The 72,089-nt window shown below is 42.0% G+C and overlaps 2 protein-coding genes across 4 annotated transcripts in view; both read left to right on the top strand.

Annotated features, from left to right (window-relative positions):
• The window catches only part of LOC139301628 (transcription factor 4-like), a 204,587-nt gene extending 199,345 nt beyond the window's left edge, over positions 1 to 5,242 (top strand). For all 3 annotated transcript variants that reach the window (XM_070925066.1, XM_070925067.1, XM_070925068.1), the window contains 3 exons: positions 1,556 to 1,785; positions 2,943 to 3,093; positions 5,194 to 5,242. In XM_070925066.1, the coding sequence (XP_070781167.1) occupies positions 1,556 to 1,785; positions 2,943 to 3,093; positions 5,194 to 5,242 (430 nt within the window). The remainder of the gene's footprint in view (positions 1 to 1,555; positions 1,786 to 2,942; positions 3,094 to 5,193) is intronic.
• Positions 5,243 to 21,592: 16,350 nt separating this feature from the next.
• LOC139301676 (cingulin-like) lies at positions 21,593 to 71,748 on the top strand. Its single transcript, XM_070925118.1, has 22 exons — positions 21,593 to 21,688; positions 21,839 to 21,883; positions 38,907 to 39,020; positions 42,011 to 42,141; positions 52,262 to 52,379; positions 53,040 to 53,230; positions 53,551 to 53,641; positions 62,976 to 63,266; positions 64,845 to 64,943; positions 65,035 to 65,181; positions 65,281 to 65,382; positions 65,540 to 65,598; positions 65,990 to 66,137; positions 66,229 to 66,333; positions 67,463 to 67,615; positions 68,540 to 68,707; positions 68,989 to 69,162; positions 70,268 to 70,357; positions 70,481 to 70,564; positions 70,814 to 70,932; positions 71,271 to 71,379; positions 71,572 to 71,748. The coding sequence occupies exons 1-22, from the start codon at positions 21,593 to 21,595 to the stop codon at positions 71,746 to 71,748; spliced, it is 2,811 nt and encodes a 936-aa protein (XP_070781219.1).
• The last annotated feature ends 341 nt before the right edge of the window (positions 71,749 to 72,089 follow it).

Below are 72,089 nucleotides of genomic sequence, written 5' to 3'. Positions count from 1 at the left end.
ACATTCAGAGCCGGGAAATCAACACCGGCAGAAACTTTGAAAATGGATATTCTTGCTGTTGGCGAGAAACTGCAAGCCTTCCAAAAAGGTTTTGAACATGTTTCAAAGGACCCACTCATTATATAAACACGTAAGCCAGCTAAATATGCTTTAATAGAACGATTGAGAAAGTGTTGGCTTTGGTCACAGTGTTGATTTCCCGCCCTGGCTGCGGCTGAGCAGCCTTCACCCCTTCAATGATGTTTTTCACCTGGAGGACGACTAAAATCAGAAACATTTGGATTCCAAACCCAGAGATTTGTACATCATGGTGGCGGTCATGATGATGATGATGATGTTGATGATGATGATGCAAATGGTTTGATGATGAAGAAACAGGAGTTACAGGGTTTGGGAACGTATTGTCATGTGATCCAACAAACTCGTTGGCAGCTGGTTGTCTGTACTTCATTTGGTCACCGTATTGACCTTATTGACCATCTTTGCATTGTCTCTTAACAATTTTACACTGCGAAGTCCGTTTACAGACGTTGGGGAGAACTACTTTGTTTGTGGAAAAGGTTGTATAAAGCCTTTTGTGTGTGTGTGTGTGTGTCACTTGAGTCGGCGTCGGTTGTTAGCCTCTGTAGCCCGCTCCTCCTCTCTGCTTGAGGCTAATGACTCCAGGCTACATTAGCCGCTACTAGCATAACACGCCCAATTCCCCAACTGATGTCCATCGCAAATAAATGTCCATAAATCGGCCTAGAAATCCTAGAAAAAGTACGCTTCAGAAATTGACTTGAGACTCATAAGGTTTTTCCGTTTTCTTCAGTATCAAAGTAATGTAGTGATAGTTTGTCTGTACATCCGTGGGGATATAGCAAACAGTAATTGCTGATAGTTAATTCAGCATACTTTTAATGCTCCCGATTTGCCAAAATGTCAACAAATACAGCCCTCAAAGTACCTACCTGTAGCTGAACTTACATTACATGGCATTACTGTCGTCATACTGGTTCCCAAATAGGCCTGTTGTTGTTAGCATATGACTTATTTCTTCTTATTAAATGATAGTTTCTTCTTGTAAATTCTGCACTAAAAGATAAGTTTCAGTTATTTCAACAAACATCCATCTTCAAACGGCTTCTTGATGTGATCCCAAATTATGTCTTCTATCCGGCGCCAGTTTGTCCTCGAGTAAATCCTCCCCTTCTGGTTATTCACTGTATATTTTTGGTCAAAAATCTGCTGCGAAATGAACTTCCCAACGTCACCATGTAAACACACAGCTGCTGCTGACAACTTTGGCAGACTTGAAATACCCAGAATGCAGCACACCATGATGTCTGTTCCCAAGCCCTGTTCCTTGTTACTTATGAATCATCTCGTAAAGGTCGGCAGCACTACAGCATCGACTGCAGGTTCGTATTAAAATGAGCCTCCACGAGCAGTAATGCAAACTGAGCTTTCGTCCTTAAATCCTCCCCTTCTTCTTCCTCCTCCTCCTCCCCCACCCTCACCTCCTGCTTTCTCCTCCCTCGCTCCTCCTCGTGCTCGCCATTCGTCACCGCAGCAACAACGATGACGAGGACCTGTCTCCGGAGCAGAAGATGGAGAGAGAGCGGGAACGGAGGATGGCCAACAACGCGAGGGAGCGCCTGCGCGTCCGAGACATCAACGAGGCGTTCAAGGAGCTGGGCAGGATGGTCCAGCTGCACCTGAAGAGCGACAAACCTCAGACCAAGTTACTGATCCTGCACCAGGCCGTGGCTGTCATCCTCAGCCTGGAGCAACAAGTCCGAGGTCAGTTTCATAAAAAGACACACGACCTTTAACCTCAACAATAACAGCCACAGGTACTGCACTAGATTAGATTGCTAATTGATTGTTTGATTGTTTTTGGCGGAAATTATAATCATAGAAAAAACGTAAACTCCCCAGTTATATCACCAATATACTGTATCTTGTTGTTCAACTGCCATATATGGCCATCTTATATTCCTACATCATATCAAAGTATGCCCCTGTATAGTTCACCATGCTAGTGACCAAGATGTAGTTTGTACTCATTTGATTTTAAGTTGGTTTGAGTTCATTTCATCCCTTAAGAAAGCGAAAGATGTCTTTTTTTCCACAATCCTGAAAATGACGGAAAAATAAAAATGGTCACTGATCTGACAACAGTCATTCCAGGTCCTGGTCTGTTCTGAAAGGAAGCTCTTTAAAATGTACTAGTAGTGTCATTAAATCTAAGTAAAAAAAAACACAGTGCCCAGCTGTTTTAGGACATTGCTTGGTTTGCTTATTTGTTGATAAGGAGAAAAATATAGAACAATGGAAGCTTTGTTCTTTAAAACACAGATAGAATCATGTAAACTGTAATTTCAAACGATGTATAGTTTGTTCAGGTTGAGTGAGGATTCAAGCAGACGCCTTCACAAATAAGGCAATTATTTACACGTTATCCTCCGAGCCACAGGTGGCTTTACAAACTCACGCTGTGCAGCCGAGCTTTGTTCAAACTCACAGAACTTTATTTTAAATTCTAGCGGAGGTTTTGAAGTTTCCACAGGTATCAAATATGAAGTTGGGGGAAATGTGTGCAAAATACATAAAATAGAGGAATTATAGTATTAAAGCATGAAAACATTTTCCTTTGTTCTAACTTTAAAGCCAACTTAAAGGGACATTTAAGGTGGAAATCAGGGTTCAAGAGGTTAAAGTCCAGCACATGTAGTGCTCCAGGAGCTCCAGGAGAGGGCAGCAGTGGAACCTGTTGAAGTTTTTGGCTGAAGTTTTTGGCTTCTTGGCTTCAGTCTGACGGCTGATTCAGTGATCCAGCTCAAAGAAATAATTCACTGAAAAACGAAACACTGTCAGGACAGGTTTTTTACTGACAGAAACCACCAGAAGTAATAATAATCTCCCCTGTGTGTCTCTCTCTCTCTCCCTCTGCCCAGAGCGAAACCTGAACCCCAAGGCGGCCTGTCTGAAGCGCCGCGAGGAGGAGAAGGTCACCGTGACATCGGACGGGGCTCCCCTCTCATTGGCCGCCGCGCACCACGCCGCCGCCGCCGCCATGGGCGACGGGTCAAACCCCTTGGGACAAATGTAAAGCGCAGCAACATCTCCTCCCCCCCTGAATGGTCAGATTTCACTTATAAACTAATCTGCTGTTGTACCTTTAATTCAAACCCAAGAATTGGAAGTCAGAAACCAGTCCAGAAACTTCAAGCAATCATTTTATGAATCCTACCACTACCAAACTAAACACGCCTCCAATGAAAACAAGTTGAGGTCACCAGTGTATGTAGTTACATTTCGGCTTCCATTGAGTAAATTGGGAAAAGAAAATTCCTGTTTTCAGGGTCAAACGTTACCTCACAAGATGGAAAAGTAATCGTTTGTCCATCACTTGTCTGAGATCGATTAATGCAGTGTCTGTGTACTTTTTAACCAATTTGTTTCCTGCCAAATAGAATTATGAAATTGGAAATGAAAATCTGACTTTACATACAATTTGATGTCAAAACCAAAATATAACGTGATCAATTTTATTGCGGTGAGAGGAGCACTAAGCTGGCCAGGAAGATGTTGGTCAAGAAAACAAGACAAAATAAAAGATTTTCCCTGGATAAATAAAGGTTAACCAAATAAAATAGAATAAAAGCAGATGTCCATCCTTAAGTATTGCATCCAAGCGCAGATTTTGATTTGACTTGAGAAGTGGAATTTTATTATTAAAGGCTCCACCTATACAGGTACACAGTAATGTGTGTGTGTAGTGTGGGATGTCAAAGAATGAGGACTCATTACATAAGGCAAGGCAAGGTTCACCTTGAGAAAATGTAGAATAAGCTTTCAGTTGTAAGGTCACAAAGCATACTGAATATGCTGGTATCCGGCATCACAATAGTGTTGTTAGCCTTAAGTAAATAAATCTGTTCGAACTAAAAGTGCCATTTGGGAACCAAAGGGTTAAAACTTACACAGACAACATGTAGACCTAATGCCATTTTGTAAAATTTCTTCCATCATACAAATTCATTTGTAAAAGTGCGTCGTTCAGAGGAAGTCTGGCAGAGCTGATATTTCAGCCAGCTAAAAACAGAAGCCAGAACTTGAGTTTCTGTCTGGTCTGGGTACATTTTAACAACAGATTGGCAGTAAGTGTGATTTTAATGTGTGACTGTGTGTGTGTGTGTTCGTCACTGCTTTTTTTTTTCTTTTTTTTTTACTGAATATGTATTGTGTCTGTTCTTTCCTCTACAACTTTGTTTCCTCTTAAAACCTTCAAATTGTACTCGTGCGCCTGTTGAATGGTGGAGCAGGCTACACGTGTTATTGTGGTCATTTTCTGAAGTGTGGTGTGTAGTCTTCAGGTACCAAAGGTCCTTGATAAGGAGCAGGAGTGACCGAAGACAAAACCACACAGTTTCTTATCTGCGATAGCTTTACAGTGAAAGAAATGAAGTAATAAGTACAGTCTTTTCTTCTTTATCTATACATACGTACATTTTGAGGTTTGTCCTCGTTCTGAAAAAGTTGTATGACCCGTCAATAGATACATACAGATTTTTCAGTGAATGTGGTAAAGCTACATGCGTGGTAGTTCTGCATTAAAGCTTCACTTTGTTTCCTAACACATGCACATTCCTTTAAAGAGTAACTCCACAGCTCTGACCACTCCCAACGTCACAGCTGGGTGTTGTCTATGTTACTTGTTACCACACCCGGCAGTGATGTAGCGGTGTACTATAGTGCAATGCTACATCACACTCCTGCTGATCATTTAGATTGGATCAGATTTTTCCAGAATGTCATGTAATTTGCTGTGAATATTCGTGGACATCATCAGAACAAAATGTGTGCTTGTACATAAGAAATACCCAAATTTCCAATAAGAATTAGCCTCGATTTCCATGGATTTTATTGAATCGCACGCCCCCCAGAAAATGAGCCATTTTTATTGACACTCCATGAGCTTTTCCTTATGACAGGACAAACTTTCTTTAATTAATTTTTGTAGCTCTATCATTGTTGTGGGGTGAAATAAATACTGCTACCACTAGGGGGCATTATTAGGGCTTTACAGTTTAAGTAAAACTTAAGTTTTTTTCTGTGTGTGTGTGTGTGTGTGTGTGTTTGTGTTTGTGTGTCAATGTCCTTCCAAATCCTCCCTTCTTTTATTGTTTCTCTTTGTCTCTCCAGGTCCAAGGTGCCAGAGTTCATCAAGATGATGAGTGACCACTTCCTCTGACGACGTTTCCATGACAACCCGGCAATCGATCAAACCTGTTGTTGCTTCAGCCTGACCAATCAGATTCTCTGGAACTCCAGCCTGACCAATCAGATCAGCCTTTTTCTCCCCTCTCGTCTGTCGTCTCTGATCCTCCTCCTCACCCTCGTCTCCTTCTTCTGTCGAGAACACGAACTGCAGAGTCACATTAGTCGCTTTTCGTCACTTTGCATCTCCAGCTGAAGTGAACTGGGAGCTACTTAGTGGAGACGTTAAAAAAAACGGCCGGTGTAACATGGCTGCTACAAAGTGGCAGTTTGTGGGAGCTTTTGACACAAAGTGACAGCAATGAACAAACGTCTTTGGAATCACATCATCCAAGAAATTCTTCTTCTTGTACTACTTGTTTTATCAGCATTCCCAGTTTTAAAGAACAAAAGGGTTCTATATATAGTATATATATATATGGGAAAAGGAAAAAATGACAAAAAACTTGCAACTGGATGCGGGCAGTGAGGAGGGTACAGTTTGAGGAAAGTTGTTCCGAACGCAGCAAAACATATCACAAAGTGTTTAAAGAGAATTTTTTTTCCTTTTTTTTTTTTTTGAAGCAACACTGCGCAGCTGTCTTTGAATGCAGCTTCAGCGCCTCTCTGACTGAACGGCAATCTAACGCCACACTGTGGATGAAGCTGTGCCTGACCTCCTCTTGGATGCAAACCAGTCAGATAGATACACATGGAGAAGCAAAGCAAACAAAACAAAAAAGGAAGAACAGGAAAATTCCAGGAAGTATCTCAGAAGCAAGCTTTCCACTCATACATCCCCTTACGAACCGCACATTTTCACAGATTCAAGTATAAATTAACGGGATATTAGGAATCCGTTGTGACCCTACTGCTTTTCAGAGGTGCTTGATATGCCGAGTGATCTGAACAAAAATTTAGTTTGCAAACACTTTTTGACTATCATAGATGCCTAGAAAGCAGGGGCTAAACAAGAAAAACGGGGGCAACTTGTTCTTGCCCTTTTAATGCATTCCTTCTTTAACTACAAACATTTACAGAGATTGTCAGTGTAAAAAAAAAAGAAAATCTGAACATGTTCATGTTTTATGCTAAAAAAGCCACACTGACTTTGTTAACAAATGGTAAAATTGTACGAACTGCTGAAGTTTTTAGTGTGAACAGGAATATGAAAACCTGGACAGTCATGTACCTGTACCCCAAATGGCCCATGTGTATCTACTGAGAGAAAGAGAATACCTATAGAATCAATCATTGAATCAGTTAATCAATCAATCAATCAGTGAGTGACTCCAGAGGGACTGGGGTGTTTAAATTATTGAAGGTAGAGGAATTACAGAAGAAAGACAGGAAGGAAGAATCATGCTGTAATGAAAAAGTGTACTTCTAAATGCGGCAGGAAGGAAGGACATTTCTTGACATATTCATTTGAGACTGTTGTTGTGGGTTTGTAGTGCAGATGCAAAAATGACGACAGAAAGGAAGAGCTCCAGCTAACTTCCCCAATCAGAGTCCTTTGTCAGATAATCGTCAGCACGGGCAGAACAGGCAGGAGTTTGAAATGGGGTCCAGGCTGAAATGGAAGGATTACTGGGGAGAGAGACTGACATCTGAGAGGACAGATGATAGATGGATGGATATGGATAGATAGATGGATGGGTGGATGAGAGGGAAGAGGGCTGGACGGAGCGCTGAATTCAATTCTATTCCACATTCGGCACATTCCCTGAATCCCAAACACTCTACTTGAATCAAGTGGTCCCGCTTTCCTGAAGGCCTAAACTACACGAGAGTTTTGGGAGTCATGGAAGGGTACGGAGAAATTGAAGTGGGCCAACATCCTGAGGAGCTAGAGATAGAGGGACAGAAGGAAAAACAGAGAATCTAGAGGTCTAAACGATGACGAAGCTGCGGGGGGAAGCAAGGGAACAATCATCGGGGTGAGGGGTGTACAATTTTCTTCTGGGGGCCAAGCTGCAGTAGTCAAAGCATTCTTGTGTTGGATTCATTAGATACCTTCATTTCCTGGTTTAGTGTCTGAACGATCATAACCCTAAACCTCTAACCCCAACCTCAGACTTCTTTCCTGCCCTGAGTACCAACCTCTGGGGACTTTCTGATTGACATTTGTTGTCTGGAAAAATAACGAATTTATTGTAGTTGGGGACCATTAGTTGCTTCAAATTTCATTGTCCTTGCAGTCCTTTGCTTGATGGTGTTGCCGCCATGTCTGGCAAAAACGCTCTCTGCTTTTTGTGCAATGCATTGCGTTGTGGAGAGAAGAGACTCAAATGCTATCAGGAATCCTTGAGTCCCAATGGAACTGCAAAAAAGCTGTTTTAAATGCTGCCTGCTACCTGGGAACAGTCACATTATGATCCAATGTGACTGTACCCAGGTAGCTAGACGAGCGAGTGTTATTGTGCCAGAGGACCAAATGTGAGCAGACTGTGGCTTATATACTGTATGACAGCCCAGATTAGGCTGGGTTCCAGACTTATTTGGCCTTAGCATCAGCTACAGTCAGCAGCACTCAGATGTTAGCCCCCATAATAAAACCAGTGTATTCTTGTGTGTCATAGTCTGTGTGTAGGGCCCAAAAATGTTGATTACCTTGGTTTGCTCAATATAGATCAGTAGTCTACATCTGAAGAAGGTCCAATCCAGAGGTCTAACCATTAATACAGTTTATTACTTCAGAATTTGAAAGTGCTTACCCATTTTTCTTGGTAGAAGTTCAGTAGAAGTCAACATTGACTTGGGAGTGATACAGGATTGGGAAAGAAAGTGACAGGATCAGGATCAAGGTGGGACTGTCAGTGACAAAAGTCATGACCGTGATCAGACGAGAGCGGGCATAAATAAATCAGGACCGGACAGGTCAGAAAAGAATACTATCGTGTTTATTGCGTTGCTATGCATTAAGGTCTATTCTCCAGCAACAGATGAAGATAATTGGAATATCTGCAAGAATGTCCATTGTTTTCTAGTGTCAATCTGAAAGTCCCCTTTTACCCACCCCTCAGTGTGAACCCCACCTCAATCCAGGCCTATGTTTAATCCCCAGTTCCAGTGCTGACCCTAGCCTTACGAGCCCTAAACCAGAGCCCTAGCCCCTCTCCCCCAGCCTCTTGCCCCACCTAAGCGGTCCCACAGATGCAATTTGAACATTCACACTTCTACCAATGTGCCTTTTTAGAGTTCATATCATTCGAGTTGCCAGAGGAGGACATTTACCTGGTCTTTTAATAGGATGCAAGCTTAGGGAAACCTGTTCTTAGTCGTTAGGTTCTATGCAGTCAGGTTTTTTACCAGACCTGGGAATTTAAAAAAAGCTAAAAAGGAAAAAAAAGTATTTTTTGGATAAAAAAACTAAACTGTATTTAATGTACTGTACGCTTATATGTAAGTAGACAGCGTGTTCTGGCTTTGAGCCGATGAAACAGACGCTTGATTTAGCAAGACGAACCCCCGTCCCAGTCCTTTTCGTCCCCCCAAGTCCTACATAACCCCCAACCCTTCCTGTTCCAAGCCCCAGCCCTGTTTCCATGGTGAACAACGCGTCTCTTCTTGTATTATAGCTTATCAGCTTTTTATCAATATTTGATCGGCTTGTCCGTAAGCCAATGTAGTCTTCAGTACAAAGTGTGTGGTCGTATGTTGTAAAACAGATTTTCTTTTTTTCTCTTTTTTAAGAAGAATCTTTTCTCTTATTACTTTTTCTTTGTCTGTTCTGGTTTACATGTCTATTATAGAAAATGTAAAAAAACAAAACAAAAACAAAAACAAAAAAACAACACAATTCGCTACCCGACAGCATTGTTCTCTGTCGGTAGTCATTTTGACGCAGTTAAAATCCTACCCAATCAACAGGAAGGCACGGAAAACTGGAAAAGAATCTATTTGAATAAATCAATCTATATATAAATGTACAAAAAAATATATACGATATATAAGGAGGGTGCCATTTTCTGTTATTTTTTTATTTTCTGTTGCAAAGGAGTGTTTGCTTGGGGAGGAATTATTTTCTCAAAGACTGAACTGGCAGAAGTTGGCGAGGCCCCTCAGTGTTATAAATTTTCAACTGACTTTGTTGTGTTCTCTGTTGTTGCCATGACAACACCCTCTGACTAGTACGGCACCCTGCGCAGGACAAAATGGGACCGGAGTTCCATCAGCTCCATTCACTGCTATCTATCCAAGGCAACAACACACAGACGTTTGTAAATTGTATGCAACAAAATGGCAAACTTTACCATTATTTTGAAATTGTGTATGTAAAAGTTATATTTTTACATGTAGACTGTTGTTATTTTGTGTTTTAGAAATATGTTGTATCGGTTTTTTTGTTAAAAGATGAAAAAGTAAAATTCAGTGTGTGTTGAAAAAATGTGTCACATTGAAAATCTAGTGAGGTCAAAAGTTCCGAATCATTTGTTTTTTTTCAACGTTATGTTTATATCTGTGGGGAACATTTTTGAGGGTTCATGGGAGGAATCAGAAATCATAAAAGATATATGATATTTGTTTAATTCTCCATGCCTCATGACATTACCATTTTTTATTGTATTTTTTGTAAATAGTCATAAAACATTTTCTGTGGGGTTTCTGTAGGGTGAGGACTTGCCAGTGAGAGGTTTTGATTTTTAGTGAGCTGTATTCGTCCAATTACGGTAGCCAGGTGCCAACTTTTAGTTTCGGTCAGTGGTGCTCAGTACTGTATGTGGTTTTGGTTGCTGAACATCTGAAGTGTTAGTCAAATTATTATCTTTGCTTGAACCAAGAATCACTCGTGTTAGAGCCGGCATGAGCCATTTTTTGCGCCATGTGAAGAATTCATTTTGACTTTTTCAAAGAAGTGGTCACAAACAACCAAATACCTGTTCTGTAAAATGCTATTTGTAGAAAAGGTGCAAATGCAAAAATTAATTAATACACAAGATAGCAAAACTCAGAAATGCTCTATCTGATTTTGTTATATACTCACACAATTTGTTTTGATCATCCCAAATTTTTGCTATTGTAAAATTATGTTATAATATTTATTAGAGAAATCTTTTTTGTGATAACACCTTTTCAGGATTTCTTTATGCGGTGGTATAACAAAATTAAAGATTTTATGTTTAATTATATAAATTATGTGACTGACGTAAACTTAACTGAGGTACCCAAAGACGAGTTCCCAAATTAAATTCCCTTTGGTTCCCCCTGGTGGCTTTAGGCCGGCTCTGACTCCTGTGCATTTTTTTTTTCTTCAAGATGGGTTGTAAATGTTGATTAAATGAAAGACCCTCAGCACCTGATTCAAGATTAATATATGACAATTTTGTAAAAGATTGGAGCGTCGCTAATATAAAAAAGCAGGTCGTCAGCAAACAATCTTATCAGCTATTTCCCCAAAAAGAGATCAGATCATGTGCAAGGCAGTTTCAGTCATTCGTTTTCAGTGTTTGCCAATAAAATTGAGCTTTTTAGCAAAAGGAAAAGCTGCTTTGAATCGGACCTAGGTTGAACACTAGGATTGAATCTGTCAGTGTTAAGTGCTAAATGTATTTTTTAAGTAATGTTATTTTTGCAATGCTTCATTTCATATTTTCTCTTTGTTGTATAATCAAGTCATCTCCTGAATTACAGTATCTTCATTTTTATGTTACCCCTGATGTTTCTATTAACCAAAATGTTAACTTTTTTCTTTTCCCTCCTTGTTGTACATACACATCTCATTTCTCTTTTTCAGTGACTGTGCCATGAGCTTTGTAATCTGTTACTCTGTACCAGTTTTACTGCAATAATGAGTTGAATTCAAAATGGCCACTCCTGTCCTTTGTTTTCCCAGCAATGTTAGAAACAGGAAGCATTTCTGTCTTTTCTCATGATAGCTCACCCAATTTAATGAACAAATACACTTGGGTATACTCCAGACATGAGCACTAACCAACATCAGTAGCACAACAAATCAGAAATTTGGTACATTTATATAATACTGCATTTAATTGGTATTTTTTCCGCACAAAATAATTAAAAAGCATTTTATACAAATGACCATATGGATGTTAACATGGCACTTATTTTGCAGAAAAGTACTATAATTCCTGTGAAAGGAAATGACAAAATTAACAATCAAAGGAGCCTGTTTTCATGTCTTGAACCTCTATATAACAAAGTTTAAATCGTACAAATGTCCACTGCCAGAAGAAAAAACTATTTAAAACTCCTGCCAGTATTTAAGATTTCTTCTTGCATATTTCACTGAAGGCATTGAATATTTTTCCAGTTTCATATTAATAAATCTGTAGAAATGATTTATACTTAACAATATTTATTACTTTTTGAAAACTTGGATGAAATTAATTTATTCTTTGGAGCGAAGCTTATTAAACCACACCAGTATTTTAGTTTTTATCAAGATGTGCTGACAAATTGAGTTAAGTTCAGATAATAAATTGAAGTTCATGGGTGATTTAAAAACCCAAAGGGGCCTGTGAACTGATGACCATGTAAAGAAACAAAAGAAAGAAAGAAACTTACAGTCTAAAGATTTTATAATTTTTGAGACATTTGTTCATTTGGGGTCCCAAATGAACTCTGTTTCATGAAGGAAGTTCAAATTTCACAAATCATGTGCTATTAGTGTTCAATAAAGCCACAGTAAATCAATCACTATATCATTTTTATCTCGGTGCATCCATTAGAGACATAGGTCTGGGATGTGTTTAGCCTAGCTTAGCACGAAGACTGCAAGCAGGAGGAAACTGCTAGCCTCACTCCCACAAAAGAGAAAAAATACTATCAATCTACATGGTGTATCTTTTAGCTAACAAGCTAGTCATGGATCCATCCAAGAGTCTACTGTTTTGTTGACAGTAGAGTTAGGACAGAGCTCAAACCTGGTAAATCTACTATGAGGACTGGACTTTTATATTGCTACACGAAGTCACTGCACCCAGTGGTTGTTGGTCAACAAATAGCTCCAACGCTAACTGCTGCTAAAACCAGTATTCAGTATTTTCAGACATGTAAACCAGATGGACTTGGAGGTGACACTGGTTTTCAGAGAACACAAACAAACCACTAGGAACATAGGAAAGTGTCATATTGTGAACTGACCTTATATGATGACCTGAGGATGAATGGCTACTGTACAGTTTCTTCCAAAAGTTCAGAGTTTTATTACATCTAACTTGGTCAAATATGCGTATTTAACAGTTGCACTTTCTGTAAGTCAGTAAAACCACCTGCACAGCTGCATCCACCTCATCCATGCTTGTCACTGTTTTTTTTTGTGGCAAGCTTTCTGTCATCACAGGAGGCCAACGTCTGCATTCTTAATCCCGCCTCCAAAGCTCTGATTGGTCGATCGTTTCTCCGGCCGACCAAAACGGCCATCGAGAACAACGGCGGGCCTGTTTGAATCGGTGGACAAATGAGATGTGGGCAGCGATTCAAAAGGTCAGAAAGGTCAGGATACGAGTTAGTAATTGGAGGGCCCAAAATTCTGATTTAAACACAAATTAGTAGTAACAGGGAACACTGCATCGAAACATTAAAAAATAGACCCCCATGGCACACAGTACGCTGGACTAGTCTCCAACAACAGTATGAAGCACAAATAAACAGTTGACTGAGATGATGTCGACTCATCTGCGTATTCAGCTCATCATGTTTTCTCTGTCAGTATTATTTAGAGTTTTGCCTGACAAGCTTCATTTTTTTAGTATTATAATCATGTGAAGGTGAAAATATATGACGTGTGGCCTTTTTTTTCTTTCTTCTTGTTCTTTGTGATGCAATTCAGTGAAGAAATGGAAATGGAAAAAAAAAAAAAAAAAAAAGAATTACATAAACCAGAATGACCCTGTTATCAGTGCCTGGGCTTTATGTTAAAGCTTCCTTCGTCTAGTGCTCTTTTGCTATGGAGTAGACTTAGTGCACCCCATTATAGAAGCAAATTTTGAACTAAATCAATCATGAATTCAAATGTATCGGGCTTACTCTCTGCAGGGGGCAATCCTTTTATACCATGAATGCTGAAAAGAATGAGTAATGAAAACGTGAAAGTCAGATAACTGTACGAAAACAGAATAACTACAATAAGATATTCCACTTTGTAATTTTTTTTAGATGTTTTGTAACGTTTTATTTGACCCTTGTGTTACTGAAGAGGAGCCTGTGTGATCACGGATCGCGATTCGAGGCCACAGTTGGGGACGTCCCATTCCAGCTGGCAACAGATGACGATACAAAATATCAGAAAAAAGTTCAAATGAAAAAACACACAAAAACACTTACATTGTTTTCCTCCGTGTGGCCCGAGTGCCTCGAATCCTTATTTCATTGTGTTTTTTGGTGCACATGTTCTTTTCTACACTTCCATTTTCTTAATTCTTTCTGGTTAATGTTGTATTCTTTTACTTTGTTTTTTTTTTATGTTATATAATTATTATTGTCCTTAAGGTTGCTGTTATTGTTGATGTTGTTATTATTACACTTTGTTTTTATTCCGGATCAGTGGAGATGTTGGGGAACAGGTTCTTTTTGATTTCTGTGCTGAGGGTTTTATTCTTCCTCGTACCAGCCCAACAGTTGGCTGTTCGTTGCCTGTTGGTTCTCATCTTGTAGTGATTCAATGAGGTTCATGTTCATGACCGTTCTGTAGCAATAAATGTGCCATTTTTATAATGCAGCGCTTTGACCGCCTCTTTCTTTTCGTTCTTTACAGCGTGCAGGGGAAAATGGCATGCGGTGCACGTTGGCGGATGTTTCAGTTCAGATCAACAAATAAACACACAAAAAAATTTGTTTCGGGAAATACGCCTATTTGCTTTCTTTCCCAGAGCAAACTGAACTAACTTAAGTCAACTTAAATAAAAGTGTAATACCACACTATAAAATACTCCATTACATGTGAAAGTCCTGAATTAGAATGTTAAACACTACAGATTAAAAAGCATAAAAATATATTCTTATTATAGATTATATTCTTACGCAGTTCATCATACATCATTATATATATTATATTATGTATGCCTAAACAGCGGTTTAATATTGTACCTGGTGCTTTTAACTTCACTAGTTAAATGTGTTTTTGTATGTACGGTAGCACATTTCTCTGCAAAGTAAGTAGTGCTACTTATAGCTGTCAAAGAAACATAAAAAGTGCAAACGTTCTCTCTCGATTGTAATTGAAGTAGCACTCGATTCAGCATTGCACTCCAGTGACAACGTCCAACTGACAATGGACAGTTTAACAAAAAGCAGCAGAAACACAGATATTGTCTATTTTTTTATTCTATGCATTCCATTTTCCTTGTCAAAAACCTGGCGCCTACATTACCCACAGTGCAACTCGACCGCCTACAGTGGATCAGAGACATGCTACGCTAGTAGCGGCTAATGTAGCCGGGAGTCGCTAGCCTCAAGCAGAGAAGAGGGAGCGGGCTGCGGAGGTCTGGTGAGCTCACTCATTTCGTAACGCTCCGTGAAGCAAACAGGTTATGAAACAACGCACGAGAGATGGGACTGTTTTTTTTTTTTCCTCGTTGAGTTTATCCTGAAGACAGCGTTCCTCCCCACCCAGGGCGGAACACTCCCTGGGAGGAGGCACTGCCTTAAAGGCTAAAGTCAGGGAACAAAAGTCTCCTCTTTCGCGGTTAATGCCATGGATTACACACAAGATTGTAGCAGCCATGCTCTGCAAGATGGACAGCGATACGTATTTCTGTTTGTTTTTTTAGCTAGTTGTGCAGTGAAGTCCCCTGCACCACAGGTGGATATACGTTAGGCTTAACCTATTAGACGTAATAGCAATGATGTCATGATGCAGGCGATTCCTAATCTCACTACGATACATCACGATATCTGTGCAAGACCTCCTCTTCCATCCTTACGTTCCATCCACGCCCCCCCCCCCCCCCGTCTCTGTCGATCAAGGTGAACAAACACTTCACAATCACATGAATGAATGTAGTTATTTTCCAGTTTTTTGACGGCCCGCAGCCTACCTGCACCTGCGTGTGTGTTCCCGGGCCGAGCCTCCCCCTGAGGAAGGTGGCCTCGTGTAACCCGTGCACGTGACGTCGTCTGGCGGGGGCCTTGTTATGGGAGGCGAGTCTCTCCCGGTGAGTGTGAGAGCAGGACCGGCGCATCATTGCTGCAGTGCATTTCGTGTTGCCAGCCTGCTGTAACAAGCCCCGGCAGGCCGCACATCCCACATCGTGAGGGGAAACAGCCCTCCTGTTGAAGGGATTGCCTCTGCAGTAAAACTGCCTCTTCACCTCAGGATGACTCCTCACTTTGACTCATGGAGGTGGCTTCAGGCCGCGGTGGACTGACGTCAGTTTACCAATATTTTCATTATATGTTTTTTATGAGCTGCTTGTGTAGTCACCAGAAAATTACATGTTCGTCCTGAGGTTGCCAGCACCTCCCGCTTGGAAGCACAGGCTGCGTAAAACGGGTTTGTGTCTGTTTACTTGATGCTGGAGGGAAAGTCCAAAGATTTGAATCTAAGCTTACAGAAGCCTTTTGTTTTCTGCTGCATGTAAGCCCATGCGTCCCCAGCGGTTTGGCACATGGCTATCACTACTTCAGTGTGTTTGCGCAGGCCAACGCTGCAGAAAGAACAGTAATTCTTTTCAGATTTACTCCCCGAACAGGCACATTTGGATGAGGCCCTGGTTCCAGAGGCATCTTAATTTACTTCTTAATGATGTTTGTTTAGCAGCAGTCACTCTCCATTTCTATGCAGACAACTCTGATCTGTTCCTCTTTTGATTCCAACAATGCAATGCGATTGAGCAAACTGCAGTCCCGTCTTACAGACGTTAAAAACTGGCTATCACAACATTTCATTCAGTTAAACGCAGAGAAGTCAGACGAAAGTATTACAGGCCCGGACTCTTTCCCCCACTTAGGTTCTCTGACCCCCTGCATGAACTCCCACTGGAGTAATGAAGGTGCCGTCTTTGACGACAAGCTTCATTTTGACTGTCGTGTGGCGTCTGTTGTCTAATGGTCCGTTCCACTGACCCCCTTCACCTTTGCAACATTTCAAAAATTAGATACAAAGGACATGGAACATGGCGCCCATGCTTTTATTACATCCCCGCTCAGATTACCGCCACTTGCTGTATTCCTGTCTGAGGCAATACGACATCCGGAATGCCACCGTTGCCGTGGCGAAGAAGCCAGGCGGAGATGCAAATCAGAGATGTCGCGAATTGAAAGCGCCGAGTCGTTGCGTTTGGGAATGAAACATGTTACGGAGTTCATCAAAAAATGGACTCAAATATCTGAAAGTGAACTGATTTCAAGTGCGGAATGTTTTGTCAGGTTTCTGCAAAGTGTAATCTTTAGCTCACTGTTAGCTGTGCAGCCGAATTTTAGGCTCTCTGATTGGATGTTTCTTACTGAAATGCACATTGGGAGTTGTAGTTATCTTCTCTGTTTGAGTTCACCGGCTTGTAGCTTTAACTTTTGTCAAAGAGCAAGGTATTTTCTAACACTGTTGTTCATCGTCTGAACTGCTGATTCAACCAGGAGAGTTTCATTTCCCATCCCAGCTCTGAGTGTCAGTCGCCTAATATTGCGCACGAGATATGAGGACTTTTCTCTTTTACTTCTGGAACTCGTCCCACTTTGCTAACTCTCTTGTCAGAGCTCAATAGCTGGCCAACAACAAGCCGGACAGTCAGGCAGGAAATCTCAAAAACTACTGAACGGACGTCAGTGACATTTAGGGGGAAACGCAGCTATGAACCAAAAAACACTTTTCATTTCCTGCCCTTTTCTGACCATCCAGTCCCAACAAAATGTGTTGAAAATTTGGATGACCCCGACAAAAGTTGTGAATTTGTCGTTGTTGTTGTTGTTGTTGTTTTTCTAACTGGCTTCCAAATGTGTGTAGGTTCGGCCTATTTAACATAAACTGTCTAAACTCTCATGCATCATGCAGTTGCAACCCATAGGATGGGTCTTTAGATCTCTACTAAAGCATGACACCCTGCTTCTGTTTTTACAGAGGACAAAAGACCCCCGTAAATCACTGAAGGGTGGAGGTCTGGACTCCAGAGCACTGCTTTTCGTCTGACGGAGGGAGTTCACCACTGTTGGAACATTTGTAAACCTCATGCCGAATGTTTCCCAGCATGGCTGTCAAACTGCTCAGTTGAGGTTCATGGTTAGGGGAACCAGCGCTGCATTAGGTTGTTTTGAAACTGGCACTGACAAATGACTGAGTCATTTACATGTGAGGACACGTCGCAGCTACAGTATGGTTATGTTCAGTTTACAGTGTGTAAATAAAGCCAAGTAAAGGGAAAGGTTATGGTCGTGGCCACAGTGTTGACTGACCTCTGGTGTCACTCGTATGTCCATCCATCCAGCCCGACCTCCTCAGCAGCCAAGTTCCCATACAAATTTAGCGCAAATTCTTTGAGCAAATTTCCAGAATATCGGCAAAAGAATACGCGAATGGACGTGCGTTTCCATCCGCTACTAGTATGGAAACAAACCGGGTGTTGGGCTCATCGGATGAAACAGTCGGTGGCGCTCATTCTCCAGTCGGGTACCTTTGAACCATGGTGGAAGTAGAGGGCGTGACAGGATGACGTAATCAAAACAAAAGTGCCAGCCGAACCTCAAGCAAAAGTATACATGTATGTAAATATGGCGTTTCTCTTTGTTTCACGCAGGAACTGCTTTGGCCACAGTCTCCTCACTGCGACACACGGATCGGGTGTTTTCTCTCGGGGTGGAAGCTTCAGTGGATGTTTGAGCCTCGTGCCTCACGAACGTCCTGATTAATTCACTAAGTCTGTTTCCATTGCACTTTGTCGCATTTTGCCTTTTTTTGCGATATTACGATTTTTTTTTTCTTCCGTGGATGAAAACATACATAGTCATATCTTTTGCATGTGACAATCTCACCGTAACATAGGTCAATTGAAGCTATTGGAACACAGTAGTCACTCTTGAGTAATAGCAGATGTACAATAGTACCATTAGCAGCGTAAGCCGGAGTGAATGGAGGATTTAAGGAGCAGTACCGGCAGCTGTGGCGGTACACAAGCTGCTGGGTCTCTGTGTCCTTTACAAGCACAACATCAGCGTCTCTACTGTGATACTGAGAGTTTCTGTGGACCCACCTGCAGATAAGAACAGACTCTCTGACCCTGATGGTTGCCTCTTATTTGTTTATGATAGCATTTTTGTCCTCGTATTTTCCCAGGGATTGTTAGATTGCTTTGTTGTCTCCCATCATTCCTGAAAGATCTGCTTTCGTCCGAAGCCACCTGGTTAAATAAAGGCTGAAGGCAGAAAATCCCTCCACAGAGGGGTCAGTTTCTGTTCTGAAGGTGTTGCTCCAGGGATGGAAATGTGGGACTGAAATATCTCGATATCAGAATTTGTCTCAATGCAGAAACTTAAGATCTACAGACACACTCCTTTATGTGGAGAACTAAAGAAACCTGGACAACATTCCCACTATATATATATATACATTTATTATCACACGGCAAAAACACAGCAACGTGGAAGAAAACAGAAATGAAACTTGAATGAGAGAAAAATAAATTGCGGAAAAAAAGCAGAAAACCAAGACACAGTTTTGACTGACGATAGTTTAGCTGCATACCTGACCAAGTGCATCACCTCAGATGTCTTGTGCGAGTTATCGCAGCAGTGTGAGTTATCAGTGTGTGAGTAAAGGTTGTGTCACGGGGACGCTCCCATCTGCAGCATGTTTCTTCCCTGCTGCAGTCACACCCCCCAACGACCAGGTGACACGGCGCGACATGTGCAGCATTATTCCCCCCCTCTCCCGCGCCCCATAGTAGCTTTAAGGTTGGAAAAATCCTCTCGTTCCACACTGTCTGACAGCATCATACACAGTCTGTATCACGTTGTTCCGGTGTGATGTTTACCATGAGCGAAACATCCAAACCAAAGAGCCGTGATTTTTATGGCTGTACCATTCCATCATGTGGAAATACTGTAAATGTCTCGTGCGCAATTTTAGACACAGTTCACCAAAATGTTTGGCAGGTTTGGGATCTCAACGAAGTATAGTAGTACTATAAAAGCAGCGTGAACACTGGGAAAGTTAAATCACAGAAAACGACTTCATCGAAGCTAAGAACTAAGTGCAACTAAGTACGTTTTTTCAGACAAATCCGTGTCATAAAGCCAACTACGGCCGCAACGATTCATCGATTGGCCAAACAAGAGAAAATATATGGGCAACTATTTTGATGATCTGTCCCCCATTTAAGTCTTCAGTCTTTGTCGTTTCAGGGTGAAACCCTCGTCCCACGTCGACTGAAACGTGGCTGTTCAGATTGGATTCATGGCGGGTGAGACTGGATCTTGGCAGCTCAGGCGGAAAGTGTGGCACAACGTCCCTAAAAACCTTCAAAAAACACAGGCAGCTTCACAGCAATCCACGCCTGTCACGTCCACGAGCGGGCGTGTGCACTGGTTTGCGCATGATAAAGTGTCACGTGCCGCTCAGATTGAGGCGACGATTCTGCCTGCAACCTGAGACTGACACAATGACAATGTTTATTTGATCTAAATGTGTTCAATGAAGTCCGTTCACAAACAGATTTGTCTCAACAAAGTGGTTTTCACAGAACAACAAAAGATATTAAAGGGAAATGACACGTGAATGCATGTATACATTTGTGTGTGTGTGTGTGTGTGTGTGTGTGTGAGTCCATAGTATAACCAGCTGGATGGGTGTGTTCTCAGCTCCAGCAAGGAGGAATGTGAGGCGTGGTTGTCAGTGTTGCCCAACTCAAAGCAGTCCTGCGTTCAGTCCGACACCTATAGCAACCAGCGGCTGTTTAACCTGCCGGTTGATGTGCAGGTGTGCCACCGGAAAATCTGAGTACATTCAAGATGTCACATCCGGCCTTAACAAAAAAGTGACAGCATTGGTCGTCGGCTTTGTTAAGGTCCCCCCACACTCAAAAAAAGGGTTTTACTCATTAGTGTTTCACTTGGATGTTTGAGCGTCACTGTGCAGAATGACGTATGTGAAGAGTGTGATACTAGAAAACATGTTTTCACATTCATCTGCTGAAGGCGGGGGGGGGGGGGGGGGCTTCTCTGTGCTCACCTCAAACATCAGTTCAAGGCATGACCGTACAAGTATCATTTGGTGACATCACAACTAGTTTGGAAGCCAATCACGGTCCAACATGCAACCTACAAAAGTGTGACACGGAGCAATATTTGCATATTCACCGATTATTTTGATGTGAATTCGTAAAGAGTCACCTGAACGTTTTGTGGGGGGGGGGAAACCCACAGCAGTGACCACAACAAGTACAGTGGCGCTTTGAGCTACACGCTAACACGTCGCAGTTTTGCGTGTTTGCTGTGGAGCCAGGAGCCAGTGACTTTAAGATCTGGCATTGGAAACAAAACCGGAACTGAAAAGGGAAACTTTGGCACTGAAACATTTGCATGTTCATTAGCTAATTAGCACTGAGCACAAAGGAGAGCTGAAGCTGATGTTTTTTTTTTATACACAGGTATTGGGTCATAAACAAAAGTATTGCTTACTACTTATTATTAATTCATTTATGCCAGATGAAAAGTCAGCGGATCGCCGATGTTATTACAATTCACGAATGTCACTGCAATCCATCCAGTAGCTGTGGAGATATTTCAATCTGAAAAGTGGCGGACGGACTGGACCGACTTATTGTTTTTTTTTTTATTATTATTTATTTGTTACTTTTACTTACGTAATTTAGTCAGTGAGTTCGTTTGCTTTCCAGGCATGATACGTCAGTATGGATATGTCAACAAGGCTGCCAGTCGGAAGTTATAGGGATCATATTATAGATATTATATCTTATATATATCATATTATTATATTATAGAAATCAATATACATAATGAGGGAAAAAAACATTTCTCCCCCTCTAATTTCTTTGCTACTTTGCAAATGCATGTATTGTCCATTTTTCTTGCTGAATTTGGATACTGTGTGTGTTCAGTGTTCAGGTTCCTTTAATTATTCACATTTCTTTAAATGGCCTCTTGTGCAAAACACACAAAAGGGTAATCCTATTTTCTTTCTTCTTTTTTTTTTTTTTTTTTTTGCTGTATTTCCACCAGACCTGAATATACACACACTGGCAGACAGACAGACAGACAGACAGACAGATAACTTCATCAGAGAACAGGAAGACAAGCCATCAGAGAATGATTCAGCTTCAATAAAAAAGGACCGCTGATGGAAACCAACACCACCCGGAGGGCAGGCGAACATTCCTGAAATAGCTGCAATAGTTGCATTCGGGCGAGAGACCGGCGCACCAGAGCTCCAAACATGGCGAGGGAGAGAGAGCTCCACATGCCGCCTCCAACTCTCTCCCTCACTTCCGCCACACAGCGGGACTCCTTCCCCTCCGGCTCGCCCCGCCAGGTAAAGGGGCGACTATATACCGCGTACGTCAGCGTCATTACGCACGTCTCCGGGCGTGCGGCAGGTGTAGCCCCACCCCCCCGCCCCCCCCCCCCCCACCCCCGGGACCCGCCCCTCAAGTCAAACCTGCTGTCAGCCACAACTCTGCAGCCTGTCAGTCGGAAAAACGGAGCACCGCGGAGGGATCGTCGACAGGTAAGAGGCTGACGACTCACCGGGGCTACTGTTGGGGTTTTAACGCGAACTGCGGCTTGCTGTTGTTGTTGTTGTTGTTGTTGTTGTTGCTCTCGGTTACTTCGTCGAGGTCACGGCACGGTTTGAGGTGCCGGAGCGGAGAGTGACTGTGAGAGAAGTAGCGTAAAGTCGAGCGGACACCTGCGGGGGGGGGGGGGGGGGGGGGGGGGGGGGGGGAGGGGTCAATCACAGGAACTGCTTGTAGCTTCAGACTTGGATCTCAGTGCCACAAGGTCAGTCACATCTGTCTGAGCTGTAAGTGTCAGTTCCCTCTGACAAAGCCAATGCAAAAAAAGTACCATTTAATGTGGAAAAAGAATGATAAAACAGTATATAACAATACAGTTCAGGTAGATCAAGTCAGTAGTTGCCAACCCATTTTGAGGCTTTTGATTCCTTAAAACCAAAAGAGGCCCCCGTATCACAGGTTATGGATTTGTTTCATTTGTAGGCTTTGGTGAAACACAATTGTGTGTGTGGTTTGGTAACCGCTGGCAGAACTTAGCTTAAGTTCTTAACACTGACAGTTACCAAGGGCTGTGAATCTCTCGTGATGTCAGTACACAGAAGATAACAAAGTCAGTGTGAACTAACTATGTGTTTGGCCCTGTCCACGTCTGCGTCTGTCCGCAGTTTGGACCCCCTTTTAATGCTACAGCATGCAATGATGTTTTAGACAGCAGTGGGGCGATTAGGGGAAGGCCCCCTCTATCACCGTTCCAACACGACAGTGACCCCCGCGCACAAAGCCAGGTTCATCGGGAAAATCGGGTTTTGGCGCGGGGGGGAACTTGGACCTGGCCCGCACAGAAACTGGAGTGACATGGTCAACTATCAGTCATGGCTGTCATGGCAAATTCTCTATCAGTCACCATGGGGGAAAATCATTATGGTAACCTTTTACAGGAGGAGAGAAAAATAAAAAATGCCATTAAAAAAACAAAATAAACTTGCCGTTAAAGCAGCGTAGAAATATGAAATAAGAAATGTGTTGTATTGTCTGGTCATTGTTGCCCAGTTTTGTTTCCACTCAGCATTACTTTAGCTTTAAACTTGTGGCAATTAAAAACAGTAGACAGCCAGTAGACTAGGAAACTCCCATTCGTCACCGGTGGTGAAATATATAGTTTTGTGTTTTCTCTCAGTGCTCAAGCAAAGGTCGAGTCTGACTGTACTCTGCACTGCGCTCCGATAACAGAGCTGCAGAAAGGAGACGCTATCTTTATATCGCCTGGGCGGAGGGCGCTAATGTCACTTGCACCGTCAGTAATTGGTTATTGAATGACAACAATAATAACACTAACCGGGCCGGACCACGTGTCCATGCCCGCCGCCATGTGTTTGGGTAATCGTTCCGTAATGTAAGCGGTTATGTTCTCAACCTGTAGCTGTATTTGGGTGATTTTAATTTGAAGTTTCGTCAGACTTCTAAATGTTATGCTACGTTCACATGCTGCAGAAGGCTGAGGGCTTTGTTTTGGCTAACGCTGTTTGACACAGTGAGCGGTGAAGATGAAAACTTGTGATGTGGTTTCCAGTCCGACCGTGACGTGAACTGGTGGAACTGTTGTCAAATCGATCAGATTCTTATCAGATATCGAGAGGGGGTCACTCGGGAATGATCACCAACTTACTACAGAGGAGGCCTTTAGCTTCTTTTAGCTTGTAGTTTTTTTTACGCCACATTTAGAAAAAGAAAAGGAAGGAAGTGGGACATCTAGCAACTAACAAACCAGATATTTTGCCAGGAGAGCTAGTTTAGACCAAACCAGAGCTTTAGGGGAAGTGAATATTGGACTTAAGCTCATCAGGTGGACACAAACATGGCTCCATTGTGAGAATAATGTTGTTGAGGGGTAACTAGGGAACTGTTTGCTAACGCGTTAGCCGAAACAGTTATTTTAACTCCCATGTGGCCAAAAAATATATATTAATGCAGCTTTAAATGTGCTTTGTTTTGAGTTGGACGAGCTAGCAAGCTAGTTGCTTGAGTAGCTAATTTTGCTAGCTTAACAGCTAGCTTCCAGAACAGCGGGGCTAGCGAGCCACTTTATAGCAAATGAGTTCGAAAATGTGTCTCTTTCTTTGGCCTTCAACACACACACGCACACACACACACACACACACACACACACACACTTAACTGGTGTCTTCACCCCTGAAACCAAAGTTTCATTTGAATGCGCTCCAAATCGGATGCGCGTAGAAAGGGCTAGCCTCGTGCTGTAGCGTTAGCAGGGAAAACACCTTATACAGTCAGTCAGTCAAATACTGTAGCTGAAAACAGTTAAATGGACTGGTGGAGGTGTGTGTCAGGTGGACAGGCATGTTGTGATGCTGTTGTCTCGCCGACCTCAAAGCCGACGGAGGGGTCGGTCATGCGTGTAGAAGTGTTTCAGGCCGAGGAATGCTGAAAGCCCGACCTGGTATCAGCTGTTAGCATCTCTGACTCTCTGCCGATGGCTCTCTTCTGTCTGTCTCTTTCGATACCCCCCCCCCCCCCCCCCCCCCCCCTTTATCTCACTGTCCATCTTTCTTTCTGCTCTAACTGTCTCTATCTCCCCCTTTCCCTCTCACTTTCTCCTTATCTCCGTGCTCTGTCACATCTCTCTAGAGTCACACTTTCCCTTTCTCTCGTCTCCACTGTATATTCTCTCTTTCTTTCTCTTTTGCTTTCCTCTTTTTCGCTTTTCATTTGACTTCCCTTTTCGCCGACCAAAGTTGAGAGTATTTTGTGGAGCGTTTTATGCATCTTTTTGATTTGAGTTTGTGATATTGGGAACAACAATTTATGTCTTATCTTCATCCAGCTTACACTGACACACACCCATAGTCTCTCTCCCTCCCTCCCTCCCTCTCTCTCTCTCTCCCTCTCTCTCTCTTTTAATGTGCTTTAATGGGACTGCATTCTTTCCCTTGACTCCAGCCCAGTTAACCAACCAGACCAACAAGAAAACTGTTCTGTACTCTTTCACAGTTTTGCCCAGCACACACCCACCCCACGTACTCTGTCTCTCTCTCTCTCTGTCTCTGTCTCTCTCTCTCTCACCTTCTCACCTCCTCACCTCTCACACACACTTGCCAAGAAGGAGTCCAGAAGTAGAGACATGTTAAAAAACCCACCGGGGTTTCCTGCCTTCTACTGACCTGACAATGAACAACTGTACAAATCAACTGCCGACACCATTGAGTTTCAGTACTGTTGCCAAATCGATACTTACATACTTTGATGGTGTGGTACTAAATGTGGTACTAGAGGCTGGTTGCTAAGAACCATCTACAATGCTGTCCAATCAGCAGCTACTTGATCAGGAAGTTACTGTAGCATCACGGACTGTAATATAACCCTCAAAATGAAGATTCTAAGGTGGCCAAATGTCCCCACCTCTGTCCCCACAGTGCAGCACACAGTCGCCTCCTTAAGCTCGTCACTGTGAAGCATCCAGGACAGTTTCCCACACAGTGGATGAGACAGGCTCAACTGGGGATGGGCCAAGGGCTAGGTGTTAGGGAATTTGTTAGGATACGTCAGTGAAGGTCCTAATAAGTTCAGTACCTGTCTGTCCGTCTGTCTGTCTGTCTGTGTGTGTGAGAGAGAGAGAGAGAGACGTTAATAAGCAATGAGATAATAGATGATGTCAATGTTTTTGGAAAACTTGCTTCCCTTCCTACAGATACCTGTCTTTTGTGCGTGCATGTGTGTGTGTGTGTGTGTGTGTGTGTGTGTGTGTGTGTACTCCCATTCACCGAAACCTCCATTACCTTAGCATTTAGCTATGTCATAAAACTAGGGGTGAGGATCTCAGACTTGGCTTCAACGCACACACTTGATGTCAAAACTGTGGTGAAAGGTTGGGACTTGCCTCATCAACGAGTTGGAGTACAGTACACATAGCCTACAGTATATGTATTTTCAGACAGACATACACATACTTTTATCTTTTGTGGCATTTCAGAAACGGGGCCGATACTGTTACATACATATCTTAGATATACCTTAAGCATATCTGAATCTGTTCACACTAAACTTGTCATACATTTAGTGTCATTCCTTGATAGTTTGTAGGAAAAAAGAGATTTAAAATCTTGACATTTTTTTCCTGTATGTTCCATGTGAATGCTTCGACTTTGATCTGGTGATATGAACCATTACCCAGAGAGAGGAGCGGTTAGTACTTCAAGGGATCAAAATTGTGTGCAGGTCAACGAAGTTTTCTCACAATGGCACAAGAACAAGCGTGTTTTCTCATGTGTGCAGTGTACTTCCACTGCTGCGTGATGAGTTTTTGTTCAGGGTGTTGTCTGCCCGTCAGCTGTCAGGAGGGCTTAAAAGGTGAAACGTATATCTGTGTTTGCCTTCATTCTCTTCATTCTGTTGCTTTCATGTTTGCAGAAGTGATCACACACGTCCCGAAACATACAGTAGATGCGTATCCCGTGAAAGCCATTAGATCTGAGCTGTTTGTGGAGCTCAGTAATGGAACTCGGCCCGAGGAGAAACATCACAGTAAAACATCTTGTCCCAAAAATAATTATATGTTCTAAAATCCCTCTTGTTAGTTGAAATCTGAAAAAAATTATGAATGGAAATCCTAAATCTTCAAAAATTAGGTATTAAGTTTCACATCATTTGTAATAACACAAAAAAAATAAAATAAAGTCCTTAAGAGGCATTGAGTGATCTAAATCTTTAATTGATAAAATAGTCACGTAAATTAAGAATAATATCACCCTGACCTCAATTTCAGTGCTTCATCCCTATAGCTGGTTCAATGGATACATAGGTCGGTAGTTTGCAGCAGATCAAATCCAGTGGGGGTTTCATTGGTCGGGGGGGGGGGGGGGGGGCGAGGCGTGTCTCATTCACTCAGTCTGCCTGTAAAAGTATGTAGCCCAAAGTTCTTCTGAACAAGTCGTCCATTGTGTGCCACATTCATTTCTATTATAATACAAATGTCAAGACGTCTGGTATGAGGAACACCCCGAGGTGGCATCTGGTGCCCATCAATCATTAACGCAATGGAATTCATAGCAGGAGAAAGTTCCCATAAACCTAAAAAAAAAAAAAAAAAAAAAAAAAGCCTCTCTGTGCGCTTCATTAGTCACTGTGCTCTGCGGTACAACTCTGACACCAATCTACTGTTTTATTCTGCACAGGGACAATTGTCGAAGTCAGTCTTTTTTTTTTTTTGGTTGCTTTGCTTGTAGATTATCAGCTCGCCGGCAGTAACAAAATGCAACTGAATACATTTAGCGCAAATGACTTTAAACTAACTGTACTACTAATGGCGCACGCACCAATTTAGGTGAACAGTTTTGCTCAAAATGCATATTTTCTGTGTAGAAATACAATCAAAGATATTAGAATAACAAGTGAGGAAATAGCCTTAGTTTAACAGACATAGTAACGCTGCGTAAGCTAAAGTGTTAGCATTGTAGAGCTTGCTGCTAAAGTGTTAGCAAGTAGAGCTTGCTATCAAAGTGTAAGCTCAAGTGTTAGCATTGTAGAGCTTGCTATCAAAGTGTAAGCTAAAGTGTTAGCATTGTAGAGCTTGCTGTCAAAGTGTAAGCTAAAGTGTTAGCATTGTAGAGCTTGCTGTCAAAGTGTAAGCTAAAGTGTTAGCATTGTAGAGCTTGTTATCACAGTGGATGCCAAATTGTTAGCTTGGAGCTCGCTATAAATCAGAACAGTGAGCGATAAATGGTTAGCGAGCTCGCTCTGAAGCAACATGGTGAAGGAAATTGTCAGTTGGAGCTTGCTGTAACTCAACACAGTGAATGCTATATTGTTAGCATAAAGCTTGCCACGAATGCTGAAGTGTTAATGGAGCTCCTGTCAACTTACCTGCTAAACTGTTTGTTTTTGAGAACAGAATCATACTAATCGCTGAGTGTCAAATTGTTAGCATGAAGCACTGAAGTGTTTATTCTTTCATCTGAGAAAGGCTGAGTGTCAGTCATTTCACAGAGAGGGTGTTACTGTGCAGTATCACTCAACGTCCTGAATGGTAAGGTGTTAGCATGAAGGCTGCCGTCACTCAACACAGTAGACGTCCAAAGCGCTATGTGGGTCACTTGATGTGCAGAAGATGATCCGTTGCAGCTAGCATTGCACTTGTCGGTTAAATTATTGGCCACAGGTAAAGAGGATTGTAGCTGAATGAGACATCATGTCACAAACTGCAACTCAGCAGTGAATCATGGAAAAGTATGAAGGTGGATGGAGGTGGCAGGTATGTTCGGAATGAGGGTGTGAGCCTCGAATGGTAGGCTGACACACACGCAAAATTGTTCGGAATGGTAACATTGCATACTTCTATTATGTCATTTAAGTACCAGTTATTTATGCAAGGAGGGACGGAGGATGTTGGTATGTCTGGTCCAATAAACAGCTTTTGACTTCCTAGAAGTAGCTTGTTGGAGCTCACAGACAGATTCAACCTGGAATGAGGTTTCACAAATAGGCATCACTTTGTTTTACATACTGTACAATAGTAGCATTCCTACAGGTTCACTGCATGACACACTATGTGAGGCGAGGTGTGTGAGTCCAATAAAATCACAGTCTGTGTCAAAGTGATGAATAAACAGTAGCACTAAGATGTGAGTAGGAAATATAAAAATGCAAGTAGAGGCAGGGCATCAGCTTGCATCATCCATTTGCGCTGCTCCCATGTTTGGGAAATGCAACATCTCACTTAATTCCAATTTAATTAAGCAAGACAGCAAAGCTGTAAATCAGCAGGCTGTGGGCGTGTCTCGCGGTGTGATCCGGGACCGCAGATTTCACCACGTTCCTCTCATGACTGTGAGCTTTCAGGTCAGCTTTCGTATATATCGGTTGGTTCGCATTATTAGCCAAAAAAAAGGGCCCTGGGACCACTCACCTGTGGGTCCGTGCAGAGCTCCTCAGCAGCGCAAGGGATGCATTTTACATTTACAGTTTGTTTGGAATCAACAAGAAGTGTCCGGTCGTGATGACAGAGGCCCAAACTGAATTGAACACCCAAAGAGAGAGCAGGAACAGTGCAGTCCCGCCCACTAGGTTTGATTGACATCTTGATGATCTCCAGGGCACCTTGGCGACAAAAGTGGACACTAAATAAACACTTCATTTCAATTGTAACACACATTACAGGTCCACTACATCTGACACCTGAGTGGGGTTGTTGTATTGCCATGGGCTTTAGGTGTGTATGTGTGGATCTCTGGTGGATCTAAGTAGACACTCTGTCAGCTCCGATCACATGGTGTGTCATAATCATCACAGGAGACAAATGTCCAGAAATGGATTCCAGGGATTTATAGTTGATCAGCTCTGATCTCAGGAGGGCTGAAATGCAGCATCTTCTGCACAAATCACAGTGGAGTCGAAACCCCTTTTAACCCTCTGTAAATGAGTTTCTGTAGTTGATTTAACTGATAAATGAAGCCCCAGATAAGATCTCTCATAACCTGAGCGAACACAGTGGTATTTTAAAGCTCCACTGAAATGAAGGTGAAGGAAAAAGTCCATGAGAGAGGCTGTTGCTTATAAACTTTTCCAAATCAGAAGCAGGAGCGTGTCTACATGAAACAACTCCTGGAATGCATTGAACTTTGCAGATTTATGGTACTTTATAGAACCCCCTGCATGTGATCTAAATTGAAAGTATTCTCGCCATATGACTGAAGGCGCAGAGACATTCACGCCTCCCAGAATACCCATGATGATCCCACCACATCTGGTGGCGATTATCAGAAACAAAATAAGGTTGAGGGGCTTCTGATTATTGAATGGCTTGTAAGAAACACTCCAGATCAATACCTCTTACATGTCTGAATGCTAAATAGGAAGCCAGAGCCTTCAGGCGGTTAGCATTGCTTAGCACAAAGACTGGAAGCAGGGGGAGGTGGCTAGTGTGGCCCCGTCCAAAATGACTTAATTTATCTGTTTAACACTTCATATCTGGTTTGTTAAACCCTACTTCCAGTCTTTACGCTAGGCGTATCTAGACACAGACATGAGAGGGGTAACAATCTTCCAGAACCCTCTGCAAGAAAGCAGATAAGCGTATTTACCAAAACTTAAACTATTCCCACTGTTGGACCAAATCCATCATCGGGAGACAAAAAAAAAAAATCATACGGTTTGTCGTGTCTAAAGATTGAAATACTTTGCCATGTGATCCTGTCACTGCCCATTGTTTCAAATGTAAAAACATTTGAATGTTTGCTTTTTACCTCTGGAATTGGGACCCATCAGGAGAAAAGAAAAGCTAGTGATAGTAATGGTATGCCAGTAGTGACAATTGTTTAATATACCAGTTCATCCAGTGCGGAGTCCCAGTTCACCTCACTTGTACGGTGCAGTACAAATTATCAAAGAAAACAGTTTTTGATGGATGTTCCTTTTCTCTTTTGGTGTACGAATGATAGTGATCATTCTTGCCTACAGGACTCAACACAACACTTGTTGTTGTGTGGGGTTTTGAAATGATCTTAACGTCTGTTATATATATATATATATATATATATATATATATATATATATATATATATGCAGTATAACACAGGGTAATGGTGCCAATTGAACGCAGTCGTCTTTCGTTTTATTGTGTCACATTTCTGCCATGGCGCTATCTATTTTTTGTCTTGAATTCTCTTTTCCAAACTGACCCGTAGTCTCACTGAACTCATCAGAATGCTTCTCAATATGTTTCTGCACTGAAAGCCTCACTTTTATTATTTTTATTTTTTTTTGCCTTTTAATTCCATTTCATCAGCCTTTTCCCACCTTAACATAATGTTCAGGCCAAGCGGTTTAGGTTTTCGGGTCGTGAGTGTGTTTTGGAGCCCATTTCCTACATCTTGTAATTTCTCCTGCTAATGGACGCCTGAGAGTCCTAATTATTCATCTCAGTCATTTAAAAACTGCCACCGAGCTACTCCTGAAATGCATCTTAGTGCGTTTTTGCATTTTATAGCTCCTTGTTTTTTCCTCCAAATTTTAATGAGTGTTGTTTTGCATTATGCAGTACCTCCAGGCTTCAATTTGGCATCTGGGAAAATTGGCTTGACTCCAAGACTGTGGTCACCCAGTGCTTATTACCCATTAAGCCTCGTCGGAGGGCCGAGTGGGTGCAGGCTGGGTGGGTGCTGGGTGGGTGCTGCAGTGCTTGGAGAGTAGATGTTGTTGTTGTTGTTGTTGTTGTTGTTGTTTTTGTCGACGTTCTAGTTATGGAAGTGAACTAAAAGATGAGAAAGTGAAAGAGTTTGAAAGTCTGTCGACATGCACACACACACCTACTTTTTGTATATATTAGGGCTGGAGAATTATTGAAATTATTATAATCATCATGCTGTTTTCTTCTGCCGTTAAGTAAACTTTTTTTTATTTTACATTTTGCTTTAGACAAGACTGCCTAATTTCAGAGCATATAGATTCATTAATTCGAAGTGGTATTGTAGTTTCTCTTAGTGGTGTTAAAGCAGTTAAACACATTTTTGCCAAAGACGCATGAACAGTTGTTATAATATAGCAATCTGAATATCGGTGAACATGTTTGAGATTGAACAACCCACTTGACAAACGGAACATTGATTCTCGAGACCAGATTACGTTGACAATGGCCAATGCTGTACTTTTTCTGGTGAGGACAGTGTGGACGATTGTGCGTTCAGTAGCATGCTTGGCCACGTTTTGGCCGTAATCATGCAGCTCAACAGTACGTGACCGTATTCCTGTCTGCTTTAATATCTATTTTACTTTATTCTGCATGTTTGGTCGTCCCCTTTTACCTGATCAGTCCTCGTGTTATTCTGCCCGCCTACCTTCTTCCTGTCTGTCTGAAAAATGACAGCTGACTTTTATCTTCAGCCGTGGCTTTAGGAGTCATGTTTTCATGTTGTCCGTCCCGTCCTTGTGAACGCGATATCTCTGGAATGTCTCGAAGGAATTTCTGTAAATTTGGCTCAACTGTCCAAAACTCAAAAGAATTGATGACCATATTTCACAGTTGGTCGGACAATAAATTGCTGACGCTTTTGACTCAAAGGTCGCTGTGACCTTGGCGAACACATTTTTGGCCATAAGAAATGCAGTAATCATGACCAAAAAAGGTCAAAGTTCAACTTCACTATCACATCATATTCAACACCATAATTCAAGAGCAGAAGATTGTGACCATATTGCACAGTTGGTCGGACACTGAATAGGTGACACTTTTGACTTCGAGGTCAAAAGTCAATGATAAAATACACTTTATACCTTTTTCTTCAATTCCTTCTAAGTCTTCATATTATAAGAGTCTGGACAGACAGCGATGTAAACTGACTGGTTGGCAGAGGCATACAACTGCGGGGCAGCAATTCTAGTTTTGAGTGAGTCTTTGGGAGGAGCTCATTGTAAGTAGCTTGCAAACCCAGCCCTGCACACCTGTGTATGGTTGGGTGGTGGTGGTGGTGGTGGTGGTGGTGGGAGCTGTGTTGTGCCAAACCCTAAAATAACTTGGGGTGAAACCTGTATGCAGTGAAAACATGCCATTAGTCATGGTGCGAGAGGGACAAAGTGATGTTACCAGAACGTGGGTCATTATCAAACAAGTTGCCACGTCTATGACGAGGACAAAATGTTGGCACAGTTCACCTTCCATACTTGAGGGTGCCATTAGAAATGAAAATCCTGAGAATCAATTTCTCTGCAACTTTGGCTGTGATCTGCACTTCGGTGCCAAATTGATTCTCCTTTCACTTTCACCTTCTCTCTGGATGCACAAATGCTCCCTTCTCCCTGTAATGAAAAGGGGAAGGCAATTTAGAAAGTGATGCAGGACAGCAGAACATGGCGTAGACAATTCAACACATTTTCTGTGTGAGGGCTTTTTAAGAAACACAGAGGCCTCCGAAACTGGCCGTTTTGTTCTGTCTAATGCGGCTAATGATAGTGGAGAGAGTGGGAGGGATGTGATCTTAAACTTGTGTAATTGTTAAATACAGAGGAACTGGTTCAGCTCTGCTTCAATTAACAGGGGAGGAGACAAGAGGGAGAGAGCAAATACAGGAGAGGTGATATGTTGCTTATTCACCTAACTGGTTCTACTGTTTTATATAGTTGGTGTGGTTATACTGGGAGAGAGAGAGAGAGAGAGCTGCATGCCAGTCCAGTTTGGATTAGGACAACCCTGCCCTGTAAACATTGGGTTCATTTGTACAAACTCATGTAAACAGCATTTCATTTCAAATTCTAGTGCAGATCTCAGCGTTCCCGAAGAGACCAAATACACTATGTGGCCAAAAATGTGTGGACACCCCTGCTTATATGTGTGTACTTTTGATCTTGCACGAAGTGGAAAATTTGTGCAAATTCACACCACTTCTTACAGCATCAGAGGAGTCAGAGGAGTAGTTAAAAGTTGTTTCCATCATGATGAAACATTCCTGGTCCGCAAACGAGCCTGCAGGGCGTCGCCTGCTGCTCGCTTAAAGCCGCTGCCGGTTCAAAGTGCACCGGCCATGCCACAAGGTTGACATGCCACATCTGTGAGTCATGAGCAAGGCATGTTGGGTCGGAAAAAGGTCCGTGGCGTACTCCGCCACACGCAGATTTGTTGGCAGAGTAATGACATGTGTCGGCATCATGACAGTGCAGGTCCACAGACTTTTTTTTTTTTTTTAAATGTATTATACTTTTTTTTGGATTTAACAGTTTAAAAAAATATATTTTTAGATACATTTTTGCCCATTTCTCTTTTTTTTTAGCGGGGGGGCTGCATATATGAATACATGCCTATAAAATAGTGTAAATACATATGAATAGACAATAAGCTAAAGAATAGTGGACTGGGATTTAAATATATATATATATAAACAATGGAAAAAGAGTCTGGTTTCACAAAACAACCTGCACTCTTGTATTTCTGGGTGAAGAAAAAAACGCAATCAGATAATACGGATATACAGAGTGAAGACAGACTATGTAAATGACTGAAGATGGTAGAGTGATTCATAGCTTCCTGCGGGTGGAGAGGCAACCTCACCTGACTGCGTGGTATTATTTGTACAAACAGGGAGAGTCTGCAGTGTCTCATCTGAAAAGAATGGGACGCTCCTCTGAGCTGCCGCCAGAGTTCGTCAGGAAGGGATAGCAACTCTCTCATCGGCATAATTTTACTTTTACTGAGGTAGATATTTGATTGAAATACTGGTGGAGGTAAAAGCCCTTCCCTCATTAAGTCAATTTTGTGGAAAGTTTCATGGTCACGGAAATAAAGCCATCTGGCTTCTTCCTCACCATGATCACGACTATATGTTACTTAGAATATTAAAAAGCCGCACTCCTATTAAAGCAGAACTAATCAATATTTTCTTATGAAAAAATTGGTCAAATGAGCCTGTGTAGTGTGAAAGGAGTAACTCCTAGTAACCAACCCACAGAGAGTTATCGCCACCTCCTTTTAGCCTCTGTTAGCACATAGTTTTGGTTTTACAGCACCGTTACTGTACGGTTCAGTCTCATCTGCCTGTTTTTTTTTTTAGCAAACTGACTGTACACTTATCGGACTCCAGATGGAAGGATAGTGTTGCGCTGTGTCTGCTGGATGTTGAAGTGGCCGCTCGCTGACACATTAGCCAGAACAACGTGTCTGGGATGTTCAGCTTGTTCAGCGTCAAGTGTTGCCCCAAAGAACTGATTTTGAATATTGTCATACACTTTACAGAATGGCCATGCCCAATGCTCCAATCTACAGTAAGTTAATTTCCTTCAATTTCGATTCATGGATTTTCATCCTAATACGAATAAGTATTAGTAATAATTTCAACATCACCCCTCGGGACGGGACTAACTTTCCAGTTTTAGCTCCACCACTGGTAAGGCTCTAAGAATAGCTACATCAACAGCGTGTTGTTTGTTCATCGCAGCATCTGGCGAGGCTTTAGACATTTAATCTTGTTACATAAAATCGTCTGTGTGTGTGTGTGTGTGTGTGTGTGTGTGTGTGTGTGTGTGTGTGTGCGATAGAGAGACAGAAACAAGGCCCTGAAAAGAACAAAGTCAACAAAAAGGGAGAGAGAGCGAGAGAGAGAGAGAGAGAGAGAGCTGCAGACATGCAGGGAGGCCCCGCCCTCCTCATACCTGCCTGCTTATCAAGGTGTGTCTGACTTGGTGGCCTGCCACAATCATCAGGCCCCACCCAGACACACCCTGGGGTGAAAATTAGGGCTCATCCAAATTGGGTGGGTGTAGGGGGGTGAGGACTGTGATCCAACCTTTAGGTATATTTTTTCTTAGCGCTGACTTGACCGGACTTGATGGCTGACTTCCCATTCTGTTAAGATCATGCTTTTTGTGATTTTGTGACTGTTTATATTGAGTTTCCTATTTTGTTTTGGGACAGTAATAGCCAAAGATGATCTTTTTAAAGCCTTAAAATTGGACAATTATTGATTGATTATTATTGATTTAATACATGTAGATTTAGTTTATTTAGTAAATTTAGAGTTTGAATTTTCACTTTCACTTTTAATTTCCAGTGTGAATGTAGTTCTGGAGTCGAGACACATTCTTTGTCCCCATATTGAGTTGGTCCTGTTCTCTTTAGTTTTGTTGTTCAGCTTGGTTCAGTTTGGTCCGTGTAGTCGAAGCTGTTTTTGTTGTTGTTGAACAAATCAAATTTAAGCAAGCTAGGACTCCTCCCTTCATTCACTTTTTTTTTTTCATTTCCTGCACATTGACATGCGCACACACACACGCACGCACACACACACACACACACACACACACACACACACAAATGAGAGGTTGAGTAAACAGATCAATCAGGCACAGAAACCCTGACAAACTCTGGTGGGATATTAACTAACACTCACATTCTCTCTCTCTCTCTGCTTGTCCATCCTGGTCAGTGTGGAGGTTGTAGTTAGGGTCATCTCCATGTACACAGTAGTGCAGCCCACCCACTAACACACACACACACACACACACACACACACAGACACCCCCTGTGGTCTGGGCTCAGTGAGGTGAAATTAGTTTGGTCTGTCATCATGAACACTTCTCTCTCTCCAAGTGCTGCCGTGAGTATTTCAGTATTGAGTATTGTCTAAAGTCTTAGCATTGAAGCAGTTTGTTCAACTTGGTCTGTGTGAGGCTTTACTAGGCTTAAAGGCTTTTAAACTAGGGTTTAACTAATTGAATCATTTGGAATGATTTAGGATAGCAAGTAACTGGTTAAAGCCCAATGTTAAATATTGGGTGACTTAGCTGAAAATACTTTTTTTCTTTCGTTTCAAAAGTCTTTGGCGCGACACACATTAGTTGACATCTCTAGCACACACGACATACGTCACACAGCCCGACAAGATGGAAACAGTAGCCTCGTGACACCGATGTAAAGTTTGCCTTTTTTAAAGTCTTGGTATTGTAACAGTTAGCTAATTTCTGACGTTGAAAGCCTCAGCTCTGAGAGAGTTAGCTGCGGTTGGTCTTTTTAGCTAGCTTAATTCTAAAAGTTTGCTAGCTTTAGCCCTTTTAAGGCCTTAGTATTGGGATAGTTTGGTATATTTTCTTGTCTTAAAGCCTCAGTAAGGGGAAACCCAGCTATAGTTGATCTTATTAAAGCCTTAGTCAGAGAACTGTCTAAAGTTGGCCTTATAGAGTTAATATAGGAACATTTAGCTACGGCTAAAACCTTAGACAAGTAGCTACAGTTAGCCTTTTTTAATAGCAAAGTATCGGGATGTTTAACTTGGCTTGTTTTGGTAATTTGGACAACACTTAACGTTGGTTAAGTTGGTCTTTTTTTAAGTCTCAGTGTTTAAAAAAACACAAAAACAATATTTTCCTTTTTTTTTAAAGAATTGGTATTTACAGATTAGTGGTAAAACAATTAGCCCAGCTATGGTCTATTTACACACCGTAGACATGAGTACATGTCGTGGCGTCCGGGCCAGCCTCTGCTCCACAAGCTTCTGTTACTTTTGTCGAGCTGGGATGTTTGTTTGGTTACCAACATTTAGAAAATTGGTGAAGTCATGATACAGATAGCGGCATTTGTGTCAGGTTATGTTATTCTGACAGTACAAACTTGTCTCCTAGAAATGATATTTATATGCTACTAATTTGTTTTCCCAATTACGTTTTGCTGGGATATGTATTTCGGATAACAAATTAGCAGTATGTAAACATAATTTAAAGGAGACGGGGTTGGACAGTAGCTAGGAGAGAATTATAACACCTCACATTCACCAGGCACTGTCTTCATAATGAGATTTTTTGAAAAGAGAGGACTTTTGTCGGGTCACCTGCATGTCACATGCTACTTAAATACTGTATATTGAGACTTTTTCCCAGAGGGATTAAAACACAATGGACTTGTTTTGATTGCATTTAATCAGACAACACAGACTCACTGTGTCACGAACACCCGGCCCACTCACGTCGTGAATGCATCCACTCACATGGCGAGGAAGGGAATTAATTGCCTGCTGTCCATCTGTAGCATTTATATATGTATGAAGATTGATTTCCTCCTTTTTAAGATGGAAACATGCATACGAGCCACCTGGGTGAGCTGCTTCCGCGCAGTCTTACAATGGCTCTCTGTGGTGGGTTTCAAACAGTGGTGGGTGGGAAGCGTCTACCAGCCGAGGGTCTGTTCAGTAAGCAGACCTGTATTGTGGTTATCAACACCTCAAATGTATCATCCTCGTCTTCAGAACAATACTGAACGTTTCTGTTACACTACAGGGCACATTTACCTGTTGAAACCAACTTAAAAATGTTGAAGAGATTTTGCTTTAACAAGAAGGTAAATTAAGGTAGTTTTCTTGTTTTACTTTCACTTCCGTGCTTCTTTTTTTTTTGTTGCACAAAGTCATTACAGATATCAGACTTCGTGTTTCTGCCTCATTGGCTGCCACTCATCCTGCTTAAGATTTGAACAATGACTTCCACAGAGCAAGGTTAGGCCATCCATCACAGTGAAACACTGGCAGAGGATGATGTTTTTACGTGACCCCTCGGCCTCCTGTCACTCACCTGACACGCAGACAGGTAGAAGCAGATGTCTCCTACAGGACACAGTCCTTCCAAAGAACATGGCACCTGACAAACTGCGCTGCCTGCTAGTCTGGACATGAGTTCATTGTAAATTGATGAGTAAATTGTTACTGTTATTATTAATGCTGAAACAAGTAATTAATTAATCAATTAGTCAATTGAAAATGAATCAACAAATATGTTCATAATCGATTCATCGTTTCAGTTGTTTATAGGGGCACTCCACCGATTTTAGACATGTAGGTCTGTTTACTCGTTCCTCCTCCACCTGTGAAAACAGTTGTATAATGTCTTCTTTCTAAAGTCTAAAAAAGTAACCCATCTTGGATTTGATTATACATGTTATGTTATTAACATAGTGTGGGGTATAAAAGACGTGGCAGACAAGGCCTGATGAAGGATGATATTAAGTTGCATTATGAACCCAGTGTTTCTGAAGCTCGACCTATACGAGGGATACAAGTCAGGATATCTCGGCCTCTGCGGTTTCCATTTTGACCGTTCTTATTTTAATCTGTCCTAACTGGTGGAGCTCCTCAAGTGTGAGGAATTGATGCCTGTTTCTGCTTTCTGTCATTAGAAATTGAATATCTTTGTGTTTTTAGACTGTTGGCCAAACCAAGTGAGACATTTGAAAATGATCACTTCAGGCTCCCAGAACTTGTGATGGGAGCCTTTCACAATGCTTTGGGGTTTTTTTTTTGTTTTTTTTACATTTTTAAGACCAAATGAATTGATTTAATTGCAAAAAGTTGTGTATTTAGGGCATCCTCTCAGGAGCATAATTCAGTCTGCAGGGCAGGACTCACTACATTTCAGCCTTTGTCTCCAATCAGTCCTGTTTCTCTCCATTCCACACCAATGAAAAACTTTGTTAAAGAATCAGAGCAGGTTGTTTTGCCAATTTGGGTGTTGCCTTAATTCTCCGTCTGTCTCTCTTTAAAGCCTTCAGAGTTCCAGAGAAACAGAGAGGACTTCCCTGCTTCGCTGGGCAAACTACGGCAGCTGATAGAAGACAAAGTTCACATCCTACAATCCCCCATCACTGAGGAGCAGGAGGTAAACGACACGACAACTCATTATAAACATTATAAAGTGTGTACAAACCCTTACGTGAAGTTACTTTGCACTTGCCAGCCGCTTTAAACAAGAAAGCTCCATCACGTTATTAGTATAGTACACAGTAGTAACATACACACGTTTCTTATGTTGATTAACTGCTACAAACCAGTGAAGTGCAATACATTAACATGTTGTAATGTGGCAACAATGCAGTTAACTAAAAATATATTTAAAAAAAAACAACATAAAAGCATACAAACCAACAATGTCAAAGTATCACTTTGTAACCTTTTATGTAGAAAAAAGTTTATTATTTTTTAAAATTATTATTACTATGATTAAGCTATTAGAAAACGCATATCTCTGCAAAGACAATCAAATTGATTGAAAGTAGAGCTTGTGTAAGCATGAGTGAAAATGCAGTGTACCGGTTACTATTCGTATAAATGATATGCAATGGAAAAAACAATTTGCAGAAAGGTGCGTCTACATTTCAATGTCACACATGTTACAAATAACAGGTGTAGAAATATGGAGTGTGACTGGAAAGATGAGATAATAGGAACTGTATTAAGGGGTGCTTCATACTGCAAGTGCCAGATATAACGAAATAATCCCATTTAATGGTGCATTTGATGATGACCTAAAGGTAACATTTTCCAGTCGGGACAGATTTGAAGGAAACGCTTTACTCTTTAATGAGTTCAATCTCTACAAATTGAACCGAAAAGGTAGACAGAATGAGTTTCAGAGCAGCGTCACTGGAATCTGAAACATGACGCCTCCAGTAAAAACAGTTAGATGATTATCACCAGTGTAACAGAGGCGTCAAGTGTCATTTTGTCTTTGCTGACTATTTCTTTTTTTCGTTGATGTTTTTAAAACATGACTCTTTGCTAGAGGGTACAGGGCTAATTGCTCAATACTGCCTTAACTGCATTCCTCCTAACAGTCTATACAGGGATTTGTTTTTATTGGTAATGTCTTTTCTCCATTTCTCTGTGGGAACCTGTGTCCCTTTTCTGTTTTTCACTGTCTGTCTGTCTCTCTCTCTCTCTCTCCCTCTCCCTTTCCTTTCCCTCGTTGTTGACGTCTTCTGAGGTCACGTTCAGTAAGGCAGCTCAAATCAATGTATTCAATAAGTGTCATTTTTCAAAAAGCCCTACAATAATTTAAAAAGAGTCAAATTAAATCTACGTTTGAAATGCCAGTCAGTGGGTTTTAATGCGACTTCCGTCGTGTGACCTGTGTTTGATGCCTCTAAACAGTTTGTGAAACGAGTGTGATGTCTGGAGAAGCAGCACGCCCAAAGTGACAGCCCACACCAGGAATTTGCAATCGCATGTGTCAATGTATACATCAGCTGATAAATGACAAGAAATTGAAGCACAGAGTTGCCAAAGATATGCTTTGAAACAGTGTCACCATTCTATAATTTGTCCAGATTTATTTTTCAACTGCAAAAGGTCCTGGCCGGAAAATGTCTTGGTCGCAAATTGTTTGAGGAAAAAAACTAAATTGATCTAAAACTACATTCTGCGCTCATTGCAAATTTAGTTTTTTTGGACTTCAATAATCGGAAGAAAAAAAAACCTAAGAGTGAACGAAGTCTAGAAAATGTGTGTTTTCAATGTGGACTAAACAAACAGATTTGGCTGCCGTGTGAACATAGTGCCAGTTTGTCTCTCGGACTGAGTCACATGGACACAGACAGAGAGACGAAGGGGAGGGCGATCATCGTGTTCTGCCAGAATGACTCAATCGGTCTGTTGCCTCTCAGCCCACAAGCCGCTCGCTAAAGGACTCCGTCACCGCGACGAGTTCAGACTCGCAACCTGATTAGATGTCACCTACTCCACTCCAACTCCCTCGTCATGTCCTCGAGTGTCTCTTTTGGTTTTTCCTCTCGTCCGTCCGTCTGATCAGTCTGTCTACCCTCACTCTGTCCGCCTTCAGCTGGTGATTCATCGTTTTACTCAACATGTTGCTATGTCTGACAAACAGAGACAGCAGACTACTGAGAGCTGGTTTGTTATATGGGTATATGGGTACATTCTCATATCAAATACTCTGCAGACTAAATATTATAAGATGACTGATAGAGCATTTGTCTGTTTTGTCTTTTTATTGTCAGCACACAACAGGTGTGTAAGGGTCTTCCCTTTCACCCTGGTAACTCTGGGACAGAACTGTAACTAGAAATCAAGCCTAAACAAATGGCACTGTCTTATTTCCCAGCAATGAAAGTCGTCATGTGCAGAAACATCATTACATTTGCTCCCTGAATTTCGCCAAAGCCAGTTTCTGTATCTTAACTTCTTCTTCTTCCACCTGTACCTGTCCAGCGTGTGCGACTTCTGTCAAAACCTAATGAAACGTAAACCCAGTGTTTATCGAACATGCTCAGAATGGCAGTTTTTGCAAATTAGCACTAAACACCAGTTGAGGGTAATTTGCAGGTATTTGGTCACAAGGCAAGTACTGGACAAATAAAACATTTGGAACTGATGATGGCGCTGGAGGAAAAGTCACGGGGTCACCACAATTGGTACAATTCATCCTGAGGGTGACATGAATGTGTGGCAGTGTTCAGAACATTACGCCCACATCCTGATTTATAGAAAAACAAATGCTAACGTACCTCCATGTAATGTTCGCAAATGGCCAGCCCACTAGCGTAGCATAAGTTCGATGAGGACGAAGGTTTGTTGTAGTCCTTGCCACAAGTGTTCCGTGTAAGGTGGAAACTGGGTGATGTGCCGCGTGGTAGCCAAACTGTTAGCTTGCTCACGATCATTTAGCAAAGACACTCATGTTAACATGCCAATACGCCAACTTACTGTATGCTGGCATGATGCTAAGATTTAACAGCAGCTACAGTTACTGTGGCCGTCTAGTTAACGGATTGGCATCACGTTAACGCAGAGCGGCTGCCAGAGGGTGTGTCACAAAGCTCCTGTAACTTCTCCGTCTCCTCCCGTGATCAGGGCTTGGCGTGTGAGGAGAACAAAGGGAGAGGAGGACTGTGGAGGTTTGCCATTTTGAGTGAGCAGCTGACCTTTCACCTCCAGCAACTGCAGAGACAGACAGAGCAGGAGCTCTGCAACATACGCACACAGTGAGTCCGCGACATGTTACGTGTTTGATACGAGGAGGCTACTGTACACACAGCCTTCCTTTCTTTGCATTAGTCTGTTCGCCCCACAGAGGATATTTTCAGTGTCCTGTTGCTACAAATACTACAAAATATGATCCTATTTACTAAAGAAACTCTCAAGAGGTTGTTCATAAAATTTGACAGTCAACATGTTCACGTGTTTTAGGTCATAAGAATTAGCCTATGACTCTCAAAATATTGATTCTGTACACAGGAAATACTGTCAGGGTATTGACTATAATACTAATAGAAATAAACACCAAACAGACAAAATGTACCCCAAAGAAGTATATATTTTTTTTCAAGTTTCCACTCTTTTTTCATAATCCTGGTTATTTTCACCTTTTCAATTCTCTATGTTCTTAAAAATAAGTATAAATGTTTCAATTTGACTTCTTCTTTCGGAAGCTGGACTCGCCTTCTTCATAGAAATCAGGAGGACGATGTTGTGTAGCGTTTGAACATAGTGAGTAGGAGGCAGCCCGGCGTCGGTTTGCGGGGTTTTGTCACAGAGCTGAAACATGAATGTGGGAGTTTCACTATATCTCATAACAGCAGCAGGTTCTGCTCCGCTGGAGAAAACAACAGGATCCTGCCTGCCTGCCTCTGTCTGTGTGTGTGTGTGTGTGTGACTGAGAGACAGTGAGAGACGGGAAAAGACAGTGAATTATTCTTTCATGCATTTGTTGCCTTGTGTGTGTGTTTGAGCTAACGTTAATATGTTACATGTACTCTGCACAAAAGTCAACAATGAATGTCCATGCTCAAATCTCTTTTTTTTATCTTTATTTTCCTGTTTCCTCGTTTGGTAGCATGAGTTGTACTGTACTGAGTACTGATCTGATGCCAGTGTCATTCCTTCTCCCTAATAACAGGCTTTTTTTCAAATTTTAACTAGATAGTTCAGAGGATTTATGAAAATTGAGTCATGAATCTCGTAATGACACACACCGTCATGCTCAACTTGTTTAATATATGTAACACACGGTTCCTCCTGTAATATTACCTGTCCCATGTGCGTCCAAACGGCAGGTCAAGGAAAAAGGCTTTTCTCCCCTGCCTTTGTCTTTTTTTTCTTTTTTTTTCCTGCACAAACCAAAATCGTCCTGCTAAACAACGTTGCTTTCCGACAATTTTTGCAACTCTTCAAAACTGACAATCCTTTTTTTCCTGCGTCATGCCGATTTAAAACGACGCGTCTCGCCTCCAGTATCGCAGAGTAGCGTCGTAGCCTCGTAGCGTGGTACCAGCATGAGCTTTATGCATCAACAGTTGCTCACCACGGCGAATGAACGGAGCAGACTGTTTGAAACTGTATTTAATGTATTTACTTCAGTGTCAGTATTGTCACCAATGCCAACTCAACGGATCAGACTGCTGCCGAACTCCAGGATTATAAACGACCAATCAGAAAGTCTGTGTGCGTCATCACAGATGCCACAGCCATGTTCTTTTTTTATATATATCAGGCTGGCTGGTAAAACAGTAAAAAAAAGTGTCTAAAAAGTTTGAAACTGTTAAAAAAAAAAAGAAAAAAAAAAGAAAAGATGTATATAAACTGTGAGGAAGTGAAAGTGAGCTGGTGAGTTTTCCGAATGTGTTGCCACTTGTGGTGTGTTGACAGTAAATGTTCAGATGGTGGTAGGTGGCTGCCGCCTCACCCTGTTCGCTCGCGCTCTCTGTACTCCCGCCATGACGCGCAGTTTGGCAGAACAACACTTCAACTGGTCTCACTTCTGTCAGACAAGACAAGCTAAAACACATCTCAGAATTCAAGGTGTGCCAGCAGACACACACCCACCTGCGCACGCACACACACACACACACACACACTCACGCACATCTGATGATATTCCAGGAAATCTCTTAATTTCTCAGCACCGTTGGTTCTCATCGCCAAGACTGATCAGCTCCTGTCACAGCTCGGATCAAAGGCTTAATGAGAGGAGGAGGAGAGGATGAATAGTTTCTTAATAAATACTGTTACATGGCTCCGTCATGTTGCCCTGCCCAACATGATATCCACTTCTCATATCCACTTGGCTTACAGGAACAAGACGTCACTCTGCTTTCATTTTACTGGGGTTTTAAGGGAAGCTTATGTGGTAATGTCAGCGCCAAGACTGGCTTTGTGCAAGAAAAGAGGAATCGCTTTATCTCCGTTCTTAAATGTTCAGAATTGTGGCTCTGGGTGGACCTGAACAAGATACAGGAATCAAGCAGCTTTAACAGCAAGAACTTGTTTAAACCTCCGCTTTAGTTCCGTTTCTTTGTCCAGGAGATAATGGCGCCGCTTAAACCCGTGCTGTGCAGCTGTTTGTCCCAACCGAGTGGCAAACCTTCATGGCTCCGTGGTGGAGCTAAAGCAGCCTTAATGGTCTTTCCCTACCAAACTTTTCTCACACCAAGCAAGGTGGAGTGTAGGAGGGAGAGCTTTATGTAAAGCATTACCATCCTACAAAGCAGCTAACTCGGATTTGGCTCATGAATATCTTGCCTTGCCTTGTACTGATTGGCTGTTTCCATATTAATTATGAAATATCAGTTGCAAAACCAATGAGTGTATCGCACTATTTTCATTGTATACTATTTTAAACTCACTACATTCCTGATCCTATGATTTATCCGTCTTCCATTTGTCTAGTGGTGCAGTTGGTTTCAATTTTTTTCCATTTGTTTGTTATCTGCTTAAGTGCTGCTGCTCCAAATTCCAAAGGGGTACCCATGAGAGAGAGCAGCCGACGTGTTCTATCCAGTAGTCATTGCTCTGGACCATAAATGCTTACTGAGGTAATAAATCAAGTCAGAAGTAGGGTCATTTTCTCATAGACTTCTATACAATCAAGACTTCTTCTTGCAACCAGTGGAGTCGCCCCCTGCTGGCCATTAGAAAGGATTCGGATGCACTTTCCGCATTGGCTTCCATAAAGAGTGCACAGTAATATTGTATCCATGATTTTACTTTCACAATAGTTATTTTCTACCCAAGTGGACAAAGATGACGATAGGTGGCCCAAAAATCCTATGGGTGACGTCATAAACACATTACCTTTAAAAGGAGATGGTAGACGTTGAGTACACATTGATATCTGGACACTCATATTCAGAACCAAAGGAGAGCAAAGGCGCAAATCTGTGGCGTTCAGATAAAATTTCAGAAACTGGAATGAGCTCCTTGACTTGTTTCTTTAAGCTCTGTTTCATTTGTAACTTGACTTGAAAACAACAACAACAGATTTCCTTTTAGTTTAGTTTCTTTTTAGTAAACTAAAAAGTATTTTAAAGTTAACAAATATAAGTTAGAGAAGCATCTTAAAGGATCAATTCACCCAAATTATAAAGAAGTAATAATCCCTCTTGTAATGTCTATCCACTGTGACTTGGTTTCATTCGTCCAGGTGTCGAGAAGTCTGTCAAAATATGTGTATAACTGTGTTTTGTTTTTCGCATTCTTCTACTCCCTTACATCTGCACCTATCAGTTCACCCAAAACAGTAAAAGGACACTGACAAAAAGAACACTGCTTCTGGAAAGACATTTCTGGGTCTAATTTTGATTATTTGCCAATCACTTTCCTTTCTTGATCATTTTGTCTATAAAACGTCAGAAAATTGTGGATAAAGCGCATCACAATTTCCAAGAGCCAAAGATGACGGCTTTCAAATGACTTGTTGGTCCGACCAACAGTCCCAAAGACCCAAAGGTGTTCAATTTACAATAACAGAAGACTCTAAAAAAAAAAAAAAAAACACAGCATGATAATTAAAATGGAAAATACAGTTTGGCATTTTGCCTTTTAAAAATGACTGATTATTTGATTATAAAAATAGTTGCAGACTGTCGACTCATCAACTCATTGTTTTCGCTCTTCGTGTTACATTTTGAAATTCTTTAATGCCAACTTTCAATGGTGTGAGCGGCTCAAGCTGAATTGTATTAATCTCCATTGTATTGGGGTGGAGGCAGAAATATCGGAGACAAATCACAACCTGGACTAATAAAACCATCTATCTTTATGTATAGATATTGTGACTGTTTGGGTGTACTGACCTTTGATCGGTAACATGCAGATGTAAGAACAGTAGCAGAATACAAAAACCAAAACCAAACTGGGTTCTTTATATTCCGATTTTGCCAATTATTGACAGCAGTGCTGACGTTCTCCCTTAGAGGTTTAATGAAGTATCTCAAAACTAACCTTCGAATTCATGACCTGCTTCATTTAAAATCAACAAGACATGCTTTATTATCACACACACACACGCACAGCAGTACAAACCAACACAGCCTCAGCAGCACACGGTGGAGGAATAGATGAAGTCTGGTTGTGACAGATTATATGAGTCGTTTCCAGTGGTATTTTCCCATAGATAGACAGAAACAGAGTGTTTAGTCCGGTTACGCAAGGAGTGTTCAGCTCGTTGCCAAGACTAACAGGCAGACTGGCAGTTTGGAAAACACCCAGCTGAACTCTGTCAACCATCTCCTCCTCCTCCTCGTCTTCTTCTTCTTCTTCTTCTTCTTCTCAGAAGGATAATCTGTTCCATCTTCTGATATCGACCATGAAATTGGTCGACAAGGTGGAAAAGCTCCTTTTTAAATCGGACTCTTTTTAATCCAGATGAGGAGCTTCATTTCCTTCTGTAGGACAGCACCACAAAGGTCAGAGGTCACCGTGGCCTGAGAACAGGATGATCATTTCTAGTTAGCCTGCTGCCAAGGCGCCTCCTGAGCAAACCCTGAAACTGCTGCTATAACTGATCAGTGGCCTCCGGCAGGAAGTAAACAATCGAGTCTTTTGAGCGTGAAAGCTCACCTTGGACACATCTTAACACAAGGTCCACTTGCTGGCTTCTTCCATAGCTTTCAACCACGGCTCATTGTCTTCATCAGTGGGTGGAGTTCTCGCTCAGTTGCCATCACTTGAGTCAAGTATGGAACTTCAGTCACATTATAACAGGTTGCATATGTAGCTGATCCACTTTAGCAAACTCAGTCTGCTAATGAAGACCGTGAAATGTGGTTAAAGCTCCAGAAAGGAGCTAGTAAAGGACCTTGAGTTAAGTGTTTTTTTTCTTTTGTCAAAACAGTAATATACATTTAAATCTTCCTTGGTAAGCTGCTGGATCTACTATTCCTGTCTTTATTTTGTTGTTTCTGTCTTTGATACGTTCTTTATATCTTGGGGGGGGGTTTTCTGCTTATTTCAATTTTAGTTTTGTTTTTATTGTTTCTCTTTCACTTCCTCTTGTTAGTTGGTTTCATTTTTGTTTGTTTTTCTTTTTTATTCCTTTCACTTTTTTTGTGTCACTTGGATTTCCTCTTTTCTCTTTGGGTCTTTATTTCTCATTTAAAAACACACAGCAAAATCTTTCAAAACATTAGTGCTTCAGCCTTGCATTCCTCTCATCCTTTTTGTTTTTGTTTTTTTACTCCCTTCACTTTTTCTTGTTTCAAGATGTTTGCCTTATCTTCCCCCCGTCGCTCGGCTATTTATCATGTTCCTTTCTGCTCTTTCTCATTCCTTCTACTCCCGTGTTTCTAAGTATCTTTCCAACACTCCTTTTATTCATCAAGTTCACTCTTCTTCTTTTCTGATAACAGCACAACAGGCAACATGTTTTTATTCCTGAGGCTGCCACTAACGATTGTTTTCATTAATTACATATTTTAGTGTCACTCGGACCGTCCGTCCAAAACCCGAAGATATTTAGTTCACAAGGATGATGATGAATAAAACAGAGAAAAGCAGCAAATCTTCTCATTAGAGAAGCTAAACCCAGAGAATGTCTGCTGTTTCCGTAATGAAACTGTAACTTACAGTATTTTCACTCGCGAATAGTTTTTATTTGTGATTGCAAATATGCATGTAGAATACTGCAATACGAAGTAGAAGTGACAAACGTTGATTTTGGTGTTCATTTACACACAGGTCTACAGCATCACCTTTGTGCATGATGGAAACACTGTGGAGTGGATTTCATTCATCAAAATGGATTCTTTTCGTGCTTTAAATGCGTATATATCCTGTGTAACCTCGACGCGGTGAAAATTACATGTGTGACAGGCTGCAAGTGGTGAGATACATTAATGTAAAAAAAAAGAAACAACACCCACACACATTTTTCACCTGCAATTATGGAGTGAAATGTGTTTGTCACATACATTCAAGCAATTATGGAGCCCTGTTCACGTTTTTCTGTATGTAAGTACCTAATCAGAACACACTGGCAGCTGGCGGAGAGAGAGAGAGAGAGAGAGAGAGTGTGTGTGTGTGTAATTTTCAAATTGTCAACAACACACACACACACACACACACAGATATTCATTGGTAATTACTGGTCTTGTCACACCGATGGATGATGTTCCTCGACGCTCGTCACACACACACGCAGCGTTTTTAATGAAGCCATTTGATTGGCTAAGATCAGTTTTGATTGACAGGTGACAAAGTAGCATGAAGCTTCAAAGTCTTGAAATCTCCTCGAGATTTCCTCCCAAGGTTTTCATTTTGTCTAAACATTGTATGGACGAGCACCTGAAACACCTCCAGCAGATTCCTGAGTTGAAGTTAAAACACTGAGAGATTTCACACAGTCGAGCAGGATTGGGCCTCTGGTCGGCCACATGCAGGTTGCCATGGCAATGCTGTTCCTGCTCAGGTGAATCACGTCTTTATTTCTACCCAAGCATGTTATTATTGTTGGTGTTTTTATAGCATAGTTTACAATCATACAATTTATTGCAAAAAATGTACAGAAATGTGGGTCCTGAAAACTTAAATCTTAAGACTTAAGTTAATCTCAAGTGTCAAACCTCAGAAAATGTGTCTTCATGCACTTCCAATTTATATTACCTGGAATCGTGTTGTACATGGCGTCAGTAAACGGGTAACGGAAAACAGACTTATTTTTCTGCAGATTTTCCTCATTGCCATAGGGAGAATTTGTGCAAGTCTTATTCTTTTTATTTCTTATTAAAATTACTGTAAAACTGTAATTGTTTAAAGATGCTTTAGGCAACACAGAACTTTCATTTTGAGGTTCATAGCACTTTCATCACAAGGCTGAGATCAAATGTTATTATGTTTGTAACGGAACAGTTAGTCTTGTGTAATGTGATAATATGTTGAATGTCACAATTGGTGCGTTTTTTTTGCGCTCTTTCAAACCCAGACTGACACTAGGCCTGGGTGTTAATTCAAGTATCGCCTGTTGGTCAAATGAATGATTCTCAGCAGTTCATTGCATCTATTTTATGTGTGGATTTGCATACAATTTCCATAGTGTGACATGTTGATTTTTGGAAGTCATCCACATCAATATCGTGATTAAAAAGTTCCTCTTTTATAGTAAAATATCCTGAGTGAAGAAGAAGATATTTTACCTACAGTACTTGAACTAAAGTGCGGGGGGGGGGAAAAAGGACTTGACATCTGTTCACGGTTCCTTAAACTTGATATGAACTAAATATGTTTTTGGAACTGATGTCAGAAATGTTCAAATGATAACCAGCTCTTAAACGTCAGACTTCAGAAAAGGCACCAGTCAGTAACGAACATGGTGGAAAAACAGACAGAGGCGCTGACTGCTTGTTTTAGTAAGAGTCAAATATGCTCAGAGCAGTGTGTGACTTAACTGTACCCGGTCACTAAGTCTCCTACATGAAAATATTGATATTCCAGCAGGACAGAGTGGGTTTTCTTCAAGTTACTTCAGGTTCCAGTCCTTCTCTCTGTCACACACACACACACACACACACACACACACACAGACAGAGGAGTCAGCAGGCCTCCTTGAAAAACCTCTTTAGCAGAATGTTAATATATTTCCCAGAGGACCTTTGTGTTTCCGTGCCAGTGTTTGCGTCGTTTCTACTAATTCGTCTTTCTCTACATGTCGATGTCACTTCTTCAGTTGGTTCATCAAAGGCTCGCCATTAGATGAGCCCCCTCGTCTTCCTCACAAACAAAACACTTCTCTGCCTCTTGACACCTCTGGAAGAATAAAACTCACAGAGGGTTAGTGCCTCCCAGTGGACAGACGTTGCATTACACCCAGAGGTCTGAGTGCTTCACTTTACCTGGGCCTTCATTTCTGTCTGTACGCTTAATGTGAGTTATGTAGACAGAAAGATACTTTATAAGTAAATACTGTTATTTTTCCCCTCTCAGTACTACTACCACAGTTATCATGTTGCTGCTACTATTAGTATTACTGGAACTACTACTATTGCTGCAGCATTTGCCATTACTACTACACTCTCTACACTGCTGCTACTAGTAATAGCAACAGTAGGCTACGAAGCTGAAACTACCACAAATATTACTACGACTATAGCTATAACTACTGCTAGTCTAGCCACTACTGCTACTACTACACTGCTATGCCTGCTGCTCGCACCACTACTACTTCTTCTGCCACTAGCAGTACTAATAGTACAAGTACTAGCACTAGCACACAAACTACAGGGCTGTTACACTGCTGCAGCAACTAGAAATGGCATTGGTACTAGAGCTTGTACTACTACATCTAATGCTATAGATGTTACTACTCCTGCTTCAACTTCTATTGGTACTACTACGACAAGTAATACTACTGCAACTACTGCTGCTCCTAGCAGTATTAGTACTTATTATTAGTACTGGTAGGCTACTACCACTGCTATAAGTAGTACTGCTAGTATAAACACTAATACTACTAACATTACACTGCTGCTACCACTAATACTTCTGTAATTATTACCAATACTGCAATATACGCACTATCTACTATCTACTACACTGCTGCTGCTGACCCACAGATACGACTGCTACTAGTATTAGTCTGCTACACAGAGCAACATCAGTACGATAATTAGTGCTACTACTGCAACAAGTAGTACTTCTACTGTAGTATAAGTACCGGCACCACTGCAACGGCTTGCCTCCTTCTGCAGTAGCTATTACAGCTACTGCTGTTACTACTACTGTACTACTACTACTACTACTACTACTACTACTACTACTACTCTATACGTTTCTACGATAGTCTTAAAGTGATATCACTTTACAGTAGATAACAGTAGTGACTAGTGGAATGTATTCCTGATATAAACAACAGTACGCGGTGGTGTGACTCCTGAGTGTGGTTTGGAATATTCGGCTGCAGTTGGCTTAACACAAGGAGCATTAATCACTAACTCTGCATCAGCTGTTCAGCTCTGTGTGTATCTATGAAAACGCCGCCGTGTTTGTTCAAGGAAGGAACCGCTTTATGTTAAAGAGGGAGCCCACCAGTTAGTCAGGAATGTTTAGTGCGGGAGAGTCGCCGTTTGGGGTTTCCAGACCTGCAGAGGCTGCGGGGATGGAAAGCGCAGCGCTTTGACGGATCAGGAAGTGAGGATGCGAATGCCGAGACCGCGGCCAGCCTTAACTTTGATCCCTGAGCAACCTCTGAGAGAGTGTCAGTGTTTCCTCAGGCAAACCTCTCTGCTGCTGGAAGACAGAGACAGAGGACGGAGAGGTCTGTCCTGTCCTGTTCCTGTCACTGTCTTCAGGAGCTGCTCAGCTTGTCTGTTCAGGGAAAATATATAAAAACAGCAGCACCTGAGGGGTAAAAGCTCCCATTCCCTCAATCCAATGTTTTATTTCTAATAGTAATTATCTCAAATATGGAAGACTATCCTGCATCTTTGTATGTTTCATCAGTTTCAATCAGTTGTTTATATTCGAGTTTATGAGACACTTCTTTTCATCTTAATGTGTGCATAGACGGTCCTTTTTGCACATTTAGCTAGTATTTATTTTAGTAAAAGCAACAAGCTTCAGAGGCCAATGATATCTAACCAAAAGTCCAACCAGCCAATGGGCAAACAGCCCAGTCAACAATTCCAGAAATGTTTCATGCTGTAATTAATCAGGATGAAATCATGCCCAATATAGTCCAAAAGATGTTCTGATTACATTTATTGTCATCAGTATATAGTCTATATTTTATTATAGCAGCTATTAGCTGTTGACCCGGACCCTGTGAATTCTAATGAAGGTGGGGGTTTGAGTGCACTTTGTAAACCAAATGCTTTTGTATTTGTGTGTCGTCAGACTCTTGCAGATTAAAGGCCGTCATCAGCTGCTGACCACCGAGCTTCTTAATCTTCAGGAGAAGAAGAAACGGGCCGAACAGGAGCCGAAGAGAAACTCCGGCCTGCAGGCGCCCGCCGTAAGTGACCACAGCAGGAAACTGATATCGTGCACCTTCGTCACAGTGGGTTAAAAACAAACCAAAAATGGCATCATGCTCAAAAAAGTACGCAAATAAGCGAAGGCCTGTAAACCTTAGGCTTTAGTAATTGGTGATACATATTGCAAATGTCAGATACACTGCAATATGATGATATATAATCAATATGATGAATATTAAACCTTTATTAGGTGGCTGAGATACTACTACTACTACTACTACTTCATAGGATTTGCAAAACATGTGGCTAATAAACATCTTTCTGTGTTTATTCCTACACAGACGAGCTGATCATTACAATAACATCATTGCCATCAATGTTTTGATCAGAAACCATATATTTTAAGTCTCGATGTCCACTTAAGCTTTTACTCAGAGCTTTCAGCAGCATCTCATAGTCCTTATTTGCTGATTAAGACCACGAGAATATCGTCAAAAGCTGGTCAATAAGTCACGGGCGGGACAAGGTGAGAAGAAAAACGACAACAAACTGTGTTGATCCCTGTTGAGGAATCAGGACACGGCAACAGAGAAGTCACGAGTGTTTTGAAGTAAACCAATGAGATCGCTGTGTTTCCTCACGGCAGCGCCCCCATCAGGCCCGTCAGTAAAACTGTTGTCCAATGTTTTCCTATACAGTTTCAGCTGTGTGCTTGTCGCGAGCTTCAGGGCTCCATAACAGAGCGTTTGGCCCAATCAGAGAGGCTGGTGTTCCAGGAGGAGGCACTGAGCGCGCTCCATAACCTGCTGACCCAAGACCTGCAGAGGTACCAGGAAGAGACGCAGAGACTGACCCGTTTCACCCGGAGAATATTCACAGGGTCCCACAGGTGGCCGACTCCACATTCTGTTTAAACAGCATCTGACTAGAATTGATTGTTAAGTTGTTTGATTGACGTTACATGATTTAAAAACCTGTCGATTTATTATTTATTTGTTAAACGTGGAATATAAAATGACATTTTGCACTTGACTTGACGAGGAAACACGCGCAATAGAAAGCTGAGTTGAGTTTAGTTTTGCTTGCGGCAGTGAAATGCCTTGTTTAGTTGAGATCAGTCAGTCGTTTAAGACAAAAGCTGTGCTTGACTTTCCCATGTGAAGGTATCAATCATTTAAACATTTCACTTTATACTCTTTTTTCCTTCAGGTCAGACGTTCCAGGAGAGGAAATGTTCGCCAGCCGACAGAGAGACAGCAGCATGCAGGGAAAGAACGAGACCGAACAAGAAAACAACATGGTACAGTTCTCTCGCAGAGTTTCACTATGCTTTCTCCTTCTTGGCACAGTCAAACTTATCAAACACAATGCCTAACGAAGCTAACAAACCAAACTAACATCTCGCCTAACCCCAGCTGCCACTCCGTAGGGTTAAGATCAGCTGAAGCTCCAAACACAGTAGATCTTTTCATCTTTTTAAATTCAACTTTCTGGCCCAATCAGAATGCACCTTGGCTTCAAATACGAGGAATAATGTAATTGGTCCGGGGATAATCCCACTCTGCATGAGGTGGCCTCATGCTGTATTTGCCTGATCTTTGTGGTCTTTGTGCGAGAACTTCTTGTCTCCCTCACTGGGACATCGACATGAGCTCGTCCTGCGTCGGATTGGACGAATACTCGACTCACCGGGCTTTCATTGGAAACTCCTGAACTATTAATCTGACAAAGTTGCACATGCACTTCATGCACGGGAGTCTTCATCATCCAAACCAGCGGTTTCCAACCTTTTTAGGTTGTAACCCTCTAAAAACAAGCAAATATCTGCCGGCAATTTCTCCTCACATTGTTTCATTTGAATAATTTTCAAAAACGCAAAGATGGAAAAAGTAACCCTAACCGTCACATGACAAGTATATTTCTTCAAAATCAGCTGCAGCTATAACGTTGGTTTGGATTTCAACCGAATCTAAAATATTTAAGTTCATATCACAACAAAACTGCACTGTGTCGTTGTCTACCTGTGTGTGTGTGTGTGTGTGTGTGTGTGTGTGTGTGTGTGTGTGTGTGTGTGTGTCTGGCATTGGTCCAGCTGTTGTCAGTCTTTCTCAGACAGTCGGAGTGGAAACAGAGGAAACATCTGCCTGCTCATCTGGCTCTGTCTGTCACACAATCACACACAGATGCAGACCTACAAACACACACACACACAAACACACACACACACACACACACACACACACACACACACGCACACACACACATTTTAGCAGCTTCTTAAAAACAACAACAACAAAAAAAAAAACCCAATAATAGACTGACACGGTTGTGACAGGAAACGATGAGGGAAGAAACCCGGTTTGGAGTCTTATTATAACAGGACACCTGTCAAAGTGTCACCACAGTTTAACTCGTGAAAGCTTAAACACAACCAGCAGACAGGCCGGCTGCCAACAGGCTGCACCCCCTGCACAGGAATACAGCATGCATCAGCCTCGTGGTTTTCAGTCCGGGCAGATTTTCATTGAGAAATTTTTTTCAGGAGGAATTAAAAGTGAAACTGCATCAGAAGTCTGTCATCTGAGTAGATTTGGAAAGGTGGCAGTTTGTAGTTTGCTTCTTCTTCTGAGTTCATGTAGTATCAGTCATCTAAATGACCTGCGCATTCAGGACGCTCTCAGCACATCTGTCTCTACCAGGTGCCTTCTCAAGGGTAGATAAGCAAGACACAAACAGCCTTCCCTTTTATTTTTACATTAACGTATTCTAGCAAACTTTCCTGATTTTACCAGGAGAGTCTCTGGTGCTGCCTGACACTGACATTTTAAAAAATCTGCTCATTTACTTAAAGTTAGACTTTGTCATTTTTGTCTTCCTGAGTTTGATCAAAATAAACACCTAGTCATTGATTGAATGCTGTGACAGCTGAAGTCACTTGTGAAGTGGATTTAAATGGAAATAGGTCAACTCAGTGCAAAACTGGATTTTACAGCTGACAGAATTTACAAAATTTGGCTGGTGGCAGTTTATAACCCTGATGCCCCCCCCCCAAAAAAAAAAAAACATCAAGCAAGAGGCAAATGACTTCACGTTTCTGTTTTGTGCCATAAGTCTCAGACAGGGAGGGTGGGGGGGGGTTTCAAATCCTCGACAACTTCAGTCTCATGCTTTGCCCTGCTAATCTAGACAAGGCTCAGTGACCTTTTTATCAGATTATTTGTGGTTAATCTGTCAGAAATTTGAGCCAGGATTTTTATAATCACGCATAATTTTGATTAGATATGAATCTAATGTATTCGATTTAATAAAGAGGTTTTTGTAGAGTCAGTGATCCATCCTGGAAATTCTGATTCAGTTTTGAACCTTTTTCTGAACTCCAAATATTGCTCGGCTGCAGCTCGGCTGTATGTTTTGACTTTTAAAATCTTCCATAACAGGTACAGCCGAGGCCTAGGAGGTTCATATAGACTTGATATATGTCTTTCTTATAAAGAGCTGAAGTAATGACTATAAATGTGTAAATTACAGTGTACGACCAGGTATCGTCTGTTTATGGATTTTTGAGAGAAGCAGCTGGATGACCTAAACTGTCCCCATTCCTTCAAACTGCACTCAGAGACAGAAAAACACTCCTTCTAATTATCAAAAACATATAAATCTCCCCAAAACCTAAAAAAAAAAAAAACAGTTTCATGAAGGTAGGACACAGGTGCAATTAGTCATCAGACGAGGACATCTGAGGTGGAAAAGAGCCGCCGCGGCACTTTATGCTCATGAGGAAACGTTTGGGAAAAATATGTTTTGTAAAGATCAGTCCAGGATGAAGGGTAGTGGTGATTTTTGTTTTATAATATTCTGATTTGGTTCCTTTGTACAGTTTAAACATTTTAAAAAGACAATGCAGTTTCAGTGTAGCACAGATGCATGCAAGATCTTAAGTGCATTTCTTTCTTCGAATCGTCAACACCTGGTTTCTCTAGTTTGTTTGTTTTTTTCATCTAAGACAACTACTGTCCCCTGATTCAACCCCAGGTTACAGCTGGGACTCTCAGTAACGATTAATCTGCCGATCATTTTCTTGATCAATCGCTTTCCAGATGAATGAAAACTGTGAAAAAAAATCCCTTTTCAATTTGCTAAAGCCAGAGGTGACACATTCAGATATGTTTTGTCGGAAACCCAAAGATATACCGTCTACTATCACACAAGACAAAGAGAAGCAGTGAATCCATGCGTCCGTCCACAGTGAGTAGCTGGGATCAGAGAATTTGACCCTTTTTGTCCTTTTCTAGAAAAGTGACTTTAATGATTGAATAATTATTAAAATATTTGCCCATTTCTTTTCTGTCATTCGACTAACAATTAAACAATTCATTTTTTTTCAGCTCTACAAGATATATGATCCATATAATTCTGTGTATAGCTTTTACATACAGTGTGGGGACCCTTACTAAGCTGTTTTTAATTTTCCATATTTAACATAACAGCATAATAGATTTGTCACATTTGATAGGCTTACTCAAATAAAATGAACCCAGTGATTCCCACATTAAATAAAGAGAGATCCAGGATTAGTTTGACCAGATTTCAGCCTGATTTGTAACAAATAGTCCTGCTGAAGGGATAATTGTAAAGTGTGAAAACAGGCAGGCCTTAGGGCGAGGACAGAGCGCTGGTTGGTTGATTAATCTCTGTTATTTACAGCCATGGAGAGGGGGGGGGGGCAGCACAGGAACATATTGCCAAGCAGATTGCCTCGGGCCAAACGTAGCTCGACGTTTCGCTCTCTGCGAGAGACGTACGTGTCCAGCACCAAGACTGCTGCCACTAATTGGTTATTTATTTTGTTTACTATAATGCTGTAGTTTTCTCTCTCTCTCTGCTGCAGTGACAGTTTTGCTTTGGTATAGTGTTTAAGTGCATCTGCTGGTTTACATCTGTGTCAAACAACACACACGACAGCTTGGACAGCGTTTTTTTTTGTGTGTGTTTACACTGTGAGAGGTTTCTGTGGGAGAAGAGAGCAAAGAAAAGCGAAACGTTGTGAGCTTGAAGAAGCACTGAGGGTTTTTTTTTTAAATGTTTGTGAGACTCTCGAAATACAGTTTGAATTTATGACAGTGAGAAGTAGAATCACACACACGGATTACATGTCATAGTGGCAGGAATGATAACATGCACAGTATTTATCTTCATCTCAGCTGCATAAAGCATTCTATTAAAATGTGTTCCACGACAAACTAGAAAACAACCAGGAGAACACAGCCGTGCCGAGCTATAAACAAGAACCTAGACCAGCACAGCCACAAACAATCGTGAAAAGGTAGAACACAGCCCAAAGTGACTACAAAACAAGCGGAAGAAGCTAGAAAACAACCATGAGAAGGTAAAAACAATCTATAGAAGCTTGAAATCACCCTGAAGAATCTCGACAACCCCAAAAGGCTAAGACACTAGAAAACAACCAGGAGAAGCTCGAAAATGAACAGAAGCTCATGGACAGCAATGACAAGCTACAACAACCTAGAAAAGAACCTGAAGAAGCTAAAAAAAAAAACAGCCACTGGAATGATAAGCTAGAAAATAGCCTGAAACAATGAGAAAAAAACTAAACTGAAGAACCGAGAAAAACAATTTAAAGAAGTAAGAAAAGAACACAAATGAACTCCAAAACAACCTGAAGAAGAAAAACAAGAAGCTACAAAAAAACAGCTGGGAGCTGGAAGACAAGCCAAGGAAAGTAGCAAACAATCCAGAGGAGCAGGAAAATAACCGTGAAAGAGTAGAAAACAACTAGGAGATGCTAAAGGACAACCAGGAGAAGCTCGAAAAACAACTTGAAGAAACAAGAAGACAGCCTAAAGAAGCTAGAACATGAACAGAAGAACCTGGAACACACAACCTGGGGAAAACAGAAAACAATTCAAAGGAACTAGAAAACAACCAGAAGCTAAAGAACAACCATAAAAAGCCTGGACACGTCTTAAAGAAGCTACAAATGAACCAGGAGAAGCGAGAAAACAACTAGAAGAAGTTGGAAAATGAACGGGAGCTGGAACACAACCTGAGGAAAGCAGCAAAAAGACAGCCATGAAAAACTAGAAAGCAAACAAGGAAGTTTGAAAACAACCATTAGAAGGTGGACATTTCCAGCAGTAGCTAGTACAGATCAGTAAGATTAGTACTTCTCGTATGCCATTAGAGGAAAAACCCTCATCGACCCATCCCCTTTTGACTGGCGGCTGCTGTGAGATGTTTATTAGGCTAAAATTGACGAAAAGAAGTTTGTCATCATCCTCAAAGCTAATAATGAAGTGCTTGAAATCCCCTTTTTGAAAGTGGATGAGGCAGGTTTGGTCCTGACAGTTGATCAGATTTATTTACTCGAAAAGTTCTTGTATTGTTTGGTGTGCAGATGGCCAAGAGCTGAATCTCTGCGTGATCTCCGAGTAAACCAGCCTGTCTATCAAAGAAATCCATGTAAACTCATTTCCAGCACCTTCCACACCAAATTCGATTTTTCTTTCTACAATATCCGGGAGATGGAGCCTCGACAGTGGTACCGTGCCAGCTGTATAATGTCTTGAAGTCACCCTTAATACTAAATCAGTGGAGGGCCCCTTTGAATAGATGTTACAGGTAAATGTAAGGTTTCATTTCAGAATGTCCAGATTTTTTTTATGGGATTTTTATTAAATGTATCAGTTCAGACTCGGGAGAGAAAACAAACCCTCTGCACTTCTGCACCAAACATCAGTGAGGCATTCACTGTATTTCCCAGGATGCATTGCTGTCATATATCTGGGTCAGATGGTGCACAGCTCTGCGCCATATGTCTGCACTGTAGTGAGGCCACAGGGAATGGAGGGCCAATGTGTGTGTCTGTGTCCAGGACTTTGGGGAATGTGGACCTGGTTTTCCTGACTGAAGCTGTCTGTGTTATTGTGTTTTTGTTTTTTTTCTCCATTCCCAAAGAATGAAAATGTCTTGAGGACAGAAGTTCAGGGTAGACCTGGTCCACCAAAACTCGGCCTTACACCGTAGTGAACGGCAAACCTGCACTGTAGCCTACACGTCACGGGCAGACGGCATGTTGTCGGTGGCATTGAAGAGTCAGGACCACAGCGGTATCAAAATGGATTAGAAATGATCAAATATGTCAAATATACTTTAAAAGAATATGTGAACTAATATTAACTATCAGTCTCCCGTGACCCTGTCTGCTTATCACGTGACCCTGTGTGATCCTGAATGTTGATTAACTCATCACAATAAATGTACTGTACATATGGCCAGAAATACCAGAACACACACATTTCATCACTGAGCGTGTCCCCGTCTCCCCATTCCCTGAGGCTCAGAGAGTCCAAAACTGAGCGCGCTCAGCTCGCAGGGCAAAAATAATAACATTAAAAAGCATCAGCTCAGACCTAATCCCACCACGGCCTGTAAACATTTTAATACCATGGTGATTAGCAGTGATCCTAAACCCCCGGACACCCGCCCTCCCTCTCAGTCCTCCCAGGCCCCCGGCTCCTTCTCCCACCCCACTTTTGGCTCACCGTCCCTGGGGGAGGCAGTCAGGCGAGTCCCTGGATTAAGGCCACTCGGTGCTTTGGACCCTCGAGCCCACGAAAGTTAAACCCCTGGACGCTCGCCACTTCATTTCTCTAAGTGGCATCGGCCTCCTTGTTATGATTGTTAATTAAAGTTGGATTTAATCAAGTGGCTTTTTGGCAAAAAGTGGAAAACGCTGCCGTTTTTCTCTCTTTTTTTTTTAGTGTGTGAGTCGAGTGGGTTTTTGGAGTCTCTCTGTTTATCTATATGTTCACAGATCTATCTGTCAGTCTATTTCTGTGTGAGAAAGTGGGATGTTGTGTTTTGGGGGAGGGTGCTGAATTTTCAGATGAGCGAGCAGATGTTGCACTTTCTCAAGAGGGATTTATGTCAGGATAGGAACACACATCCACACACACACACACACACACACTGGCCATCATTATGTATGCATTTCAACAGTCAACAAGAGCTACACGCTGTAAGGACAGGAAACAGAGACAGACAGAAAAACACACTATTAACATGCTGCTTTCAGGGAACCATTTAAAGTTAAAATTCAAAGTAAAAAAAAAAAGAATTTGATGACTCTTCTCGACTTTTAGCATGTCACAGATAACCATTTAAATAGTTTTATCACTAGAGTAAAACAGGAAGTAAACACACTGCACCACACAAGGACACAGGTCCCATTCCACTCAGTCTCAATCAAGCCGCTTAACAGAGTCGGACAGGATCATCATCATTTAGGATTGATGCAGCAGAACCAGAGATGGCGTCTTTTTTAATTCCATGCCAGCTTCTTCCTTTTCGAAATCTGGCGCCGCCGACAGCTCGGTCGGAGAGTCGCGCGTGTTATGCTAGTGGCGGCTAATGAAGGCTTGAGCCGCTAGCCTCAAGCAGAGAGGAGGAGCGGGCTACAGAGGGTTCCAAGATTCAAAAAAGTCCTCTGTATGTAATTTTATATTGAATATATGGAGATATCTATATATTATGACAAGAAGTCAAGAATCTTCATCACATTGATGCAAAATTCAAACTGACATCCATCATCGCCATAAAGCAGTCCTGCTCATTGATTTGCAACATTGCCCACAATGATCTAATGCAGCCAGACATATTAAAGCGAGAGCTACCACGGTTTTGGGGATCTGTTATTGTGTTCACCTCTTTCAGCACGCACCTGACTCCTCTTCCTCCCAATCACCATTTATTCCTCACCAGCCCACCACCAAAGAAGAGGCAGAGCAGACCTGGAGAGCCAGTCACAAGAAACCATCTGTAGGCCAGTCCCGCAGGTCCAACCTGCACCGAGCCGGCAGCATCAAAGACCTGATCAGTAAATTCTCTGGTCAAGATCACATCGCTCCTTCCGGTTCCCCACAAAGCCCCTCCTCTGGAACAGGACAGATCCCAAAGTTTGCTTCTGCAGAGGCTCTCAAGTCTCCAAAGTCCAAGTTGAGTCCGTCCACACTAAGCTGCGTGGGGCGGGACGGGAGTCCAGTTCCCTGCATCACTGTGACCCCTCCGTTAAGGGAAGCCAGCCAGAACGGGGCCGAATCATCTCAGAGAGCCACCAAAATCAGCCCGATCACTGCGAGAATCGATTGTCCCGTAGGAAGCAGCGCTAAGAAGACTGATTCACAACTAAAGAGCAAAACACAAACCACAGACTCTGGTAGGGACTCAGTGGCTGACTCCGGCATGGGATCGGTAAGCAAAAAAAAAAAAAAAAAACTAAACGAAAAGCTCTGCATCTTCCCTGCGTGAAGGTGGCATGACTGCATGGCACTTGCAGGTCTTTTGAACGCTGAATCTCCTTGCATGAGCTGAAGCGCCACTCTCAATCCACACGACGACCCAAAAGCATGAAACCACGATGAGATTCTAAAGCACGCGCTCTTCAATCGTACTAATCAAAATGGCCTCAAACTCGCTGACAGATTTAACTCTCACTCTTTGATTCTTTCTCTGTAAATGACCTTCACATGTTGCCAGTTTTGGCTTTGGTCTAAAATAATAACTTTTCACGCTGTGACTGTGTTGATTTTTACTGCATGAAAGTGATTGGGACGGATAAGCCTTTTTGTGCATCTGCGCATTATGTTTGCTTGAGTTTCTGTCTGATAATTTGCTTGGTGAAAAACAGGAGTCCAGCGGCTTATTGTGGCATATTATCTACAGCATGTGCAAAGGTGGGACAACATCACTGTTTTGCAAGTCACAAGAAAAAGGCGTTTTCGGACCGGAGGAACTTTTTGATAGTTCTGAGAACAGTTGGAGGACCCTGCCTCTTCGTAATGTGTCCGCACGGCAAGACCCGGTGATTGGTCAAACATGAGCCAATGCATCACCGGCAACCGCCATCTTTTAAAAACCTGTGTAACAGCTCGTAATGGTAGCCTTAAAAAATGGACCAAAACAAACAAATGGACAAATGGACCGACAGTGACGTCCAGGCTTTATTGAGCGAATAAGCGGTGGGGGAAACACAACACGGGTTTGACTCGTCAAAGCAAAATATAAAAATCTTGTGCGTAACATTGTGAGTGACGTTGCAGTGCCAACCGCCGGCTGGCTTACGTCACTTCAGCGTTCTTATTGGCGGTGTGAAAGCAAACAGAAAAAAGGCCCTTGAAGGTATGTAGTTCTGGGGGGGGGGGGGGTCCCCTCAGTGGGCACTTCCCAGGGAGTCCCCAGAACTGTTTGGTCCGAAAACGCCTAATAGCCAGATCTTGGCTTTGAAGTCCCAAGTCAAGACCGATGAGTTCCCAGCCAAGCCCAAGTCCTAAACTTTGTGTTTCAAGTCTTGAATAAGTGTATTATCTACCTGTCTGCACTACCAATCACAACTCTCCCTCCTGCTCACGCAACGTGATTGGCTGCTGTCAATTTGGTTCAAACTACACCTATTGTCGGGAAACTGAGTTGATTCTCTGCCCACTTTCTGACCACACCTGCACATGCTCAGTGAATTCATCCCCATCACTTCTATACGAGTGTTGTGTGTTGTATTTTTAGGTTTCATCCAGGTTTATTTCATCCCTCCTTCTCCAACTTCTGCCCTTCTCCTCCAGGAGTCTGAACTCGATTCAAACAAGCAGCTAGACAGCCCGTCGGAGGAGGAGCCCTCCACGCCCCGGCCTGTGCCGACCAGCCACAACCCGAAATATCAACTGTCCCTCAACAACGAGATGAAGACCAACGGGGTGAGCGGCAGGGATGCAGATGGTCCTGGAGGCCCTGGGTCTTTGGGGGAGAACGGCCTCAGGCTGTCCCGATGGGAGACCACCCGGCTGGGGCTGAACCACTACAGAGGGTCCCTGGAGTCCCTGGCCTCACGGGACTGGGAAACTACGTCTGACAGGGTGGGTGAGGCCGACTCATGTTTGTGTGTGACTGAGATTAGAGGCAGTTTTTATTATAATCAGATGCTGTTTTACTGCTGCATGTATGAGAACCCAGACACACAGAACCAGTTATTAAACAGTGCCATCTGCTGGACAAAATGCAGCTCTAAGGTCTCTTATAGCCCATGCACTGCAAAAATCTCCATCGTATTATTATTATTATTATTATTATTATTATTACGGAGACCTAAAAGTCTTATTTTCTTGAAACAAGTGAAAAACTCTGCTGGTGTCATTTTCCTTTATTCTAGTGCAGAAACTTATTCTGTCTTGTTCCAAAATGCTGATACTCGTGTCTAGAAAAGTCTTGAAACACGTTGATTTGTATTGGAAGCTGAAATCATTTCACCGAACTGGCAGAATTATATAAAAAAGATCATATTTTTAGGACCCATTTATATTTATATACCACCAATAATGTGGTTATTACAAACTTTGTTCATATCAATTTTCTTACTGCTCTTGTCTGGTCTTTTTACTGTTTTTTAAGTGCCCCAACAATTAGTGTTCAAGGTTTCATGTTGATTTAAAAACGCTTTTTTTCATAAAGCACTGCAAAATGACATGGGTAACATTCAGTAATACAGCAAATGACAAAAATACAAATCTATCCTGTATTAGCGTATTCACAATGTGTTACCAGAAATTCTTTATTATACTTTATATATATACCAACTACTGCAAGTAACTACTCTGCAGTCATATAACACATATACATCTTTGTAATTTACAGGTTATGATGTCATAATCCTGTGATAAAATGTCTTATGCATTAGTATAATACAATATTTCCTTTCCAGTTGTTGAACAGCACCATCTCCTGGACAAAACACAGATTTAAGGTTTCTCATTGGCCGCCTCGGTTACCTGCCTGTTGGCACGAGATTCAAGTTTCTCAGCTTCCTCTGGCTTTTTATGCTGTTTATGTAGACCCTATAATTCTGAAGAATCCCCACCAAATAAAAGAGTAAATTCAATTTACTTAATTAAGTGATGGTTGAGAAACTCTGAATTTTACAGTGACAAAAGTCTTTTTTGCATCACATCTAATCAACATCTACACCTTCATGCAAAATGGCAGTGTGGCAATTTTAACGTACAGTAAATGATCCAAATACAAGTATTTCCCGTCGTATATATGTGCGTCTGCTACAAATAAATCAACAGTGATTTACCACGTGCAATCATTTGTAATGAACAGCCAATGATGTCATCAGCCTGTTCAAATAATAAATGTCCTGTTAGTGTCATTATTTATCTCCATTAGCGATACATTTTTCCCGGTTTTTGTCATTATCATGTTAAAGATCTTCACTGTCGACGTTAGCGTTCCTTTTCATCCTGTATTCTGATGTTTTTTTGATGAATACATTTTGAATTATTGAATTTGACTGAAAATATATTTGAATATCAGTTTGGGAAACACAATAAGCCCTCAGTCTGCACTTTGATAGATTGTTGTCCTTTCTTTTCTGTTTTTGTTGTCTCTCTCTCTCTCCTTAAGTTATTGACGGGAGGTTTGTTCTTGTTTTTCAGATGGGTACTGTTGACAGCCCCCCCAGGGTGTTCAACAGTCCGTACGCCACGCCCACCTCCATAGATTACAGCCCCACCTACCGAATGTCTGAGTTCAAGGTTTGTAAATTGGGCTTATATACATTGTTTTGTCTGAGTTCTTCGCACACACTCTTAATGTTACATAAACATAATACGTTGATATCTCCAGAGTGGACTGTCCCCTGCCACGTCCGAGATGAACCTCTACAGCTTCAACAGTCGCAGCACCAGTCCAGTGGGAACGCCCACCCTCACCAGCCGCCCCCGATTCTCCACCTACGACATGTTGAAGAGGAGGCCCGAGATGAACAACCCTGTGCGTTTACTCACGCACACACACACACACACACACACAGATAACACACACTCTCACCATCGCGTCCACACTATATAATGTTTTTCCCTGTTGCTACAGGTGATACCCACCCACTACAGCATACGCTCTGCCACTCTGGGGGCGCCCAATAAAAAGAACTACATCGAGGAGTTGACCAAACAGATGGACGCCTGCCAGAAGGTAGGCCTCATCTGATTCCTTCTGGGAATCCAAACACACGTGTTTCTGCTGCAAGAATGTGGTTTGTTACCGCAAGTTAATGTAGTCACAGCTATTGTTATTGTAGAAAAGAAAACAATATGCTGATGATGTGTGTGTGTGTGTGTGTTCTCTCCAGCGTAACCAGTTCCTGGAGGCAGAGAGTGTGGAGATGGAGAAGGAGAGGAACCAGATAAGGTGGAACATGATGTTCTTTTTCTTTTTCTTTTCTTCCCTTTTTGTTTGCTTGCTTGCTTTTTCTCTCCTTCGTTCTATTGTCTCTCGTCTCTTCTGCTGTCCTTCCCCTCTGCTCTCATTCCCTCTTTCTTAGGAAACCGTCTTTAATGAGTAACTTACACCGAGGCACGACACTCTGACCTAAAAAGCATTGCTTAACTGGCCTCTTCTTATTGAAATTTGATCCAATTTAAATGTTGCACCTGTAACCTGCCCCCGCAAGTGATGTCACAGTGTACTGACCACGCCCTCAGTACGCTCCTACATCATTGCAAGGTGACGATTTCAACCGAAACGCGGCTTTGCTCCTCCCGGTGCAGACCTCGAGTCTGACAAGTGTCTCCCTGTGAAGGTACGAGATGCGCGGCCTGCTGGTGAACAACGAGGACCTGCTGAGGACCAACACTCAGCTGAGCAACGAGATGAAGAGGATGAGAGAGCAGATGATAGAGATGGAGCGAGGGAACCAAGCCATGGCCGAGAGATACAGAGAGATGGAGGTGCGAGCGGAGGGATGGACGCGTGGTTGGAATGACACTGCAGTTGTCCATGTGTTTCCATGTGTTTGACTCTTTTCTTGCACTTGTGCAGATTGAGGTGAAGGAGGCCCGGGACATGATGGTGGAGGCCAACACTCAGGAGTACGCCTTCAATTTTCTCCAGCAGTCCCTCAAAAACAAGATCCAGGACGCTGAGGTACGCTGAGTTACACAGCTGCGACTACAATCAAAAAGTGGGATGGATGGATGGATGGATGGAAGCTGCACTTTCATGTTATTCCTACGTTAGAGACTATGTAGATCTTTTAAATCCTGGTGTGACAACGTGGAGCGCCTGTAAAGGTCAGAATTCAAACCTGTGAGGGCGTCCTTGTACCACATGGTTTAAGACGCGTCCCACGCACCAGAAGGTCCCCACTTCGATTCCATTTCCTGCCATTCTTCACAGTCAAACAGTAACAAAACAAACCTGGCAGCTGCAGTCTGTTGCACTTCTGATGGTATCCGATATTAAACAAGCATGCATTGCCTGGTGTTTGAAGATCGACGGTGGATGCAGAAACATATTGTCGCTGTCCTGTGAAAACCACGTACCTCCAAAGGCGTCGGGCTAAGAAAAACAGACCGGTTTGCAGCTTTGCAAAAATGCATTTTTCAGACAATCCAAAGGATTTTTAAATGGTGTATTTAGCTTCAGAATCAAGAGAATTTTCTCAACCCATAAAGGAATACTTAATCCTTCTGTTTATCTAAAAGAAGCTATTGGTTTGCACTGTACAGCACCAGCACTGAAAATCTGCTGACGTCCCGTGATTTAACTTCTCACCTTGCTGCACTGATGTACAGGTGTACACTTTTTCCCCTACATATTGCTGTGAAAAGGTCAAATAAACGTTATTTTACAGTCACAAAGTAATCACATAGAGCTTTACTTACAAGTCTTGACAAATCAATGGTAAAAAAATCTAGAACTTACAAGTTTATTTTGTTATTTTTCACAATGCAATAGTTTCCATCGATTCCAAACAAGCTGAGGACTTTAAGGGCCACATGGAATTGTGGGTAGTAGTAATGTATGCACATTCCAACATTGTACCTGGTGCATTGGCAAGAAAGCAAAAATATGAAGATGTATTTTAGCCCATTAACTCCATTTCCCAAAGCGTACTGTCAGTTTTTAAATTGATTTCCTTTCTTCAAGACAGCCATTTGAGTCGTTTAATGTAAATCAACTATTTGTCTGACAGTAAGACACACATGAGGAAGCAGAGCTCTTAACTGTGTGTGTGTGTGTGTGTGTGTGTGATGTGATGTGATGTGTTCAGGAGAACCTGGAGAAGCAGACGCAGCACGCCAAAAGTCTGGCAGAGAAGCTGTGGCAGGCAGAGAGACAGCTGGAGGAGCAGGAGGTCGACAAAGACACCAGAGGCAAGAGGACGTCCGAACTCAACAGCACCATCATCAGGCTGGAGACAGAGGTACAAGGCAGTTTCTTTGGAAAACGAGCAATTAAGTGCTCAGCACGTCATTTCTGCCACTAGGGGTCTCTCAATCAAAACAACAACAAAAGATGTAGCCCGACGACGTCGCGAAGTAGCGCGGGGTCATTGGAGTTGTCGACGACCACCATTCACATTACATTGTTATGTTAACTAACGCAACATAACGTTAACTTGCCAACTTAAATGAATAGTCTACCCATACAGCTACTGCAGCTAACGTTATGTGTTATCGTGTGGGGGAAGCCCAGCTATCTGTGGTGAAAACAATCATACTAAAAATAACTCAAGGAACGCGTTGAACGTTGTTGGAACTTGGTGGCTTTGACTTGACTTTATCAGCAGTTGTTAGTTTTCAGAGGAATTCCCTTGAGAGAGCTGCTACAATCTTAATCATAACCATGTTAAAATGCAAAAAGTCAGCAAGAGCATGTAGTTAATGTGTACTTCCTTACAGGAATTTCAAACTATAGTCAGTTCAATTCCTGTGAATGAACAAAGATCAAAACTTGTTGAAAGTTTAGATTTAGTAAATTCTCCTAGGAATGGATTGAAAGCAAAATAGTGAAACAAATGTTTGTGTATTTATTGATTTATATAAACAGATCCCATAAACTAAACCGGTAGACACACGCTCACCTTTCCCGGGAACTTTTTTTATTGGTCTAATTTTCTTTTATTTTTTTTGCAGTGATTTGTTTTGTTATAGACTCACAACCCTTAAACAATTAGCAACACCATAGCAATTGTCTTTGCAAAGTGAGAACTCCAAATGCTAACATTCAGGGTGGTTATCAGCTTGCTCTGGTCACCACACAGATCCTCCTAAATATCGTAACGCTCCTATAGAGGATGCTTTCCCTGAAGCGACCCTTTCTTAGAGCTGCCCTGCTCTGTTCGCAGCTGGATGAGACCCTGCAGGGGTCCACGCAGGCATCAGCAGAGCTGAGCCTGCAGCAGAAGCTGCGCGAGGATTGCCAGCTGAGGGTGGAGGAGCTGGAGGAGTCTCTGCTGGAGAAGGAGCAGGAGCTGCTGAGACTGCAGAACCTCGTCAGCAGACTGCAGGGAGAGGTACAGTATTCCCACTTGTCCAATACTTTAGTTAATAACGGACTGAATGAAGTATACTAACATGATACATTTAAGCCTGCACGCTAACAGGCTAACGTTTAGCCTGTTAGCGTGCATGCCACCTTTTCTAGCATCTTGGTTATTTGGTGTCACCTGGGTGAGAACATCTTAGGTGTGAATGCAGCCTCGGGATCTGTGTGTATTTATCTGTGTGTGTGTGTATTTATCTGTGTGTGTGTGTATTTATCTGTGTGTGTGCGTGTGTGTGTGTGTGTGTGCAGGTCTCTGGTAAGCTGATCGATAAGGAGCGGACACTGGAGGAGGAGATCCAGCAGAAAGAGAGGATGCAGCTGCAGTGTAAGCAGGCGGAGAGGACGGTGGAGGACCTCAAGATGGAGCTGCAGACCACCTACCAGGCCAAAGATGACCTGGCCAAACAACTCAAACAGGCCCAGGTACTGGTTTAAATCATTTGATAGCCAAAGAGTCGATGGCAAGGCAGGTACATTAACATAACATAATTCTTATGCAGTTTCAAAGTGCTTTACGTACAAGAATATATTGTAAAATAATTAAAAACAGAGGGGGGAAAAGCCGAAAAAAAACGGAGTAGTTAAATTATTAATTATTTACTTAAAACTATTCAAAATGAATGAAAAGTGAAAGATTTCATAGTCGAAGTGCTTCACATAAAAAGTAAATGGAGTTTTATTAAATTGACATTTCTGTGGGTAACACTTAGGGAATATATAGTTTCATTTTTTTAAAAAGGTCCTACGACCTACAGTTTGCTGAAAACTACAAATAGGAGTGAATAGTGCATTTATTAGGGACTATTTTCAGTGGTGGATTAATACACATTTGATACTCTAGTATTTGGGGCATGCGGAATTGTGAAATAAACTACAGTGTGTGTGTGTTCACTCTTTTGTCTCTTTTGTTGATTTGTTGACTGCGGTAAAAATATGGAATATCCCCCGACTTATCAGTGTATCTAGCTATTAGCAGCATCAACACAAAAATATAGATTAGTATCAACCTGTTTGGGATTTTCAGATTGCTAACCAAGCCGACAGCAACAAAAAAAAACATATAATCACACACCTTTCTTTTTGACTTGGGGTCAATTTAAAAAGTAGCAAATCTTTTTTTTTTTTTATTTCCTGAATGTTTCATCCTTGAAGTGGACTCTTCCTATTTTCCAGCTGTGGATCAGACAGTATCCACGGTGCGTCTGCACACATGACCCAATCATTCAAGCCGAGATGTCCTCTTGAATTAATCAGTCATTAGTCATGCAAACCATCAGAGTTTGGGGTTAATGAGGTATTAATTATGCAAATCATGTTTAGCAATCAGCGTGCTAATTCCATAATCCCAAATATTCATCATGTTGCTATTTCTGAAGATTACTTAATCCGTCCCGTTTCTAAATAGCCTCGAATGTGCTCTGCTGACGAGACGACAGACAGCTGACCTCAGATCAGAAGCTGTCTGGGGGGGGGGGGGTTTGAAAAAAAGTCTAGTTGTTTGGACGCTGACTCATTCTTCGTCTTTCAGGAGAAGATGATCGACCTGGAGAGCGATCTGGAGGAGCTGCATGACAGCGAGCAGAGGTGGGCCGCCAAACACAAGAGAGCTATCGAACAGGTAAACACGGGAAGCGAGTCATAACTAGACTGATGGATAATGCCAACATCCATTCTATCGATGAGACTGATTTTATTTGGCTGGTTATTGAAACGTTTTGCTGTTCTGCTGTTTTGCTGTCAGACTGAGCAGCTGCAGCTGAAGCTGATTCAGGAGAAGGATCTGAACGACCTGCTGGATACCGAGAAGGCCTCCATGGAGAGACAGGTACTGTGTGTGTGTGTGTGTGTGTGTGTGTGTGTGTGTGTGTGTTTTCACAGACCTTCTTTCATTAGACTTATTCTGGATTTGAGGATGTTACTGATATTTTTGAGTTTTTAAAAGATATATTAATTTTTTTGCATAGCATAAAGAAGCGTGTTTTGATGAGGATCCCTTAAAAGAAAAGCTAGTTATACCTAATCTCTAACAAAAATGTCTCTCTCTCTCTCTCTCTCTCTCTGTCTCCGCCTGTAGCTGCGTGAGCTGCGTCTGGAGGTGGAGGAGCTTCAGAGCTCCAGAGTCCAAGAGGACGTCATCTCCAGGGCGGAGATCAGAGTCAAAGAGCTGGAGAACGCTCTGAGGACCGAGGAGAGGTCGGTCCCGTGATGCAACGTATCAGACAGTGTGGCGTTTTTTTTGGAATGTAGCTGTTTCCATTAATTGTAGTCATTTCCATTCAATTCTGTACAATATGAAGATGAATAAGCGGACTATTGAGTTGAGCACTTAAACTACTGTAGCAAACACCTCACATATCGTTGCGTGTGAGCGTGGATTTCTCACCTCAAGCAGGTTTCACAAGTCTGCCAGTTGATTTTATAATTATAATCATATATAGATTAGAATTTCAGAAGGAACAGCAGAGCATTTGCTGAATTGTCCTGTTGGCGCTCCATCTAGCTGTTGGCTAATGCGTTTGTGCTTTGTTCAGGAACAAGTCGGTTCTGGCGAACACCATCGGCAAACTGGAGAGGAGGATCAACGAGCTGAGCGATCAGATGGAAGAAGAACACAGGATAGCTACCGAACAGAAAGACCTGGTAACACTCACACACACACACACACACACACATACACACTTTCACATGTATTTCAACTAAACTTTCATTTGAGCAGGAAAAAAAGAAATGAAATAAGATTAAAAAAAAAAAACGCATCATACAGAGCCACAGGTCCCGTCCCGTCCCGTCCGTCCGTCCGAACTAACCGTAGCTCTGTGATTGGTTCTCCAGATGACCCAGAGGATCCGCTCTCTGAAGCGTCAGCTGAACGATACGGAGGAGGAGGCGAGCCGGAAGGAGGCGCAGTACCGCCACACCCAGAGAGAGCTGGCCGAGGAGAGAGAGACGGCCGGCCGGCTGCAGAGGCAGCTGCTCGAGCAACACATGCAGACAAAGTACGTACCCTAATACACACACTCACACACTCACTCACACACTCACACACACACTCACACACACACTCACACTCACACACACTCACACTCACTCTCACACGGACAGCTCAGAGGTCCTTCAGATGTGAAAGTAGCTCTGAACGTTTCCTTTAATGTGGACCTTGGTTGATTTTCTTTTAGTGACGTATCATTTGGTAACATAGCGTGGAGCATCACTGTGGTTACCATGGCTACCAGTGGTTACACTGTTAAATGTCCAAACAGACACCTCCCAACCGATCTGAAGTCTGTGTTTTTCGTAGCCATGGCATAAACAAACCTGCAGATGGATTTTTTTTCTCTACATTAACCAAA

The sequence above is a fragment of the Enoplosus armatus genome, chromosome 18 (genome assembly GCF_043641665.1).
Source record: "Enoplosus armatus isolate fEnoArm2 chromosome 18, fEnoArm2.hap1, whole genome shotgun sequence".
Lineage (NCBI taxonomy): Eukaryota > Metazoa > Chordata > Actinopteri > Centrarchiformes > Enoplosidae > Enoplosus > Enoplosus armatus.
This window is presented reverse-complemented; position numbering and strand designations above follow the sequence as displayed.

Excerpts from the sequence above, each read along its gene's own strand:
- LOC139301676 (XM_070925118.1), top strand. The coding sequence starts at position 21,593 with ATGGCGAGGGAGAGAGAGCTCCACATGCCGCCTCCAACTCTCTCCCTC. Across the intron at positions 42,142-52,261 it reads CTCTGCAACATACGCACACA|ACTCTTGCAGATTAAAGGCC; the intron begins GTGAGTCCGCGA and ends GTGTGTCGTCAG. Across the intron at positions 65,182-65,280 it reads GGCCCGAGATGAACAACCCT|GTGATACCCACCCACTACAG; the intron begins GTGCGTTTACTC and ends CTGTTGCTACAG.